Genomic DNA, 72089 nt, shown 5'->3' on the forward strand with positions numbered 1-72089 from the left:
CTTGATTAAATTTCCAGCCTTATAGTAAAGTGTTGCTAGCCTATAAAATACAACTCAGAAATCTAGAATCTTGGCATTCCTATGATAGTAAAGGAGCAGTAAAGAAAGATCCTGATATAAATGGAGTTTTGTTTTATAATTTAAAAAAATTAAATTATTTTTCCTGAGTTTGTAATTACTTAACAAATTTATTCTCTTAATGCAAATAAAATTTGCCATTATAAGCATATTGCAGCCATTATAAGCATACTGCAGCTGGAATACTATAGTTTATACTAGTTACGCGAAGTTATTATGTGCACTGTACTATATGGTATAATATGACTGGGAAAGATTAAAAATCTAGATTTTCTTTAATGTTTCTACTCTTCTAGTTTCTATGCAGTCTGCATGTTCAGTGCAATTCTTGTTTAGAACTACTAAAAAAAATATTATTAGCATCATTCTGCAGCAATTGCAGAGAAGACCAGCCAACAGAAATCTGAAAGCCAATTTAAGGATTTCCTCAGAGAACTCTACTTTTACATATAAATAGCAATAGCACTTAGACTTATATACTGCTTCACAGTGCTTTACAGCCCTCTCTAAGCGGTTTTACAGAGTCAGCATATTGCCCCCAACAATCTGGGTCTTCATTTTACTGACCTCGGAAGGATGGAAGGCTGAGTCAACATTGAGCCTAGTGGAATTTGAACTGCCAAATTGCAGGCAGCTGGCAGCCAACAGAAGTAGCCTGCAGTACTGCATTCTAACCACAGCAGGTTCATATAATTTCAGGATACACTAACTAAAATGGAATAAATAGGATATGAGCATAGCCTAGGATTCAGTTACTCAAGGCTCAAATTTAAATTAAAAAACCCTTTAATTTAGTATTAAATGTATATAAAAACAAAATTCTCAATCTCTGAGCCATCCCAAACTGTCCCTTGAAAAGATTTTGTCTTAGGATAGTATCACAGATACCTTTTATTTGTATCTCTGAAGTTCTCAGTGTGTGTTTGTGTGTGTGTGTATTTGTATGTGTCTATCATGTATCTAATTAGTTCTTAAAATTCACTGTTCTATTTGGATTTTGATGATTAATGCTAGTTTATTTCAATTGTAAGTTGACTTTTAAGGCAGATCTTTGCATCTATTTTTCATATTTTGTATTGCTTATTGCTTATTAAACCTCATTTTTCCTCTATTTCATTTTTCTTCTTCTATTGCTCTAATGATAAATGAATATTTGGCTGATTGTCTATTTTCCTTTTTCTTTCCCATTTTAAATCTATGGCTGATGAGCTTTAGATTCTTGTTTTAGATTTTCTTTAATATTTCTTCTTTTGTAGTTTCTTTGTAGTCCTCATGTTCAGTGCAATACCTTGTTTATAAGTATTCAAGACCATCCAACACAAAGATTTCCTCAGACAACTGCAGTATGTAAACAAGTGGAGGATGGCAAGGAAAGAAACTAAATGAAGATATGAGAATGGAAAAAAACTTTAAAGAACTTTAAAATTGTTTTAAGTGACAAGTGAAGAAATCAGTCAAAAGTGATACAATTTTTGATATACTAAAAAAATTCCACATAGCCACACTTCTCAGAATTCTTAAGAGGGGGAAGCCAGAGCAGAAAACCTGGTTTATAAACATTGTACTATTTGTCATTAGCCTCTTTTCAAAGAATTTGTTTTAAAATTAGCTTGCTTGGAATGACGTTGTCAAAGAAAATCAGATATTACTTAATTTCATAGTTTTTATTAATAGGATTTCCACTAATCCAAGTGTTAAATTCATGTTAGAGGCTTTAATTATTTAATAGCGGTAGTGATTGATATGTAAATAAACTTGATCTGAAAATTGTATTCACAGAATACAGTCATTACCATATCTTTAGCCTTTGTTTTCATATAAGATAGTTTGCATTTGTCACCCACCGCATTTTTCTCTGCAATAATTTTATTTACATTTGCTTATCAAAAATACAGAAATGTACATCTGTTTTGTCCATTCTATTTTGTTTCAATTCATTTTAATGTAAAAAAAATACTAATTCCTCACCAATTTTATGTTTGCCACTCCTAGGGAAGCATAAAAGTAATGTAATGTTTCTGGAAAGAAAAAAGGAATATAGAAAACTGGATAAATTTACATTGACAGTGGAAAGAAGAATGGGGGGGGGAATTAAAAGTTAACCATATATTTCTAGTCATAGAAAATGGGTCATAATAAATACCTACAGATCATTTAATCCCATCTTTCAGCATTCTTTAACATTTTCAAGCATCACATATTGCCTTTTAAGGTATTTGACTGCTACAGAATAGGCTTTTTAAAGTGAAATGAGTTTAGAAAATGCAGAGTTCCCCCATTTAACAGTCAGAATTGTGCTCAGACCCTTAGGCAATTTATGTTGAGCTTTGAGAAGAACGATCATCATGTGGGCTCCCATCTGAATTCTCTGTCTCTCCTTCTGAAATGGCTTGCATTGGGGTGTTATATAATCGACAGCGAACACTGTATCGGCTACTGCTTGCAGTTGGAGGTGCTCGTGATCGTCCTACACGTGAAGATGCTGATGTGGGGAAACTTTTGGAAGAAAACCCTTCTACGTTTATCCTTGGGGGACAAGGAGGGAGAGGAGCTAATGCCTCAGCTCTTGATGAGGCTTGGAAGGGTTCATCTGCAGTTTGAAGAGTATCCCCAATTAGTTCTCCGGGAGATTTGGGAGAAATAGGGCTCTTTAGTATCTCAGTGGCTGACATCCTATAGCTAGAATCAGACCGACTACCTTTTTTCAAGAGCAGTAGTTTAAATTCCTCATTTGAGGTACTGGACTTTTTGGCATTCCGATAAATAAGTCCAGGAGACCTGTGGCTGCATGCTGGACTTCCCACACTGGTAGGAGTGAGGGGAATATTAGTTGCAGGTGAGGTGCTGCTGACAGAAGACACACTATTACTACTAGATGAAGCTTTCAGTCTGTTCCTTGAAGAAAGGTCTCCAGAATCCTTTCTTCCAAGCACTTTCCTTTTTGACCTATCATGAAAAGAATTATATTCAACATTCATGGTACCAAAACATAAATATTCATATCTATGTGAATTTATCTAATTACACATAATAAAAATTGATACAATTATATGTTATATAGCATAGCATTTTGGGGTCTATTGCCCAGGTCCAGAAATTTAAATCAAATCTCATTATAGAACTCTCCTACTGCACTATTAATAACTACATAACTAAAAACCTAATTTATCATCCATGAAAATGAGGGCTTTACCTTCCAGATAGTAGAACTGACAATATTGTCTACTGTATATACTCGAGTATAAGCCTAGTTTTTCAGCCCACTTTTTGGGCTGAAAAAAGCCGCCTCGGCTTATACTCGAGTCAGTGAAAAATTTGCCCGAAATGGAGGAGAAAAAGGGGCGGGGCCATGCCGCTGGGTGACACTCGTGAATGGCCCGGTGCCCCTGTGAGTTTCCCCTCCCTCTGTGTCAGTTTGCCGCGCAGCGCGCACCGCACCATCCCCCCTCCTCACCTTCTAATGTAATGCAGGGCTGTCTTACGATTCCCCTTCCTCCCCCTCCTGCCGCTCTGCAACGATGTCCCACCTCCTCCTTGTTATGGCAAGCAGCCACATAGCGATGTCCCACCTCCTCTGGTACAGTGATCCAATGATAGGAATCACTGTGCCGTGTGTCATAGGAGGCGGGACATCGCTCCCGCGGCTGCACGGGACATCATCATCACAGCGGGACATCAGCATCATGAGGTGAGTGAAGTATTTCATTGAATACACCGCTAGTTTACTGTTTTTCTTTGAAATAAATATTCAAAAACATTATTGGTATCTATTTTTATTTTTGAAATTTACTGGTAGCTGCTGCATTTCCCACCCTAGGCTTATACTCGAGTCAATAACTTTTCCAGTTTTTTTGTGGTAAAATTAGGTGCCTCGGCTTATATTCGGGTCGGCCTATACTCGAGTATATACGGTAAATTGGAAAGGGAAAGGGAAAATTGTAAAACTAAAAGACCAGGGCTGGTGAAATGGAATTTAGTTATATTTAGTATATTGTCCCTCCACCCTGATAATTTAGGAAATATTGCAAAGCAAAAAAAAAATAAAATAAAGCTTGGACCAAGACAAATCTGGTGCCAGTAATATATGATAGCTGTGGTATGCAAATTATGATGACGTATCTGGATCACTACAATTACAAGATTTTTTAATGTATCTATCAAACCTTGATAAGAGTTTGGTATCCTTATATGAAGATTAGTAAAATTTCAGGTCCCTTTGAGTTAATCTGTGCTGCCTCATCAAGCCTAGGAAGGATGAGCAAAGGATGCTGGAAATGTACACCTAAAATATATATATACACTCTGTAAGATTGCCCAAGTCATGAAAGTCATCCTAGGTAAAATGAGACAGTTACTTATAGGAGATATGGTAAGATGCTAGAAATGGCTGATTACTTTAGCAACAATGGCAGAGGCATCAATTCATATTCTGCAGGAGAAGGCAATGGTAAGTCACTTCTATATTTTACCAAGAAAATCACATGGATAGTTTCTATAAAGCGATTTGCATTATAGTGTCAGATGGTGGTCTGTCAGGTTAAATGGTACTGAACATGTTATACAGCATGAGCGAGGATCATTTAGAGTACTAAAAGTATTTATGGTGTGGCAAGATTAAATTATTCTTGACATCTAACTGCTGAGGTTGCTATGAAGGAAAAGAATCCAAAGATGCAAAAATAAAATTTGCACTGGGAACGTGGAATGTAGAAAACCTGAATATGGGAAAGCTCAAGACAATGAGAGACAAATGAATTAGCTACATATTGTTATCTTAGACATTATCTAATAATAATGAATTGAAATTGGCCACTTTCAATCATAAGATCTTACAATATGAAAAACAAAACAAAAAAGAACAGTGTTTATTTCGTCAGAAAAGCTTTATAAAACCCTAGTAAGACTAGTAACCACATCTGGAATACTGCAACCAATTTTGGTCACCATACTACAAAAAAGATGTTGAGACTTTGGAAAAAGTTCAGAGAAGGGCAACAAAGATGATCAAAGGCCTGGAGACTAAAGTTTATGAAGAACAGCTGTAGGATTTGGATTTGGCTAGTCTAAAGAAACGAAGAATTAGGGGTAACATGATAGCAGTATTTCAGTATTTCAGGGGCTTGCACAAAGAAGAGGGGGTTGAATTATCCTACAAAGCACTAGAGGGCAGGACAAGAAACAATGGTTGGAAACTAACCAAAGAGAGAAGCAACCTGGAATTAAGGAGAAACTTCCTAACAGCAAGGATAATTGATCAGTGGAACAGCTTGCCTTCAGAAATCGTGGCCGCTCCATTACTGGAGGTTTTAAAGAAGATACTAGACTTGTGATGATGAACCTATGGCACGTGTGTCAGAGTAGTATGCAGAGCCCTCTCTGTGGGCATGGGTGGCATTGCAAGCTGCTCTTCTGGTTTCTGGCATGGCCAGCTGGTCTTTGCAGGAGCCGGAAAATAGCCTGAAAATGGCCTGAAAAATGCCCCCAAACCAGGCCATTTTCCAGGCCGGTTTTGGGGCATTTTCAGGCCGTTTTCAGGCGGGCACTGGAGCACCTGGAAACACCCAGAAATGGCCCCAAAACACCCCCCAAACACCTGGAAAATGGCCCGGAAACCACCCTGAAACTGGCCTGAAAAACACACATGTGCACGCCAGCCAGCTGATCTTTGGGTTTCCGGTGCTCTGGCGCACACACATAAACATGTATGCACACACGTTCTTGTTTGGACACTTGGTGCCAAAAAAGGTTCACCATCACTGTAGTAGACAGTCACTTATCTGAAATAGTATACATTCTTTTGCTTGAGCAGGGGGATGGAATAGAAGACTCCAAAGATCCTTCCAGCTCTTTTTTATTCTACAAATATAGCAATATTTGCATGCAATAGAGTCAATGATTGAATAGCATCAGTCAGACTTAATGCAAAACTCTTTGCTATAACTGTTATCCAGGTTATGCTCCAACTACTGATGTAAAAGAACTGGAGGTTGGTGAGATTTATCTTCATGTTCAAATGGAAATTGACAGAAAATCAATTTTGCTACTTACAGCAATGATTTTTCATTGCTGTAAGTAGCAAAGAGAAAAATGTAATTGGACTATATGGCACAAGAAATAGAAATAAAGCAGAAGAATGGTGCCAGTTTTTGCCAATCTAAAGATGTTTTTCATTGAAACATAGTCTTCAACCAAAAAAATAAATAAATGCCAATGTGCATAGACATTGCCAGACAGAGTAAACAACAAAAAAATGACTACATTATTGGTAAAAGGAGCTAGAAAAGCTTAATTAATACAGCAAAGACGTGCCTACAACAGCAGAATTAGTAAAGATTCTACCTAAACTATGGCAGTGAAACTGGAGAAAGTCATAGTGGCCAAGTTTGGAAGACATGATTCTGCAAATCAATATCAAAGAAATGACTTAACAGATTGTGCAAAATATTATACAATATGCTACATTTCACATATTAGCAAAATAATGCTTAAGATCACTCGACACAAATTAGAACTCTACATAGGAAAAGGAGATAGCAGATGTCCAAGCTACCTTGAACAAGAAACAGGAAACAAGAGACATTAATGGGAAAGTCAAAGAATACAAAAAAATAAGTCAATAATATGTACTTCATTGAGACATTGAAGGTCTTTGAATGTTTCAAGGTGTGGAATATTCTTAGGAAAATTGGAATTCTAGAACATTCCGTTGCTCTATGCAAAACATATACATAGGAGGGGAAGCCATACAACATGGTGTATAGAACATAGTGGTGAGGGAGACAGACTGTTCTGGAGAAAGTTTGCCTGTGTGGTTGGTCCAAGCTGACACCAACTTGATGGCAGATAATCAAGTAATCAATCAATAAAATATTTCATAAAAAGTCATGCATTAAACTTGTATCCCTGATTTGAGTGGGAAACAACTTAACTTCCCTGATATTTTCTTCAGTTTGGGGTTTTGCATGTTCTACTGGCACTTGCAGTAGGGAGAAACAAGGTGGGAATATGGCCATTTCGCTTTCACAAAGCAGTTTCTAAGGAACATTTCCCTCAATTTTTCATTGAAACAACTTACCTATCTGATGGTCTGCAATTCCTACCATGCTTTAAACTATAGAAATAGTTATATTGGTCTGGGCTGAAAAATAACGTTTCTGAAACAAGCACTTTATTACTATTATGTCGAATAAATTGCTAATATGGCAATAAAATTACAGTTTACAGTTATGGTAACATTAACTTACCGGTGAATTACTGCAAACAGATCCTCTGTTGTTCGCGGTTTATTTGGAGACATCAAAAACTCTTCTTCTACTTCAATTTGAGAGTCCTCATTTATGGGTGAGATTATAGAATCATCACTCACAAAAGATTCTTTAAAAAAAAAGCAATAAAGAAAACTGCTAAGAATCAGGTACCAGAATTTTATTACATAGTCTCCTTAATTAATGGAATTAGGTGTGTAAGAATTAGAGCTAAATATTGGATAAACTGTTAAATTAATATTAATGATAAAAAGCTTTTTTGTTTATTAAAAGAAATTGCAGATTTATGTATACACATATTCATAGATAGTCCTTGGCTTATGACAGTGCTTGGGAGTGGAATTTTCCATCACTAATCAATGCAGTCATAAAGTTTAACAGCACTGCTTAGCAACACCAATTCCTGCAGTCCCAGTTGCCATTGTCAGTCAAATCCCGCAATTGGTAAGGATAACAAGTCAGCAGGTAACATCCTGCTGGCTTCCCACAGCGGAAGTCAGTGGGGAAGATGACAGGAAATTGTAAATCCCAGGCAGGTGAGTGGCTGCAACTTGGTGACGAAGAGAGCAAGGGGAGTCCAGAAAAGCATGGTTCAAGGTTAGAGAGGGTGCATGAGAGGTGCAGTGTGTATTGGGGGGTGCGTGCAGAAAGGTGCGAGGTAGTGTGAGAGAGGCATAGCTTGGATTGAACAGAGTGCATGAGAATATGTGACAGGGGTAGTACAGGTTAGGGAGGGTGGGTGCATGAGTGGCTAGCACAGTGCAAACACAGAATGGGAGATTTTCTGTAGAAGGCAGCAGGAAAGGTTGTAAATGGCAATCACATGATCACAAGGTATTGTAAAACTGGTTGTGAGTGTGAACCAATTACCAAGCTCCTATGATAGTGAGCCTATGGCACACAAGCCACAGGTGGCACGCAGAGACTTCCCTGCAGGCATGCCAGCCATCGCCCCAGGCTCAGCTCCACTGTGCATGTGCATGTGCCTTCCGCTGGCCAGCTGGTCTTCTGATCTCTGCCACGCATGCATGGGGGGCACATGCAAGGGACACACATGCATGGGAGGGTGGGGTGCATGCACAGGGGCACTCGCATTGAATTTTTGGGTCTTGTGCGGGCTCCCTTGGGGCCCATTTTTGGTTTCCAGGTTGGTGCAGGAGGCCTTCCAGGCCCAAAAAAGAGTGCAAGGAGGGACGTTTGGGCACATAACAACAAAAAGGTTAGCCATCACTGTCCTATATCATGAGACCATGGGGGTGCTGGGATGGCTGAACCCCAAGAACCAGTCATAATGACTATTTGTTCAGTGCTGTTATAACTTAGGTCATAGGTCAAGGACTAGCTCTATATTTCTTCAAAGAATCATACATTTATTAGTGCAATATGTTAATGTTTCATTGAAATTAATGAAATTCTGGAAATTATCCATTAATATGATCAAGTAACATTTCTAGCATTTGGTGCTACCATTAGCAATGTAGGAATAATTAAGAACTAACCTTTTAAGGTATCATCTTCTGTAGTTTCTTGTGTCTCAGCTGCTCTGCTATCACTGTCATCTGAGGCACTTTTGGTTGCAATACCTGACATGATATCATTTTCAGAGCATTTTTCACTTAGTGAATCTATATTTGAGATTTCTGGTTGATAATTGATATTCTCAGGCACTTTGTCATCAAGTTGGCTTATATCAAGCTGATGCTTCAGCTGATAACAAGTATCTGCTCCCCAAGTTAAGGAGTCAGACCGAGGAATATCTTCATGTAGTGGTTCATATTTTGACTTTTGTTCACAGTGTGCAGGTAATTCATATGGAGACTGCACGGGGTTAATACTCTTATTCTGTTCTGATCCACAAGTAATTTTGCCTTCAAGATTGCTTGGAAAAATTGTTGTGCCTTGTGGAAATTCAGAAAACCCACAAGCTTTATTAGTTGTATGTTCAAGCAAAATCCCTTGTACTGAATGTATTTGATCTGGTACACTCTTAGCTGCTGGAACACTCTCTAGAAATGAGTTTAGATTCTCTTGACATATATTTCTTTCAGTAAAGGTTAAAATATCTTCTCCTAGTAGTTGTTCTGGGCTTATCTGTACTGGGGAGGGATTGATATAAGACACTATGGCATCTTCCATGAAGAACTGATGTGACACTTGTTTCTTACTCAGGCGTGGTTTCATTTTGCATGAAGAAATAGCAGTTACCAAACTATGTTCTTGAATGGGTAGAAAATCTGGATTGTCTTTCTGTTTCTTTTCTTCAGGCTTATTAATTGATCGAAGATGTACTGACTTCAGCACGGAAGGTGTAATAGCAAGAGCTGGTGAAGAATTAGAATTCATTACTTCTTCTATCATATTTGATTTATTATTGTTAAAAGCATGTAGCTGGGGTCTGGGAGCATATGGTTTAATCAAAACATTATGAAGAGCACTTAGGTCAAGATGAGTAGGAGGTATAACCGGAAGTTCTAAATCTTTGTTTAAAAATATGTTGCCATCTTTAGAAGAAGATTGTTGTAATGAGGATTTCCTTTCTGGTACTTTTGGCTTTCTTTTATTCCCTCCTGGGGATAGGGGACCAGAAAAAAATGCTGTTGGAAATGATGATGTTGGGGTTTCTGACTGACTGGAATAGCCACTTGAAGGAGAAGCTAAACCAGCCAGTTTTTCTGGGGATGCCAACTTAAACTCATTCTCAGCAGAAGGAAGAGAAGGAGTGGTGGCTCTTGATCCAGACTGTGATGTTTGAGATTCAGAACCTTCTGGTGACTTTATGCATTCTACGACTGTAGTACCCGTAGCAGTGCTTGAATTAGATAAAGATCTATAGGGATCATTAGATTTCAAGTCATTTAGAAGCCAGAGATCTGCATAGTGAGATTGTTCAGCACCTTCATCTTTAAATGATGCAATGTCCATGGAATCAAAAGGGAGGCCCTTTACATCATTCTCATCCTGATTATGCCAGGAAGGTTTCTGTTTACTTGGCAAGCGAGTACTTTCTACCCTTGAAGGTGTGTTTGCAAACTCGAGGGGCAGCTTCATTTCCCTGGAAGTATGAGGCATATGTTGCTGCCCACTATTTATCTTTGGTTCTTTTTTCTCCAAAATATCTGTTCTAGTGTCAGATTTCCTTAAAGATGAACTGCGTTTTGGTGGGGCTGGCTTCGCCTTTGGTTTCTTTAGAGAAATGCCTGCTTTTCCTTGCTTCCTATGATCCATATAATTTTGCCAATTACAGTGAGTGAGATTGGAAGCAAAACTTGCATTCTGGCAATTTTCAGAGCCCACAGCTGCATAGTTACAAATATAACTTTTATCTCCTTTGAGTCCACAGTCAAAGTGCATGGAGGTATAGTAGCCTTCAGTATCAACTGAAAAATGTGAGCTAGTCTCTGCTTTATCCAATGGAGTCTTCTCTACAAAACTGTCATAAGTGGCCATGCTAGTAAAACTTGGACAGCCCAGACTATCAGTCTTGGCATGTTCGGGGCTGAAATCTTGATGGCAGGATGCATCATGATGATGATGCAAATAATTCCACTCACTGTCACTTGTGTTGCTATTGTTAGGGTCATCTAGAAGATCAGAAGTGAAAGAACTTGCCCTGTGACCTCTAATTTTATGTTCATTGTAGTGTTCAATTATGAAAATACTTGAATCTTCATTAACATTAGAGGCAATGTTCAGTGATAATTCTGAATCACAGTGTGAAGAACCTGTCAGTGGAGGTGAAGCAGCAGGAGGAATTGTTTCAGATGTTTGGGAAGGACATGTTGAGCTACTTCCACTCCAGTTTCCACTGGATGATTGATGTTCATCTTTCTGGTCCATGTGACTGCTGAGAAGAACCCCAGCTGTGGAGATAGAGTGAATTGGACTTCCAAAGGTATCAGAGTTTGAAGAAATATCACAACTTCCAGAATCTACTATCCTTGAAAACCTTGACCTCCCTCTTTCATTTGAGTTATGATCTGGACTATGAAAATGCTGGGAACAAGCTAAACCCCTGGGATGGTGTTCTTGTGAACAATGGTTATTAATAGCATCCTTATTCTTTGTGGAGATTCGTTCTTGATTTGTTAAAAAGTGTTCTGCCTCATATGCTGAAATTTTGGCACCATTGTTGTGGTCTTTTTCATTGGCTCTAGCACCTTCACGAGGAAGACTCCTTGATCGAACACGATTGCTCACAGATGTAAACATAGAGTCACCATTATCTGTCAGCACCAATATGTTGCCAGCTGAATGAGACAGTGAAGCTACTGCACTTTGACCCCTCTGAGCACGTATTCTTCTCCGGGATGGGGCAGCAATGAGAATATCTTCTGTTTGGCACTCAGAGTCTCGGGTACCTGATCTCCTGTTGATGTTATTAGAGAAGTCTGGATTTGCATGCACAATGACATTCCGTTCTCTTGCTACTGGTGATTCATCAGAATCTAGGACATATAGATAAAATTTTGTGAGTCATCAGTCATCACACTTTTCAACTGGCTAACAAATTATGATATTGACATTGGCCTAAAAAGTTGAAAAGGTAGATTTTAGTTTTGCTAATGCCAATTTTCACAAAGTAGAATAAAAATAAAAATAGTTGCTATCTTCACACTAGATGTTTCACATAGCAGTGCTTAGCACTACCAACAATGACCCTTATTAAAGAGGAAAACTAATCTGAACAGAGAAATATTAATCTATTTCTGCAATCCTCTCAAGTGTTGTTTTCTCTGCAGACTCAAAATGCATACTTGCAAAGGAATAATCTGCATCTGAAATTAAGGAGCTGGTTAGTTTTATGCCAGCTTGATCTTTTATTTGTCGCCATAATATAATATTGATTCTAGTTCAGTGTAAGAAAAAAAAAACACCCTAAGTGAGCTTGTCTAATTGAATGAACTTAATATTTAGCAATTAAAAGAAAAAAGTAATACATAAAAATGGGGTGGTGGGGGTGGACTAATTGATCAAGTTTTCAGAACAGATAATATGTGTACAACTGTTTGGAATTGTCAGCATAATCCAAGTAGGAATCAGAAACAGAAGAGCTAATTCTACTTTGTTGTAAAGTTACATTGACAGACTCTTGCAAGTCTGAAAGTACATCTTTTCCCCTCCCCAAGTTTCCTTTACAGTCCAAGGAACTAAGGAGAATCTCCTCTGAGCCTTTTGCCCTGTCCTCTATCCAGTTGTGGAGTCTACTGTCTCTTATCTTACTAGTCCCTTGATCGTGTCTTTTGCCATCATCACTGGAATAAATAAATTAGTCTGTGGCAATTTATCAGCATATTCATTATCAGGAAACATTTGTTAGGTTTTACAAGGAAAAGTAATTTAAAAATAATTTAAACTACTTACTTTTGATGTATAGAGCAAACTAAAAGAACACAATTCAACAGAAATCAGGTAACATTGTATTTAGACAATGTGAGCTAGAGGTATATCTGTTCTACTAAGTGACACCTACAACACATTGAGACTGATTCTGTAAGGAGCAATAAAGATGGGTGGCAATATTATTATTTTTGTATCCCCCTTCCCTTTTTATTGTAAGCCGCCCGGAGTCTTCCGAGAGTGGGCGGCATACAAAACCAATAAATAAATAAATAAATAAATAAATAAATAAATAAATAAATAAATAAATAAATAAATAAATATAATAATAATAATAATAATAATAATAATAATAATAATAATAATAATAATCTAATTGATAAAATGATATTAGAAAATTGTAAGAACAGAAAAACGAACTTGAATATGGTCTGGATTGATTACAAAAAGGCATTTGACTCACTGCCACATAGTTGGATCATAAAATGCTTAGAAACAACTGGCATTAGCAAAAATATTACATCCTTTACTGAAAAGGCGATGAAACAATGGAGAACTGAGTTGGCGGTAGGGAATGAGATCTATGGAATGGTTAATATCAAGCGAGGAATTTTCCAGGGTGATTCACTTTCACCTCTTCTCTTCATTATCGCAATGATCCCACTATCAGTAATCTTAAAAAAAATGAAATTAGGCTACCAAACAGCCAAAGAAGCTGAAAAAATTTCGCATTTACTATATATGGATGATTTGAAACTCTATGGAAAGTCAGAAATAGAAATCCAATCACTGACAAACACAGTCCGAGTATTCAGCACCGATATTTCAATGCAGTTTGGCATGGAAAAATGCGCCACTGTATCCATAAAAAGGGGCAAAATCACTGCATGTGAGGGAATTGAAATGCCCAATGGCCAATTAATTAAATGCAAAGAAAATGAAGCCTACAAATACTTAGGCATTCTGCAGTTGGATAACATCAAGCATGGAGAAGTAAAAACTATTGTCAGGCGAGAGTACACCAACAGAGTTAGGAAAATTTTGAAATCTAAATTGAATGGTGGAAATACAATCAAGGCCATAAATACCTGGGCAATACCAGTTATAAGATACACAGCTGGTATAGTTAACTGGACACAAGCTGATTTGGACCTTTTGGACCGAAAAACCAAGAAACTAATGACAATGCACTACAGTTTACATCCACGTGGTGATACTGATAGACTGTATCTGCCCCGAAAATCAGGTGGCAGAGGATTATTACAAGTGAAGCAAACAGTTGAAGAAGAAAAACATGCACTGGCTGATTATTTAAAAGAAAGTCAAGAACATCTATTAATCGAAGTAAAGAACAAAAATCTACTGAAGGCCCAACAGACGAAACAAGAATATAGAAAAGATGTGATAAAATCAAGAATGGAGAGTTGGCAGAACAAAGCACTGCATGGCCAATTTCTGGAAAAAATAAAAGATAAAGTGGACAGTGAACAAACTTGGTTATGGTTAACAACAGGTACATTAAAGAAAGAAACAGAGTCACTAATCCTGGCTGCGCAAGAACAAGCTATCCGCACAAATGCCATTAAGGCCAAAATTGAAAAATCCTCTGATGATGCCAAATGCAGACTTTGCAAAGAAGCTGATGAAACTGTTGATCACATACTCAGCTGCTGTAAAAAAATTGCACAGACTGATTATAAATTGCGGCACAATTCAGTAGCACAAATGATCCATTGGAATTTGTGCAAAAATTATAATATTAAAACAGCAACAAACTGGTGGGAACATCAGCCTGAAAAAGTCACCGAAAATCAGATGGTCAAGATCTTGTGGGATTTCCGTATACAAACCGACAAAATACTGGCGCATAATACACCAGACATCACACTGGTTGAGAAAAATAAGGTCACAATCATAGACATCGCAATACCAGGTGATAGCAGGGTCGCCGAGAAGGAACATGAAAAAATCGCAAAATACCAGGACTTAAAAATCGAAATTCAACGACTATGGCACAAACCAGCAGTGGTAATTCCAGTGGTAATTGGCACACTGGGTGCTATCCCAAAAGCACTGGAATTACATTTAAAACAGTTAAAAATTGACAAAATCACCATCAGTCAAATGCAAAAAGCCGCACTGCTTGGATCTGCACGCATATTACGAAAATACGTTACGACGTCCTAGGCCCCTGGGCGGGGCCCGACTAGTAACCAATGCCAAATCCGGCGAAACAACTGGCCGCTGTGATACAATTGTATAATAATAATATTTACAAAAAATATGAAACAAATAAAACATACCAAATTGAAACCACAATCAGAAATTTGGAAAACCATTGAAAGCAAGCTAGAGTTGCATTACGACAGCTCTCTAGGAAATATTTTATTTATACTCTACCTATTTCTTGTTGGACTCTTCTGGGGATACCAGAGATGGTTTTTCTCCTTCTCAGTTTCCGTCTTCGCTGCAGTACGGATTGGGAGTGAACAAGTGAACAGCGTATACTAGCTTCTCGGTCAAAACCAACTCCTGCAATCCATAAATAGGTGACATTAGCTTTTAGAAACAATAAACAATGGTTTTGACTGGAAGACCACATCGGGTCAAATGAACTTTTCAGATTATGACTGAAAATAAATAGAAGACAGACCTTAACATTCTTTAAAAAATAATAATTGCATACCACAGCTAACCTTCCCAAAAGAGAGAAGGGAATGAGAGGAATGAGAGGAAGTTAGCTACTCTCCTTATAAGGACTATTTACAGAAATGTTTTTCCAAGATTATTATGTTCTAGAGGCCCTGATATATGTAAAATGAAAATTAGGATTCAGGAGGATGATCATTTTTTTTGTAAATTACTAAAACAAAATGGGGGGGGGAGAAAGATTCTGATCTTTTTGCTGATATGTAATAGGGAGGTTAAGATACTATGACAAATCCAACTATTTTTGGATTTCCCATATGTCAATCCATGTAAAATACCATTCAGATTGATGTCATATTTGTACCTTTTGACGCTGATTTCTAGGTACAAAAAAGAGTCAACAATTAACGAATATGTCAGCCTCGGTTCTGCTGCTTGCTTTTCGGCTGCTATTGAAACGGGGAGTGGGGGCATGGTATTTGGGTGTGGGAAATAAACTGTACAGGAGGACTGTTAATTGGGAATTGTTCTCACCATCTACTGCGCATGTGGCAAGGAGGGGAGTTTCCCGCCAAGGCCAACTGTCCGGCATACCAACCTGATGATGATTTTTGAAGATGTCTCCCACCTGACAGCTGTGGAGATATTGGATTGGACTATGGACTGGGGTTACCCAGGGGAGGGGTATGGGTCATGTATTGATATCTAATGCTTTCACACGCTTTTGCTCAGATCCAGCTTTGCTTAGCTTCTATTTACTTATAATCAGTAAAAGTACTCTTAATTCTGCAAAATGGAGTTGAGTGGTTTCTTTCTTGGTTATTAAATGAAGCAGCCTTGACATTAAGCTGGATCTCATCTCGCACCCATCCCGGAGCTGACACCTTCCGAGGGTGGTGCACCCAAAACCTGAAGGATGTCTCACCAAGGCAGTGATCAAGAAGATATGGGAGCAGCTGCATCTGCCTGCCCTTTGGAGATGGAGCGAATGGCTGGCCTGCACTTGGAAGAACGATCCATTCGACCCCGATGGACTTGGGGAGTGGGACGGAAAGAGGACCCCAAAGAACCTCTGACTGGAATTACTATGAGGAGACCCAGAAAACCAGTGGCTGACTGGCGGGACCCAGAGAAGGAGAACCTTATGATGTCCCAAGCGATGAAACTCTTTGAAGGGGCGTGGGAGATGTGCTGAGCCCGTGAGAATGGTCTGGAGAGAGAAGCCGATATCCAACAACCAGAAGGGAAGTATACAGAAACCTTGTTTGATCCGAGAGAAACTGGAGGGGCCGAAGGGGGAGTTGAACAAGATGACCCAGTGCCGACCCCAATAACAGCAGCTAGAAACATTTCAAGAGGAGGCGCCCCTCCCCACAGACTCCGGATGGCTAAAGTTCCTCTATTAAGTGTAAAATATGGGGGAGAACCGAAAGATTTAGGGTTCATCATTGTTCAAGTATGGAATTATATGCAAATGTATGGTGATGAACTGGTTACTGATGAAGTGAAGGTAAGAGTTATTATGATGGCTTTGGAAAATAAAGCAGGGGCATGGATGGTGGGCTTGCATAACGCTGATTCCCCCTTACTGAGAGACTATAATGGATTTATGGCGGCTTTGAGAAAACGCTTTGATGATCCCCTCACAGAGCGTAAAGCAAGAATTAAGTTTAAAACTTTTACCCAGGGGAAATGGCCAGTAGCTGATTATATACAAGAATTTCATGAGCTATCAGCTTTTATGAGGGGTTGGTCTGAAGAAGCATTGTTAGACCATTTCAATGATGCGTTAAACAAAGAGATTTACCAGCACTGCATGAACCGGAGTCCCTCCCCCCCCCCCCCGTAGACTGCAACCCTGGTATGAAGCGGTTGCTGATGTGGAAATTGACCTGGCCAGGCTGAATTACCAGGGGGAGAGTGAGAACGAAAAATCCCCACCTGCTAACCGCCCCCCAGGAACCCCAAAAGGAGGGAAAGTGGATCTGCAAGCAAACCAAAACTCTTCGTGTGTTTCCGCTGTGAGAAGGAGGGGCATCGCGCCATTAATTGCCGCATCAAGATGATCCAAAAGTTTCCCCCTCGGAGAGAGAAAAGACTGGAAAAACCTGCCAACAAGAGAAAAGAACCTGCTCTGAAGGGGGAGGAACCTTCTCAGCATTTCCGCCCTGGTGAGAGGGGGGAGGATTCCCCTAGCTCTTCGGAAGAGACTGAAACCGAATCTGATGATGAACGCCTGGTAAGTTCCCGATCGGGACCCATGACTATCCCAGTTGAGCTAAGGGTGCCTTCTTCTGGCGCGCAAGAGAAAATGCTAGCTCTTTTAGATTCCGGATGTACACGATGCATTATGAGCCCAGAAATAGTAGAAAAACTGGGATTGAAGCTTAAAACTTTAAAAGCTCCAATCGCTTTTTGCCAACTGGATGGTTCTATTGCAGGAGGGAGCCCTGCTCATTTTGTAACTGAGCCTATTGATATGTGGATGGGAACCCACCAAGAGACAATAAGTTTTATTATAGCCCCACTAATGGACTGGCCCCTTATATTGGGATTACCTTGGCTGCGTAAATGGAACCCCCGCATAAATTGGAGGAAGGGTTGGTTGCGCATCTGGTCTGCTACACCCCCTGAGAAGGAAGGAGGGGTTCCACAACCAAATAACACAAACCCCAACCTGGCAGCCAGAGGGCAAGAAACGACTGAGTGGGAGGAAAAAATCCCCAGAGAGTACTGGGACCTGAAAGATGTTTTCAGTGACACGTCTTCTGATAAATTACCCTCACACAGGGCCATCGACTGCAGTATTGATATTCTCCCTGGGGTGAAACTCCCTAAACCTCAGATTTATTCAATGACCCCTAGAGAAATGGATGAATTGAGAAAATTCATTGACAAAAATTTGGAAAGGGGATTCATTGAACCCGCTAGGCCCTGGGTTGCTGCTCTGGTCTTATTCAGAGAAAAGAAAGATGGCTCCTTTCGTTTGTGTGTGAATTTTAAGAACCTGAACGTGGTATGTGTCCAGAATCTCTACCCATTACCGTTAATGAAGAACATGTTGGCCCAGCTGGGTAAAGGAAAAGTTTTCACAAAGTTAGTTCTACGAGAAGCCTATTACCGAGTCAGAATTAAAGAAGGGGATGAGTGCAAAACTGCATTCAATTGCCCTCTTGGTTGTTTTCAATTCCGTGTTATGCCATTTGGACTACAGGGGGCGCCAGCCGTTTTCATGCAGTTAATTAATGAGGTTTTGCATGACCACCTTTACAAAGGCATGATGGTCTATCTTGATGATATCCTTATTTACACGGAAACACATGAGGAACACGTGAAACTAGTTTGTACAGTGCTGAAAAAACTTCGGGCAGCAGAACTGTATTCTAAATTGTCTAAATGCGAATTTCATCAGGAGAAGGTGGATTACCTAGGATATTGCATCTCCCATGAGGGGATAGAGATGGACCCAGCAAAGATCTGAGCAGTCACCGAATGGGTGGCCCCCCCCACCTGCAAACAGTTGCAAAGTTTCTTAGGCTTTGCTAATTTCTATCGTCAATTTATTCCTTCATTTGCAGAATTCCCCTGCCGATTACGAACCTCCTAAAATCAAAGGGGGAGGCCAAACCTAGACCAGGTAAACCTTTGAACTGGACTATGGAATGTCAAGCTGCGTTCTAAAAATTAAAACGACTTTTTGCAGCTGAACCAGTTTTGAAACACCTGGACATGGATTCACCATTTGTGGTCCAAGCAGATGCTAGTAATCTTGCAGTGGGGGTGGTGTTGCTTCAGGCAAATGCTGATGGAAAGTTACAACCCTGCGCTTACACCTCTTGGAAGCTAACCAAGACTGAGAGGCGATGGGCTATATAGGAAAATGAGGCTTTTGCAGTCAGGTGGGCCTTGATGACCTGGCGTCATTTTTTGGAGGGGGCTAAACACCCTTTTGTGGTGTGGACTGATCACAAAAATTTAGAGGCATTAAGAACCCCCCCCCCCGGAAATTATCCCCCAAACAAATGAGATGGGCACAACACTTCAATAGATTCAATTTCACTTTGAAGTATATCCCAGGAGGGAAGAACTTTATGGCTGATGCCTTATCCAGACTTCCTCAATATAACAGCTCAACGCTTAGTGTCATCCACACAGTCATACCAACGAAAAGCCTTGCTGCTCCAGTCGTCACCAGAAGCCAGACCAGTTCCAATTTGGAAGTCACAAAGGACCTCACTGCAAAACTCAAGGAGGCCCTTGAAATTGATGAATGGTTTCACCAACATACCGATGAGTGCACCATGAAAGATGGTCTGGCTTGGATTGGGGCTAAATTATATGTTCCCGCAACCTGGTTCTTCAACGTGCTCACGAGTCACACATGGCTGGGCATTTTGGTTTTGTAAAAACCCTGCATCTCATTAAAAGACAATTTTGGTGGCCCCCATTAAAGAAGGACATTGAATCTTATGTAGCCAACTGCCCCACATGTGCTACGGCGAAGCGGCCACTGGGGAAACCCCAGGGATTGCTCCAAGGGGTGGCCCGTCCTGAGGCACCATGGAAGGAGATATCTATAGACTTCATTGTTGAATTACCAGAAAGTCGAGGAAATATGGTAATTTGGGTTGTTACCGACTTGTTTTCCAAACAGGTTCATTTTATTCTTTGTTCCAAGATCCCATCCGCTAAATCCTTAGCTAAGTTGTTCATTACACATGTATATCGTCTACATGGAGTGCCGGACTGCATTATCTCTGATAGAGGGGTCCAATTTACCTCCTTATTTTGGAAGGAGTTTTTGAAGTTGATAGGCTCCGCCCAGGGCCTAAGCTCCACCCACCACCCTCAGACTAATGGGGCTTATGAGAGGACTAATTCTGTTCTGGAGCAGTACCTCCAATGTTTCATCAATTACCAGCAGGATAATTGGGTGGAATTGTTGCCTCATGATGAGGTGGTATTTAACAACTCAGTGCACAGCAGCACGGGATTTACCCCCTTCAAAATAGTGTTCGGACATGATTTTGTGCCTATTCCCAGGGTACCTCGAGAAAAACCACAAGTGCTGTCCCTATCTGAGTGGGGTGACCAACTCTGAGAGATGTGGCCCTTGGCATACCGAGCGCTGGATGCGGCTCATTGGGCACATAAGAGACAAGCGGACAAAAAGAGAACGAAGCCGAGGGATTATAAAGTTGGTGATCGATATATTTATCCACCAAGTTTCTCCAGACTCACAAAAGTCTAAGAAATTGGGTCCCAAGTATGTTGGCCCGTTCCCGATTGTCAAAGTCATAAACCCTGTGTTCGTACATCTGGAGTTGCCTAAATATCTCAACCGTGTGTATCCGGTGTTTCATGTCAATCTTCTGAAGCCGGAAGGTACTTCTCCATTGCGGGGCCCTTTGACAGCTCCACCGGCCCTCTTCTGATTGAGGGAGAGCAGCATTTTGAGGTTAAAGAAATTTTGGACTCTAGGAAACATAGAAACCGCGTTCAGGATCTTGTTTCATGGAAACACTTTCCTCCCTCGCATGCTGAATGGGTCGATAAGTCCCATGTGCGGACTCCTCGGCTCCTGCGTAAATTCTACTCTACCTACCCCGACAAGCCTTGACCTTGATTGATTTCTCCTTTTTCCCTTCCCTCTTCTTTTATGTTCTGTTGTTTGTCTGTTTGTCTGTGTTCTTTCGTTTCTGCAGGGATGATGTCCTTTTTCCTGGAGGAGGGCCAGATGTCAGCCTCTGTTTTGCTGCTTGCTTTTTGGCTGCCATTGAAATGGGGAGGGGGGGCATGGTATTTGGGTGTGGGAAATAAACTATACAGGAGGACTGTTAATTGGGAGTTGTTCTCACCATCTACTGTGCATGTGGCAAGGAGGGGAGTTTCCCGCCAAAGCCAACTGTCCGGCATACCAACCTGACGATGATTTTTGAAGATGTCTCCCACCTGACAGCTGTGGAGATATTGGATTGGACTATGGACTGGGGTTACCAAGGGGAGGGGAAAGGGTCATGTATTGATATCTAATGCTTTCGTGCGCTTTTGCTCAGATCCAGCTTTGCTTAGTTTCTATTTACTTATAGTCAGTAAAAGTATTCTTAATTCTGCAAAATGGATTTGAGTGGTTTCTTTTTTGGTTATTAAGTGAAGCAGCCTTAACAGAATATTTTGTCTTCAACTGGCAGAGTTTTCTAAGTTCCAGGCAGGATTTATTTGCTACTTAGTTTTTAGATAGTTGAAACTGAAGATGGAACCACCTGAATGCAAAGCCCATGATGTCTCACTGAAGTGGAAATTCATTTTCAACTGAATGCTTCCTCCTCTCATTAATAATATGAACAGGGTCTTTCTTCCATTTGTTCATAAACTTGGCAAGACTATTTTCTAAACAAATACATCATAGTCTTCTCTCAACACTAAAAATCTGGTGTAAGGACCACTATATGAAGAAAAATAAGGTTAAAAAAATAATAAAACACCGTCCATTTTAATAAAAAATGTATACTGTCAGTATCTGTCAAGAGTACTAACTAGGTGGACTGAGTACCATTTTGCAATACTATATTTAGTCTATTCTGAACTGTTTTATAATTATCAATTTTTGCTTTTAACTGTAACATGCTAGGAATTATCTGTTGGGGACTGGGAGGCAAGAAGTGACAAAATGTCCATATGTATCATGACTTATGATACAAATACATAAAGATGGGGCTTGCATTACAATATCATTGAACACATCATTTTACATCATCATTTTTACAACATTGTGATTTACTGAGAATGTCATTGTTTTGGAGTGCAGTGACATAGAAAATGCATTAAAAATAAATGTATGGTTGTATTGACGCACACAGTAATTATGATGGTAGGTTAATAATAGTTTAAGTTGTATTCCCACTAAAACCTGATTCATTATAAAGTTGTACCAAAGCAGAAAAACATTTATTTAATGCATTGTGTAGTTATAAAGGGTACGCTGAAGGAGAATACATAAAAGCATTGCAGATAATTCAATGTGGCATTTTGATCATGGGCAAAGCATTCAATGGGCACACACTTCATCAACCTTCAAGCAGCTGCACATGATTTTGCTGCACATACTACCCTAACCAAAATGTTTTCTGGACATGGTCAAAAGAAACTGCCATTTCTCTATTAGGAGTTTTCCTTCAGTAATGGGAATTATTCAACCCAATTACTAATATTGAATATAAGCCATGTTGATTTTGGCTTATAAATAATAACATTCTTTACAAATTGTATAAACCTATACTAACATATTTAGCATTTTATTTTATTTTATTGTTTGCTTCCTTTGTAAGTGAGTCTATCAGGTCCATCTTCTGGTTACAGAAGAAAATGTCATAGTGAGTCCAAGCTTTCAGTCAATGGAACAGATACTATATGATACATCAAAACAGATTTCCTTCTTGTTGGTCTAGGAATTTATTACCATACTTTCTGCCGCATAGCCAAATGTCACACTTGATAAAGCTTACTTGTAAAGTTGAAGTGGGCCAATGGATTGGCTGCCCATGTAGCCATCTTGCAATTTTGCATCACTGGCTCTTGATGTGATTGGTTTTCTTACTGCGTGGGCATGATGGGATTGGCCAAAAGTAATTTAGCATGATTTCTTGAAATATATGGAAGTGCGAATTTACCTTGGGAACTTTATTCATAGGAACACCTTATCTACGTGGAATGTCTATGAATCACCTCTTGTTAGTTCTCCTACTCTTCTGAATGATGATACCAGAAATGTATCTGCCATATTGGTGTTTTAACTGGGACATCCCTAATGGGATTCAATGATGGATCTGTTATTGCTCACAGCATCAAGCAAACAATTTATTGTGGGTGATGGTGATAGGGAGATCCTTCATTTCCCAAAGACCTTTGGTAAGGCTGTGATGTACTTGAAATATATCAAAGTATATCAAGCTTCCAGTGGCTGCTTTGATATTTTGAGGAGTGGATACAGGGGAATCAAAGTGGCTCTTCAAAAAATTTACGTAGGTCTAGTGGTTATGACTTGAAAAGCACAAACTCTTTTTTAAAAAAGCATTGGTATGCTCAACTGAGGTACCTTTATGTCACTGGTTCTTATCAGTGTATATATTAAACAGTGTATTAACTCTGACATTAATATTATTTTATTGTGTACTGATACGGAAACCTTCATGACTGCTCAGAGGCAATACTGTGTACAGAGAATCTTTTGAGATCTAAATGAATAGATTAGTCAACTGTTCACAATAGATTCATTTTTGGTTTAAACTATGGAATGAGGTGAGGAACCAATGAGCCAATACAGCTAATTCACAAATGTTACTAGTCATGGATTTTCATTCTGATTTCATATTGTTTTGCAAATTCCTGTCTCTTTCTCTCTTTTTATGTATCATATATAATAGAAAGATTTCTAATAAGTGAAGGAATTTTTTAAAATAAATTGTACACATCAATTTAGAACATTATTCCTATACTCTTGGCCTTGGAGCATTATGGAATGTATTGAAGCAAATATAAAATGCTATTAATTTGCTGTAGCACTTATGACTCATATCATATGTTGTTGGTGAGAAATATTGTATTGTTTTATTACAGCACATAACAAACATGATGATCTCATAGTGTAAAAGGCTGGTGAATTCAACTATGCCTTTCTAATCCAAATATATCAGCATCAATGTCCATGCATAATCACAATACAGAAATTTAATGTGAGGACTTTCTCATTGTATTTAATGGGGCTCATTCCCATTTTAATAGATGTTAAAGTTATCAAAACTTTTAAAGAAATCTTATATTTATATATACCCTCCTATTCTTTCATAAGGGCCTAAAGTTGTGGCTCTGCTAGCTGGCTTGGGGGAAAGCACAATGGAGTGGTTGATTAACAACAGATCCCAACTTCCCTCATTCAGTGCCCAGCACATGTCCTTAAATTGTAATGTTTGATTTTAATTTATTTACGCCTTAATATATGCCATGTTTTCCTGAAAATAGAACCTATCCTGAAAAATAAGCCGTATCTTAATTTTTTATGTTTGCAACTAATATAAGACCTATCCCCAAAATAAGCCCTAGTTAAGATTCCACTCACTACATCCCACCTTCTGGTTGTATCAGGTGAGGTGAGGCACATGCATAAAAATCAAGCTAGGCCAGGGGTGGGGGGGATGGAGCTGCTCCATGTGTCCGGCACCAGCTTACCTTAAGGACTGCTGCAGCATAGGATGTCTGGCTGCAGTGGTCTTAAGGTAAATGGATAAGACCTGGTGGTTATTTTGGGACTCAAAAGAAAATAAGACTAGATTTTAATTTTTGGGAAACACACGTATGTATGTATATAATGTGTGTATGTATGTATGTATGTATGTATGTATGTGTGTATGTGTATGTGTATACACACACACACACACACACACACATATACACACACACACACACTTTTATGACTGTAAGTTGCCCAGAGATACCGTACGCTAAAATGGAGGGGGGTGTTTCCCAATACAATATATAAATAAATACATTTGCTAATTGTAAAATTCTATATTTAGAGAAATATTTACTGCAATAAAATAAATGATTAAAACTCCTTCAAATCAACCACAACAAAAAAAGGACAAAATATTTGTACCAGTGACGTTGATGGGGATAATACAAGAGGAAATCACTTGGGCATCTTGTTTCATTTTCTCCTCTGGAGTTGGGAGGGGTAGTGCTTTGCTCCAATTTGTTTGTTTATCCAGTGTAGAAGGTATATTATGTATTGGATTTTTCGGCCTCTGCCCTAACATGTTATCTGTATCTTCTTCCTCCGAAGGATGGTGGGACTGTAAATAAATACAATAAAAATTAGCATCCATGCATAAACAACAAAATAGTAAGAATTGGAAGTAAAAAAAGGAAGGAAATTCCTTGAAACGTAGACGAACTTTCTTTCATGTTATTTGCATGTAGACTTAGAAATGAACAATTTACATATGATTGACAACCTGCAGCACTGATTTCAGTAGAACTTTAGCATGAATTGATCTCATGTTCTATATATTTTGAAAGAAATACATATTTTGTATTTTTAAAATACCTGATTTTACTTCAAAGTAAGGTTTCTCTGAAATTAACAGAATTTAAACATAGGAATATTGAGCTATGGATTTAAAGCCAATCAAAGGTGTTGCATTCACTCTGTCCATATGACATACTTAACCATGTCAAGTTAAGATCTGGTGATGGCATTCACAGATCCTGAGCTTGAATAATGTTAAATCTGGGTTGTTGTTAGTAGTTGCTACGAAATATAAACCTGGTTCATTTGATTAATTTACGGGTCATAATACAGTGTTAAATCAGAAAACGGGCTTTTGGTCACCAGATTAAATATGTCATGTGAACACAGCCATCTAATAATAAATACTGGGTATCAAAGAAAAATTGAATAGTAAAGTTTGAACCAGGATCTTTAGAATATCTAACAGACAGTTGTAATTCAGAACAAATAATTTAAACAAGGGACAAAAGATAAAGACGTAAGATACCAACTACCACAAAGAGTAGAATAAGAAAGAAAGAAAGAAAGGAAGGAAGAAAGAAAGGAAGAAAGAAAGAAAGAAAGAAGGACTGTTGTGCTTTGTTGCTTTACTATGTGCGAGTAAAACAATAGAACAATCTAGATAATAGCTAAAGAACTAAAAAATGACGGTTTCTTGAATGATAAATGCAGCGTTTTCCATTTTTAAAGTGCATATTTTTTAATCAATCATCATACTCTAGAGACTGAAAGAAGCCATCCTGAAGTTTGTCTATTACCTAAATTCAATTTTCAATGTCAGTTCTGATGACTACTTGATATTTTGTTCCTTTGCTTATTCGGAAGCATTTCATTCTTTTAGTTTTTGTTAAAGGGATAAGATTTAATTTTCACATTTTTAAAAGTCTGTCAGAGTATTTAAATACTTTTATTTTTTATAACTAAGACCCACAGTCAAGTTAACTTTAGTTTATTTTTGTCAGAAATATGCTGCTCAACATTCCTGCTGAAGGCACAAAATAGACTTACAATCATTCTTTAACCCCCAACATCTATGCTGAAGGCTGCACTTCACAGTGATTTATCCAATTTATATCAAGCTACATTCTTACCTTGCCAGAAATGCCTGTAATATTGTAGTGCTAACTTCTACAATATTATACATAAAAATGTAAAAGAGACCCGTCTTCTTAGAAGATATTTCTGTCCATCTCTAGGTTAGGAAAACATTGCCATTTTCTTTCTTTCCAGCTTTTGTACTGTTCATAGCAGCCATGAATAGTTCATATAAACTACAAGCACAAAAGACTTTGTTTCCAAGGTAACCTCTGAGCTAAAAAGTTGGTGCACACACACATACACAAAAAGAGTCCCCTATAGCCTGTATTAGCTTGCATTTTGTGACCAATACCTTCCCTGCATAACAATGTCTTTTGGACAAAGGGAGTGAAATGACCTGACTACAATCTCTGACGGTCTGCCAGGGCTGCTCTTCAGCAAACAATAGCAGTGATAACAGTCCTTTGACTAGGTCCATGCTGTAGCTTTAACACCATTGGATACATTCTTGTAGTTTTCCGAGAACACCATCTATTTTTCCCAAGCTATATACAAATTTAGTTCAGGCAATTAAAACTAATCAACAAAAGGAAACTTGCTCATCGACTATTAAACCTAACACCAAATTGGTATGGAGGATGAAAAAAAAGTTAATAAGAGATACTGGTAAAAGTATGAAATAAAGACAACAAAGTTAGTCGACCAAAAGAGTAGCAAAGAAAGATTAGGGAGTGAATGGGACAGATTGTATGAGGAGGTTTTATTCGGAATTTTTCCAATACCTTTTTACTCCATGGGGTCATGTGGCAACACTCAGTAGGGGAAGACGAGCGGGTTCTATAAAACTATAAATATGAAATGTGGAGGGAGAGGGAAATGATTAAAAATTAACACATACAACAAATGTTTCTATGATTTTTGATCAAAGTACATCTGAAATGCATGGTGTAGCATTAAAAAAGTTTCTTATTACATTCTGTTCCTGTGAGAAATAATAAAGTTTTTATCATGAGAACCTGTTTATCAATTATAATATGCTGCTTAATTTCTGCATATTGAGACAGAATGGTTAGCTACATGGAGGATGTTAATGGGCATAAAAATGCCATGCAAGCTCTTTGATAGTTGACAAAACCATCCTTACAGCAAGAAACAATTCACTGATTATTTAATTCAATTTCCTCTGGTTTCTGGGTTTTAGGGTAGGGGTAGTATCAGATCAATAACTTTTGCCTATTAATCTCAAGTAATCTAATCATGGAATTTCTTCTGATGAAATTGAACCATGTATAATTTATAAAGAGCTAGTCAACCCACTGAAGCATTAAAATAAGTTTTATTTTTTCTTCATAATGTTGTCCTTATTGTTTTATAATAATTTATTTCATATTAGATGCAGAGCAGTGACGTGCAGTCAGGGGAGGCAAGGGAGGCAGAGCCTCACCACTGTCATCATGAAAAGAAAAATGTAAAAGGAAAAAGGCTGAGTAGTTGCTGCCAGAGTCACAGTAGATGATTCTGCTTAGTACTTAACTGTTTAAAAAAGCCTCTAAAAAGTGCCCTCTACAGGAGGAGGTGGGAGAACCACGTGCCTCATTTAGTCTGACTTTATGATCACTCAAGCAGAGTTAAGCAAGGGTTAAAAGATGAAAAATTCCTTATGTAGATGAGGCACGTGGTTCTCTTGCCTCCTCCTGTAGAGGGCATTTTTTAAGAGGCTTTTTTAAACAGTTAAGCAGAGTCATCCATTGGGGACTCTGGCAGCAGCTAGCCCAGCCTGACTTCAGTAGCTCTTGCCTTTTTCCTTTTACATTTTTATATTTTCATGATGGCAGACAAGAGCAGAGTTGAAATCCTCTGTATTGTGAAACAGCTGGAAAAGGTATGTGGGTTGGAGGGAGGGGGAGGAATTCAAAATTAATGTAATTTGTAAGTAATTGTAAGTAATTTGTGTGTGTGTGTGTGTGTGTGTGTGTGTGTTTGCGTGTGTTTGTTTCTTCACTCAAACAAACTCTCTCTCAATTTGAGAGAGACTTTGTTTGAGAGTGAAGAGAGGGAAGGGGGTAGGAGAGGCAGGGAGGGCAGCCCGCCAGCTTTCTTTCTCTGTGTCCGGGGCAGCCCGCCAGCAGAGGCAGGTCTTTTACCCGCTTCTGCTGGCAGGCTGCGGCTTTCTTTCTTTTGCCCAGAGGTGGGCAGCTCAGGCGGGCTGCAGCCTCTGGGCAAAAAAAAGAAAGCGGCAGCCCGCTGCTGGCTTTCTTTTGTCCGCCGCTATGTCCGATATAGAGGTGGCCCGCCTATATGTCGGACATAGCGGCGGGCAAAAAAAAGCCAGCAGCAGGCTGGCGCTTTCTTTCTTTTGCCCAGAGGCTGCAGCCCACCTGAGCTGCCCACCTCTGGGCAAAAGAAAGAAAGTGCCAGCCTGCCACTGGCTTTTAAAAGAAAGCCAGTGATGGGCTGGCACTTTCTTTGGCCCCCCTGTCAGAACTCAGGCGGGCGAAAGAAAGCGCTTTAGACAGTGGGATGTCGGGCGAGAAGACTGCCTCACCAGCCATAAACGTCACCGCACGTCATTGATGTACAGTACTCATGAAACTGATTGCTGTTAGGTGATGTAGAAACATCAGTAATAACACTATCAATGTGAGTTAATATTGAAATTGGCCATGATGGCTGAGAATGACAGCAGTGATAATTCAAATATTTGGAGGGCATTAGTTTGGAGAAAGAAGAAGAATCAATCAATGAGCTGCAAAACACTATGACCATAAAAGTTGGTTTGAAAAGAGAATATTATGGAAAGATATAAAGCCTTCTTCAACTACAATAAAAATTGTTCAACATTGTTCATTCATTCATTAAATCCCTTCACTCAAGCACAGGATGGACAGCCATCTATAAATTATAAATTATAGATTAATATCACCAAAAGGTCCTATTCTAATATTATGAAAATCATTAGTATACATGTGCTGAACTTGCTAGTCTGTGAATATGAAGATGCAGTGTTAAATCACTTATTGTAATTGGATGCTGCTATACAACGTAAGTGAAAGTGAGACCTGTGAAAATGTACAGCAAAACATGTCACAATTACTCCTTTCCTGATTCAAAAAATTGTATCAGCCAGGGGAAATAATTGTTATAGGCTGGCTCTATTTTCTTGAAAGGAATGTACAAATTTTTTTGGGGGGGGGGGTAGTGTACGCTATGACAAAGAGAAAGCATGTAATTCAGAAGTAATTAAATTCCACAAGAAGGAATAGGTCACCTGATAAACAGAAAACTAGGGGACATTGCATTTACCATTTTAACATCTGGCAAAAGTGGGGGCATCTTTTATTGCTGAAAAGAGCTATCCTTCAAACAACTTGCAGCAAAAAGATATTCCAGGGGACAAGAAAAATATATGCTCCATCTAATGTTGGATGGTGTCCAGTGAATTTCATCAACAGTTTTATAAAGCTGAACAGAGAACTTTCCCTCTGGAAGCAAACTGAGCCAGTTGATTAGATAAGGGTATCTATCTAATTTCATTGGAATGAAAAAAAATGTGCACCTGGTTCTACAGTGCAGTGATACAAGTACAAAAGATTTGAATTTACATCACAACTTCATGCTGCACAGTTCATTTCCCCTCTTTCTTCATGTAAATATCCCAGTCATGTGATACAGAGCAAAACCCCATTGTACCTCACTACCCCCCTCCATTCTTGTAGATGTTTGAAACATTTGGTTCAGTGTTTCTCAACCTTGGCAACTTAAAGATGTTTGGGCTTCAACTCCCTGGAATTCTGGGAGTTGAAGTCCAAACATCTTCAGATTGTTAAGGTTGAGAAATACTGACCTAAAGTAACAAGTACAGTAACAACAACACTTTCTTCCAGTAAGTTTTTATGTAATTTGAAATGTAATAAAAGCAGCCTTTTTCAACATTGTGCCTTGTTTCAATTTTTATTTTGCCCTATTTGGTGTGAATTTGACTTCTGAGAGTTGTAGTACCACCCACTTGAAGGATTACAGTTTAAAAGAAACTAATTAATTAATCAATCAATAAAGGAAAACTGTTTGATGGCATCTTCTCTAGTTAATATACCAGCACCGTTATTTTGCAATAGAACTACTCATGTTATTGCTTTATTGATAATTGTCACAAATAAATGAATATATCCTAGCATAGACTCCTGACTGATGCAAATGATTACCCATCTGCTAAAAAATGTCTTGTATTTAAATTTAGAATTTATAGTGAGACCAAGATAAAGAGTAAACATTTTTTTAAAAATTGTGGCTTGATTAAAAAAAAAAACACATAACAGCAGGAAATTGAGATAAGAATACCTGATAATTATTGTTCATTTTGTAATCTACTGATAATTAGGCTTCACCTTTATACCTTTAATAACACTGTAACAGCTTGGCAGATGTTATTTCTCCTGGCATTACCTGGCAATTTTCTCCCCTGTTAGTTGACATTTAAGCATAGGTGGGTTTCAACCGGTACAGACCGGTATGGCCATATGGGATGGTGAAATTTAGCATGCCTTCCCATACCCATTGGTCAGGAGGCCCCGTACTGGAACGCTCCCTCCCCTCGTTCGCTCTTTCACTCGCCCCGCCCATCCGCACCATGCTGCCAAAAAGTTCTCAGAAGAAGAACCAGAAGAAGAAAGAACTTGTGAGCGGCTGGGGTGGGGGGGGGAGGATGTTGGGGAAGAGGGAAGAGGCAGAGGGGCTGCTGGAAGAGTGTGTGCAGGTGCACAGGCTGTGGGTTTTAAAAATGTCTGAGTGAATCCAGGAAGAGGGCAGAGGCAGAGAGGCTGGAAGATACTATAGGAACACACACTTCCAGCCCCCTGCCTCTTTCCTCTTCCTGGATTCACTCAGCCATTTTTAAAAGAGTGGAAGAGTGTGTGCACGTGCACAGGCTGTGAGTTTTAAAAATGTCTGAGTGAATCCAGGAAGAGGGAAGAGGCAGAGGGGCTGGAAATTGTGTGCTGTGCATAGGCTGTGAGTTTTAAAAATGTCTTGTGTGTGCACAGGCTGTGAGTTTTAAAAAAGTCTGAGTGAATCCAGGAAGAGGGAAGAGGCAGAGGGGCTGGAAGTGTGTGTTCCTATAGTGTGTGTTCCTCTGCCCCTTCCCTCTTCCTGGATTCACTCAGACATTTTTAAAACCCACAGCCTGTGCACACGCACACACTCTTCCAGCAGCCCCACTGCTTCTTCCCTCTTCCCAACATCCTCCCGCCCATCCCAGCCACTCACCAATTCTTTCTTCTTCTGGTTCTTCTTCTGAGAACTTTTCGGCAGCATGGTACGGATGGGCGGGGTGAGTGAAAGAACGAAAGAGGGGAGGGAGCATTCCGGTATGGGACCTCCTGACCAACAGGTAAGAGGCAGAGGAGCTGGAAGAGTGTGGTCAGTAATGTTGAAGACTGGCAAGGACAGCCATATTTCCTCTAAGTAGCTGTTTTATTTTTTTGTGTACTTATTTTATTCTTATTTAACTAGTAAGTGCACAAAATAATAAATTTCCTTTTTTTATATCTTCTTTTTGTAGGTCATTCTTTGGGGCAAAGAATTCAGTGACATCGACTTGGTCACTCCCATCCAGTCACATGACTGCCAAGCTACTCCCACCCAGTCACAGGATCACCAAGCCACTCCCACCCAGTCACATGACCACTAAGCTACTCCCACAAACAGGCCACACCTACAGAGTAGGTTCTAATTTTTTTTGAAACCCACCACTGCATTTATGATAAAAATATTTGGCTGGATAAGTTGCTGGTAACCCAATCTGTGCTAACACATCACAAATGCATTAAGAAGACAAGGGAGAACTTACTTTTAGCAAGTGATGGTCCTTAATCTCTTTTTGCTTCTTAGTGTGGATCACAGGAAAAGACGGAAATGGGGGAGCTACCACAGTTTGGCTCACATTTTTTTGTTCTCGGTTATTACCCTGGTTTCGGTGCTCTGTAAGAAATAAGAAGACAATTGTTCAGCAAGATATACTACATGTGTGTATATATACATACATACATACATACATACATACATACATACATACACACACACACACACACACATACATACTGAATATATATATATATATATATATATATATATATATATATATATATATATATATATATATATATATATGGAGGAGACCTGTGGCATAAGGGCTAAGACGTTTGCCTAAGATGCAATACAGCACAGGTTCGAATCCCAGTAAGGGTATGGCTAGCTGATGAGAGCTAAATAGCTTGAAATAGATCTATACTAGTCTCCCTTTATTTATCAGCACAAATAAAACATATATATATATATATATTCAAGAATCATAAGATACAACACTTAGTGAGTCATAGGTTACTAAATAAGCTATCAAATCATACTAGGAAACAAATAAAACAATATAAATCATAGAGATACAAGCAACAAGGTTATATTCATAAGTGGGGGGAGATACGTAATAGGAAGGATGAGAAGAATAATAGTAATATAGTCTTAGTAAATAGTTTGACAGTGTTCTGGGAATTAGTTGTTTAGCAGAGTGATGGCATTCAGGAAAAAACGGTCCTTGTATCTAGTTGTTCTGGTGTGCAGTACCCTATAGTGTCGTTTTGAGAGTAGAAGTTGAAACAATTTATGTCCAGGATGTGAGGGGTCTGTAGATAAGGGCCAATGACTTATATTCATCAAGGTAGGACAAGTGTTCACTTACCATTTTCTTGCTTATTTTAATTTTTACTCTGTCTTTTACAGTTATGTTTTTGGTAGGTTGGGCTATAGTTTCTTTTTGTGTGAAGCAAAGCAATTCTTTGTCTGATGCAAATAATGAGTTAAGCACCTGTGCTTTCTCTCTACTCTCTGTTACTTCCTTGTCATCTTCTCTGTTTAGTGGACCGTTTCCTTACTTTTTTCTTGTTATTATACAGTATGTTGAAAGAAACTTTAAAAAAAAATTATCTTTGACTTTTGTTGCAAGTATTTGTTCATTCTGAAGCTTTGCTTTCCTGACTTCATTTTTGCAGATTTGGGCTATCTGTTGATATTTTGCTTTATGTATCCCTCTTTCCATTTTTAGTACTTATCCTTTTCATCTTTCAGTTTATCAGAGAGATCTTTGTGCAACCATGCTGGTTTCTTCTTGGATTTCTTATTTTTCTTTTTCAGTGGTATTGTGTTGGCCTGGGCTTTTATGATCATATTTTTCAGTATTTCTCATACTTCTTGAGTTGTTTTTCCTTTAGGATTTTTATTCATGAAATATTGCTTAGGGTCTCACTGAGTTTGTTAAAATCAGCTCTTTTAAAGTTTAAGACACTGGTTGGAGTATATTCTATTGCTTGTGTTTCCATTATATTGTCCAGTACGATGTGGTCCCTTTCACCCAAAGTTCTGGCAATTTTAATTCCCTCTATCACTTCTTTTCTATTAATAAGAATCAGGTCCAGTATAGTTTTTCTTCTAGCTCTGCCCCCTCTACCATTTGGATTACAAAGTTATCAGTTAAGTTGGTTAGGAATCTTTTCGATCTCCCACTTGCTGCAGAGTTTGTCTCCCAGTTGATATCAGAGTAATCAAAGTCTTCCATTACTACTGTGGTATGTTTCCTACATACATTTGTTAATTGATCTATTTCTTCAGCTTGGTTAAGTGGCCTGTATTATATGCCTATAGCAATGTCATTTTTTGTTTTTGTTTTATATTGATCCATATGATCATCCTTGGTTTTGTGTATTTCTGTAGAGATATAGTGTTTTTTTATGTACAATATCCTTCAGTACCTTCCAGTCATGGGTTTCATCCCACCAAGTTTCAGTAATGGCAACTATATCATATCTGCCTTCATGTACTAATATTTCATGTTCACCCTATGTGTTGCCTATACTTTGAGTGTTAGTATATAGGCATTTGAGTCCTTTATTTATCTTGAGAATGCTTCTTATATCTCCCACTTTGTAACTGGGATTTACATCCTTTCCATCCTCTTTATTTCATTATGTTTTTCTTTTTTAAGGTACATATGTAGGGTAATTTTTTACGGAGGCTGTTAGTTCCCTACTGTGTTTGATTTGGGTGTATAACTCTACAGGAAAGAAGAATGGAATATATATTGCATAAGTCCAATTTCTACATATTGAGGTAATCTCTATACATGCTGAAATTCCCTCTTGTTGCCACTAATGTACATTCTATTCATGAGTTTCATACCCACCATGTTTCAGTAACGACAACTATATTATATCTGCCTTCATGTACTAATACTTCAAGTTCACCCTGTTTGTTCCCTAAACTTTGAGCATTAGTGTATCGGCATTTGAGTCCTTTATTTGTCTTGGGTAAGTTTCTTATACCTTCTACTTCATAACTAGGATTTCCATCATTTCCATCACTCTCTACTTCATAATGCTTTTCTTTTTTAATTTCTTTTTTCTCTTTACTTCCTTCCTTACTATAAGAAAGGGAGTAAACCCATGGTGGGGTTGATTATTTTACTAAGGTATTCAGTTACATCTTTGATTTTTGCTCCAGGGAGACAATATACCTCCCTAGATTGGCTGCCTGGTCTGCAGACTATAGTTTCTGTTTCCCTAATAATTCAAACTCTTAAAGCAATATTAGTCTTTTTTTCGTAGGGAAGTCTATTCTACTGTTCTTCCTGTCACAGGAATGCTAGGTTGTGTCTCTTTTTTAGAACCTATTGATGAATGCTGTTTATGGGTGTCTGCATATTTCCTTCCAGGTAAAGTTACGAAAGCAATTGTTCAGTTCAGCTTCATTGGAGTGGACTAGGGTAGATAGTAGGGGCTTTGCTCTTGGTTGTTGTTTTATTCTAAAAATGACTTGTTTCTATTGGTCTTGCTCTTTAGGTACATTTTTACAGAAGCTGTTTGTTCCCTATTGTGTTCAATTTGGATGTATCAGTTTTCTTCTTTATGTTCATATACTCATTTTTTATTTATTTTAGTTTGTCAAACATGTAAAAGATAACAGGTATAAAGTAAGTATAAACATAAATATGAACACAGTAAATGGGTATGAATAAATGGAGACAGTAGGACAGGGACGGTAGGCACGCTGGTGAGCTTAGGCATGCCCTTTACATACTTCTTAGGAATGGGGTGAGTTCAACAGTAGACACTCTTAGGTTAAAATTATGGGGGTTTGTAACAACAAAGTCAGGTAGTGCATTCCAGGCATTGACCACTCTGTTGCTGAAGTCGTATTTTCTGCAATCAAGTTTGGAGCAGTTTACCTTGAGTTTGTATCTATTGTTTGCTGGTGTATTATTGAAGCTGAAGTAGTCATAGACAGGTAGGACGTTGTAGCGGATAATTTTGTGCACTGCGCTTAGGTCAGACCATAGGTGGCGTAGTTCTAGATTTTCCAAGCCCAAAATTTCAAGCCTGGTGGCATAGGGTATTCTGTTGTGAGTAGAGGACTGGAGTACTTTTCTCATGAAATACTTCTGGATTCTCTCAATTGTATTAATATCAGATATACAGTACGGATTCCAGGCAGACAAGCTGTATTCAAGAATTGGTCCAGCAAAGGTTTTGTATGCCCTAGTTAGCAGTACAATATTACTGGAGAAGAAGCTTCGCAAGATTAGGTTGACAACTCTTAATGCCTTTTTGGCAATGTTGTTACAGTGAGTTCTGCTACTTAGACCAGTTGAGATGAGTACTCCTAGGTCTTCGACAGAGTGAGAGTCGTCTACGAGGTCATATCTGCCCAGCTTGTATTTGGTGTTTTGATTTTTTTTGCCAATGTGTAAGACAGAGCATTTGTTGGTTGAGATTTGGAGTTGCCAATTGTTTGACCATTCTGACACATAGTCAAGGTCGCTTTGTAGGGCAACAGAATTGTCGGTGGTGTTAAATAGTTTTATATCATCAGCGAAGAGAACACAGCTGCTTATAATATAATCACAAAGGTCATTTATGTAAAGAATAAAGAGTGGGGGTCCTAAAACTCTACCTTGGGGGACTCCACTGTTAACTGGTGCAGGGTTTGATAAGGCATTCCCTATTTTGACTATATGGGGTCAATCTATTTTTTTAAGAAGCTATTTGCTCCCTATTGTGTTTTATTTTGATATAATCTTCTTGTTTAGGTAGGGATTTCTCACTTTGTTCATTGAGTTTCTGAGGGGCTAGAGTTACCTTTGGATTCTTTACTTCTAGTAATTCTTCTAGTAATTCAAGTAGTTTACATTTGATACATATATAGTTGGTGTCTTCTGTGAGCATAAGCTGAAACATTATAGTGTCAGTCTCTATTTCCATGACTTTTTCTCTTTGTTTGATAAAAAAATCAAATTCTAAAAATTAAATATTTACCTGTTGCAAAGTGTCAGTTTACAATAGTATATGAAAGCTTTGACCTTTTGTTCTTTGTCTTGAAAAATTCACAACTATCTTCCCCATTTTAAGTCTCTTTTTCTGTGGGTTTTATTTTTTTCCTCTCAGATCATTAAAAATTTAAAAATTTTCTAAATAATTAAAATATTTTTTTCAAATGTTTAATTGAGAAATTTAAAAATTGGAAAAAATTGAAAAGCATTTTCTAATAAACTGAAAAAAGAAATTTAAAATCAAAGATTTAAAAAATGAAAAAAATGAAAAATTATTATTTAAGAGTTGAAAAAAAGGTTAAAATTTGAATGAAGAATTTAAAAATTAAAAGAAGAAATTAAAAAATTTGAAAAAGGATTTTTCTTAAAAAAAAGGAATGCAGAGATTTTAAAAATTTAAGAATTTATAAGAATTCTTGGCCCTTTATAAAGTAATATGCACTTCTTTTTTGTTGGAAGTCTCAGGCTATTTTTTTTTAGGAGATACTTTGCTCTGCCTTGAAAATTTATCCCTGCCTTGAAAATTTATCCCTTTCCTCCCTGTCCACAAGAGTCTTGTACTTATCCTTTTTCCCTTGCTTTGTTGCCCTCTGGTTGCCTGGCCACTGCTGGGGTTTTCAGGTATGATGGGTTGTTGTGGGCATTCTGTTAGGTGGTCCACCACACTTCTCCCAACTGCTGATGATCTGCCGTGCTGCTTTCAGTTTCTGCTGTGGGCACCGCTGCTCAGTTAGTCCTCTGTGCTGCTTTCAGCCACTGCTGGTCCACCATGCTGATCTTAGTCGCTGCTTGGTGTGTTTTGTGCCTCTGCCACATAGTTCTACATCACTGCTGCCCAAGGTTTGCTATGCTGCTCCCAGCCACTGGTCTGCTGCCACTTAGCTCTGTTTTACCGCTGCTCAGTGGCTTCCATTTGCACCACACTGGCTCAAGTGTCAGGCTGGGTTGCTGGACTGCCTCTCCATTTCTCAACTCGGCTGTCTCTCCTTCTCTCAGCTGGGTCACCGGGTCACCTCTCGTTGAGACATTGGGCTGCCTTTCAGCTGGGCCACCTCTCAGTTGGACTTAGAGCCAAGGTGGCGCAGTGGTTAAATGCAGCACTGCAGGCTACTGCTAGATCAGCAGGTCAGCGGTTCAAATCTCACCGGCTCAGGGTTGACTCAGCCTTCCATCCTTCCGAGGTGGGTAAAATGAGGACCCAGATTGTTGGGGGCAATATGCTGACTCTCTGTAAACCGCTTAGAGAGGCCTGAAAGGCCTATGAAGCGGTATATAAGTCTACTGCTATTGACTACCTCTCAGATGGGGTACTTCTCATCTCCTTGTTCAAGGAGTTCAGTTTTCTTTTTAATACTTTCTGTAGCTAATCTTGATGTTGTCCAGTTGATATAGTTTGTAATCCATACATGTATTAAAAGGGACAGATGAATAAATTTGCAAAGTAAAACAAAATCTCAGTTTAAAATAAAAATATATAATATCTCAGTTGAGAGTAAAAAAATGTCAACTTGTTGTTAGTATTAAAAAAAGATTATACAAATGTATATACATATATAAAAAGATAATACAAAATAGCCCACAAAATTCTACAACATATTTAAAAGCATTAGAACTTTAAAAATATTGCAAAAAAATATTGCAGTCTCTGACTATTTGTAATCCACAAAAGAATGTAGAATGATAATTGCAGTTCAGGCCAATAAAAGCAGTTCAGGGTAATTTACCATCTAGGTAATAAAACTAAAGCTGTAAAACTTTACAATAGTTGCAAACAACTTTCTAAAATGTTCACTCAGTTTTCTCAGGATCATTCAGTATAAAGACTGAAATCCTTAAAATCCTTATAAATATGCAGAGATAAAGAAAAAGAAATTTGCACTTCATTTATTAGAAAAAGAGAGGGGGGGGGGAGAACATCAATGCAATGAAATCTTTATGTAATTCATTTTGCAATTATGTTTGTGTAAGCATGCTCCATTAAGGTTAAAAAGAACTATGCAGTCAATATTGAAGAAAAACAGAAAATATTCTCAATGCTGAAAAACTTTGTCAATGCTGGTATTTTTTCAATGTCATCAGAAAAACAAATGAACAAGGAACTACAGTCTGATTATGCTATAAAGCAGAACTCACCAGAATCAACTTTGCAACCAAATAAATAATTGATTTCCAAGATTCTTCTTCTTTCCAAAGTCCAGTCTTTTGCTACATTCACTCCCCCCCCCCCGCCTTGTGGTTGCAATTCTGGGCATATTTGGGGTTTTTTAAAAAGGTTTTTAATTAGATTATTCAGCAGAGCCCCACCTGCATATCTGCTTTACAAAAGATCTTGCTATATTAAAGTCCTGATCTTAATATATTTTTCTTTTACATTCTTTATTTAAGGAGCTATTTCCCAACCACAAGATGGCAGAAGAAGATAAAATTTATCCAAAGCAGAACAGCTAACATCCTGAGAGCTCTGTTATAATTTTACTATTACTATATTTCTCCTTTTAGCTCTTTGCAATGCTATTAAAATAAGCCTCACCCTCTATTTCGTGTGAAATTATTTAATATATTATTTTAAAGCAATTACACATATTTTCAATATGCTATTGTTATTGTTCTGAAATGTTAGGAAGACAACAGGTTATTTGTATTAATATCTAAGGATGACTACTTTTTTAAGAATTCAGAAGTGGAACCTATCAACTATTCCTATTAACATATGTATACTTAATGTGGGGGGATTTATTGTAGTTTATTGCCTTAGCAGATGGCAATAACTAAGCAAGTTTACCTTGAAAAATTTTAAACAAGAGTTTAGGCCTGATGAAGGCTGGGAGGAAAGACTGCCAGGAAATACCAAGATGTAAGCAAGATTGGGAAAATGAGAAAACAATGAACTACAACAATGCCATACTATTATAGTGTCTAAGATAGCTACATGGTGTTCATAAAGTCACCAAGAACTAGCTTGATGTGAAGGTGACATGATGTGTTGTGGGCCAACAGCGGCCGGCTGAGTTGTTGGTGGAATCTGACAGCGATGAACACTATGGACTGCCCTGGAGGCTGAGGAAGACTCTGGGGGGTGTTAGGAGTCAGAGCAGCGACTAGAGAGGCCTGTTGGCCACCAGGTGGCATGTGAGTCAGGGAGCAGTGACGAAGAACAGATGAAGGCTGTCCCTGACGTATGTATGCGCAGGGCTGCGAGGAGGAGGGAGCAGCTTTGAAAAAAGGGTTACAGAAGGAAATAGGAACAGGCGGATACTGATTGGCCCCTCCTGGAGAGCTTATAGGTGGGGCGACGGGAGGGGAATTTTGCAGGAAACAATAATTTAGTGATCCAGCCATAGAGAAAGATTGGGGGAATTTCGTCAGTTCAAGCCTTGTTTCATAGAGATAGCTTTCTGGGCTCCCAGCCAAGGGGTTGCTCATCTTCCTCCTTAGTTGTGGCAGACAGCCAAGTCTGCATCCATATATGTTGTAGAGGTTTGGGACAGAACATGGTATGACTTAATTTACTACAGGTGAATTTTATGTGGCTGGCTTTTCTCTAATTTGATTGAATTGTTGACTAAAATTAATGACAGGGTTTTCTTTTTCCTAACCAGTTTATTAAAGTTCCTGCAAGATTAATGTATAGTTTATGGACTTAATTAATTACATTTTTTTAAAGGCAACTGGTTTTCAAATTTACATTTTTGCAAAGTGATGCACTCAGTGCTCTGTAGTACTGTTTTACAAGTATGTTTTTAGGCAGAAAAACAATTATTCATACATAAGAAAGATCTTGGTAGCAAAGAAAAACTACCTGGAAATGGATTTTAACGTGAGAATGAGAGGAGAGGAACATTAAAGACCTAAACTGGCCTTCCCCTGTATTTTGCAACCTTCCCAAAAATTTTTTAAAAATGCTCAAGATTTACTCATACCTTGTTGGATTTGTGCACTAAGTAATGATGGACAACTGATGAAAGTAAAGGTGAATTAACATGCCATTACAGGAAATGAAGTTATTTCATTTATTACTCCAGAACCTAAACAGGTAGTCCTCAACTCACAGCCACAATTGGGACCAGAATTTCCGTTGCTAACCAAGGCAGCTGTTAAGTAAGTCATGCCAGATCTAATGACTTTTTTGCCAATGGTTTTTAAATGAATCACTGCAGTTGCTAAGTTAGTCATGTGGTCATTAAACAAATCTGGCTTCCCCCGTTGACTTTACTTGCCAAAAGCCAGCTGGAAAGGTCACGGATAGCGATCTCTTGATTCCTAGCTGCTGCATCCATTGTTTAATATGTGTCAGTTGCCAAGCATCCAAAATTTGATCATGTGATCCTGGGAATGCTGTGATGGTCATAAGTATGATGACCAGAATTAAGTCACTTTTTTCAGTGCCACCTTAACTTCAAACAGTTGCTAAATGAATGGTTGTAAGTCAATGACTACCTGTATTTGGATTTGTAAATTATACAGAAATAAACATTACCCTTCCTCAAGGCTCTCAAATTCTGCTTGGCATGGTGATGCAGCTCTTCTACACATGCTGGTCTGGTGGAAGGAAGAAAAATGTTTCTCTCCTGATGCCAAGGGGCATGATAATACACATTCAGTTTGCTTTCTGCATCCAAGTTTGAAACAGCTGTAGAAACAAATGAAGAGGATACTTAAAGAGATTTCCAGCAATAGCCCAATCCTAGGCAGTGACAGATGTTGCTCTATCAGGGCACAAAGAGAAAATATATGCTGCAAACTCTGCTTAGGTGACAGGAAGGGCATCTGGTCAGTAAATGCTAAGCTTCATTCAGTCGCCCCGACTCCACTCCCATAAAAGCTATTATAGGATCATAAAAAGAAAAACAAATGTGTTTGGGTGTATTTTGCAAATCTGAATTTTAAAGAAACTCAGCTTAAATAAATGAATATATTACAGAAGGAGAAACTAAGCAAAACATAACAAATATTACATTCTTTGTTTATTATTTATGTATACAGTGCCATAATTTTAAATTATGAATCTGATAAATCACCCAATTTTATTTTCAATTCATTATTTCACCAGTTAAATATACTTTGTAGTTTGTAAACTGAACAAGTTTCCTAGAATATATTTCTAGCATTCACCAGTGATTCATTCATTCATGGTTCTTCATCATATTCTTCCATAATTGTATTTTTTTCATGATTCTCTTTAGAGATAATATGGAGTTACATCTTCATGAATAAGAACCATTGTTAATGCTATTCCATTATCAGAATACAAAACCAGGGCTTACAAAGTCTAGCAATGGGTGAATGTATTAATCAATAAACATAATGTTGCTGATGTTGCAGAAATTGTGGAACTCTGAGCATTTGGGGCGGGCTACATTGGCAGGACAAGGGGATGTACATGCATCATAACATAACTGGAACAAATTAATGCAAAATGTGGGTTCAGTGGGAGGCATAGGTTAGATTAGGATAATTGGTTTTGTGATTTAATTTAGACAAACTCTAAAAAAACCTTAAATAAAATGTGAAAAAATATGACTGGAATTTGTAAATCAGATTTCCAATTGAAAACTGATACAAGTATGCTATCTCACACATATTCTGTATATAATAATATAGTGACCATATATCTAGAACTCTATAATGGGTGAATGTTGTGGCCAAAAATATTACCATATACAATATATATTACCATATATAAGACGCATGAATACAAAACAACAAAGATTAAATTGATACACCAATTAATATGTTTTAGAGAAACCCTAATCGCCAACATCACATTAGACTTTTGTAGAAATACATGAAACAGCCAAGAAGAAAGACTATTGCTAAGCAATCAGGACTTTTAAGATCCCTAACATTAAATTATCCCCAACAATATAATTTTATTCAGTCCCTAACTTAATAAAAATGAATAAAATAGGGCCAGGTGAACCTAAATATGGAATCAGAAATAAGTATTTTGTTAAGGGAAATTAAGCATTTTGAGAAAAGATGTGACAATAACACTAGCTAAGATTAAAGAATCTCAATAAAATTTTCTATATAAAGCAAGGGGATATTGGAGCATGGGATGATTCTTTGCTGCCTGGAAGATTTGAAGATAGTTTCTTGGGATCATCAAAATGTACCAAATTATCTACAAGTAGTCCTCGACTTATACTCATAATGGAACCTGCTAATTAAAGTTGCCAATGGTGATGGCTGTTAAGTGAGATGGACTTGCCTAATGATCCCTATCCCTGTCTCCCTAATGCAACTGTGAAATAAAGATGGGGTTGTTAAATAGAGCATGGGGTGCCTTGAGGATGAGGGAGGCTCTAGAACACCAGTTTGCTCTAGTGGTTAAGGTACTAGAAATTGGGAGATCGAGAGTTCAAATTCTGCCTTAGCCGTAAAAGTCAGCTGGATGACCTCAGGCCAGTCACTCTCTCTCAGCCCAACCCACCTCACAGGCTTGTTATTATGGGAAAAATAAGAGGAAGGAGAAGTGCAGGTAGTCCTCAATTTACAACTGTTCATTTAGTGACCACTGAAAGTTATAATGGCACTGAAGAAAAGTGATGACCATTTTTCACCCTTACAACTATAACAGCAACTCCATGGTCATGTGATCAAAATGTAGATGCTTGACAACTGACTCATATTTATGATGGTTGCAGTGTCCTGGGTTTATGTGATCTCTTTTTGTGACCTTTTGACAAATAAAGTTAATGTGGAAGCCAGATTAACTTCACAACTTTGCTATGAACTTAACAATTGCAGTGATTTACTTAACTGTGGCAACAAAGGTTGTAAAATGGGGCAAAGCTCACTTAACAAATGTCTTGCTTAGCAATAGAAATTTTGGGCTCAATTGTGGTCATAAGTTGAGGACTACCTGTATTAAATATGTTCGCTCCCAGGAGTTATTTGTAAAAATAATAAAGGTGAGATACAAATAGATAAATATAATTTTTATTTTGGAAATCAGGTTTTTGGTCTTCCAAAAGTCTTTTGTTATTCCAAGCATCTATGTCCCAAAGGTGCTTTTCAAAAGGAAACTGAAAAGCACTTTTGGGATAATCATGCTCTGGATGATTAAGAATTTCCATAGACATCCAAGCATCTATGTATTGCATCAGCAAACTGTGTATAAATACAACTGAAAGCTAAATCAAGTACCTGGCTTTTTAAAAAGAAATACATTAATTGTACCTCATACAAAGGACAGGTGTATCATACCAACCAAACTCTGTGGTCGACAATTTTTCCTGAATGGATGACATTGAGCATTTTCTATCCTAAATTCCTATCCATAGGAAGACATACACATATAACTGTCTGGTTATATATTTGTTGGTGTAAATCAAATTATCATGCACCAACTGCTTATTTATATGTCTACGCTGCCCAACTTGAAAATGACTCTGGACACTTCACAGGATTAAAAGATACAGCTATACAAAAAACAAAACCACACAATATTCTATAAAACATAATTGATATATGAGAGAACTGCAAAATATAAAATATCTCAACATCATTTAATATATGAGTATTACAGTTTGATTATATGAATAGAAATCTGGCATATTCAATAAATACCAGTGTTTTAAAGACTCTTTTTAAAATGGTTTAGAAAACTGAGCCAGCATTGGCTTGTTATTGTTTCCATTTCCCTAACACTCTCATGATTCAATACAGATGGGTTAATGGAAAATAAACAGCATGGTATGTTTTAAAAATAATGCATGGTTAGATCTTGGCAGGACTTATCACACATTTATGCAAGATGGCCAAACCCAAGTACAATACTAGTACATTCCTATTCCTTAATTAGGAGCATTGGTGAAGGTTTTGTTTTATAAAAAATCCAGTCACTAAATACTATGAATTTAAAAAAGTAAAAACCACAACAACTTTTAAAGTTAAATGATGATAAATTATAAGAGGAGGAAAAGAAATTGAATCCATAGCCAGAGAAAAATAGACTGTTACTGCTCTTAAGCCTGGTTTCACCCAGTCTATATGTGTACTTTTGATTTTTCTTGCCTAAGTGTAAGACTTTACTTTTCTCTATATTAAATTTCATTTCGTTAGATAGGGCCCAGTGCTCAAATCTGTCAAGATTCATCTGGATCTTGAGCCTATCATCTAGGGTAGTGATGCCTAATCTATGTGGTCGTGTGTCAAAAGTGTGCATGTGTGCGTGACAGTGCCCATATGTGTGCCCACACCCATAATACAATGCACTGCGACACTCCCTACTCCCTGTGCATGCAACATGTGCATGCAACCTCACTGCCCTTCTCTCTGCACATGCGCACACCCCTCCCCCCACCGTGCCCCATTTTGGGCCTAACAGGCCAATCTGAAGCCCTGGGACCAAAAATGAGGTGCGGGAGGGGGGGCTGCGCCACACCCTCCCACAGCCTACCTGAAGCCTCCAGGGACCAAAAACGGGGTGCAAGGGAGGTGCACCCCCTGGGCTCCCCCCCAGCATATTAACATGCATCTTCTGGATACGCCATTCCCCTCACACATGCAGAGACCCAAAAATCAGCTGGCCAGTGGGAGGTACGTGTGCATGCACAGTGGAGCTTAGCTGGGATGACGGCTCACGTGCCCGCAGAGAGGGCTCTGTGTGCCACCTGCGGCATGCGTGCCATAGATTTGCCACCACAGTTCTAGGGTGTTGGCTATTCATGCCAGCTAAGTATCATCCACAAATTTGGTAAGTCCCTCTTCTATTCATTCATGAAGATACTGTGCCTAAGATGGAAACTTGTGGTACCACACTGTTTACTACCCTCCATTGTAGATATAGTACCATTAAGGACAGTTACAAATCCATCTGATGGTGATGCTATCTATCCTGCTTTTTTCTAGCTTACCAAGAAGTAGGTTGGGCTCAGTGATAGAATCCTTGCTGAAGTCTAAAATATGTTATATCCACAGTATTTCACCGGTCTACTAATTTAGTCACTATGTTGAAGAATGAAATAAGCTTGGTTTGGCATGATCTGTTTTTAACAAACCTGTGCTGACTTCTAGTTATTACTTCACTTGTTTTATACTTTACTATGTACAATATATGTGTGATATATACCTGAATTGACATATCATTGGAAATCATACACATACCTACAAGCACATACAGCATTTCTCTAAGAATAAACTTCTGTTACCCATTGGTTCTAATGCATCAGAACAGGACACAGTGTAACATACTGCTACAGGCTTTATCTATTAATATACATGTGAAATAATCAATAATGCATGTTCTGCGCTATTCACTCCCTGAGCCTTGTTCTGATACATGCAGAAGCAAATCTGTCTAGCAAAGTGGCTTAGTAAGCAAAACAGGAAAATTGTCTAAAAGAGCTCCAGCATAATACCTAGGGCTGCTGAAGCCATGTGACCTGCCAAAGATTTTTTATGCTTGTATATTGAAAAACTGCACTATTTCTTGCTTCCTCCCCATCAAAAGCTAGAGTAAATGAACTCAAGTTCACCTATATTTTCATCTGATTTATATTCTGCCATGAACTTTCCCATCCTTCTTTTTTCTAGAAGGAATTTGAGGCTGTCATTTTAAATGGCAGGTTTGGGGTTTATTATATAGGAGAGCCAAAAACCCCACACTGTTCTGGGAAGAGACTTTGATCACTCAAAGGAACTGAAAGCCACTTTTCTTAGATCCTGGCTTACTCATGACAACTGCTGAGAGATCAAATAGAAATGCTGGCACAAACAAGGAGCAGGGGAACAATACAATGTTTCCCAAACCTGAGATTCTGAAGAATTTCAGCAAAATCAATGTAGTGTCAGAACTAACTTCAGTTTTATTGGGTTGGTAGATAATGAGACAACCATGTCCCCAAAAATCTATTCTTGTAACATGATAGATCAGTTGGGGAAACTAATTTATAAATCTAAATATTTGCTTGCTTATCGAACTCATCTTATGCATCTTTATGCTAATCCCTTCTTTGCAAAATTGCTGAACTGCTCTAGACATTTATAGATTCATTGTTTAAAACTAAACACTTGTTGACTTATATTATGATTTTTACCTATTTGATGAATGTTTAAAATCACAAAATTTATCACTGAAACCCTTGAAACATTGGACATGGCAAGGGTTCAACTGTACTAGGTTTCCACGAGTGTTAGTCTCTGTTTAGAGGGCATAGTTGCAAGATTTGACAACAAAGAATATACAGGTAGTCCTCAGTTTACTACTGATAAATGAGACATTTACTAAGTGAGTTTTGGCCCATTTTATGACCTCTCTTGTTAAGTGAATCATTGCAGTTGTCAAGTTAGTAACATGGTTGTTAAGTAAATTTGGCTTCCCTGTTGACTTTGCTTGTCAGAAAGTCGCCAAAGGGGATCACATGACACCCAGACAGAGAAACTGTCATAAATATACACCAGTTGGAACCATTCAAATTTTGATCACAAGATCATGAGGATGCAGCAAAGCTCATAAGTATGAAAAACTGTCATGGGTTACTTGTTCAGTGCCATTGTAACATTGAATGGTCACTAAACAAACTGTTATAAATCAAATATTACCAGTACTATATTTTTTTAACTTGCTTTAATGGGAGTTACATGTTACTGAAGTGCTCCAAGTTTCAGTATGGGTTACTCAAAAGCATCATACCATCTCTGTTTTTCCAACTTTTGCATCTGAAGTACTTGCTATTGAGAATAAAAGAGTAGTACCCATTCAGTGATCCACATGCTTTTTAGCATCCCCGATAAATTAGCACAGTGCTCAGTTAATGCCAATTAAGTTTCTTGACCAGAATATCAGCTGTAAAGAACTGGAAAAGTCAACCCAATCATTTTTAACTATTCCACAGCACATCCAGGACTTACTTAATTTACTGACTAGTCCCTAAGTGTTGCATCTTGCTAGGATCATTAAACTCCATAGCAAATAACAAAGCTAATTATTTTGCAGTACTATGAACATTCAGATGGAGAGTTCTCAATAACCTGTTCCCACTATCTCTATATAGTGATAGCTCAATTCCTTATATTATATTAGGTTTTTGTCTGTCTGTCTATCTATCCTATCTCTATGGAATAAAGCCACTCATCTACCAACGGAACTCTGAGCACTTTTCTCTCCTCCATGAATTTTCATGCAATACATTTCCACGGTTTGTCTACTTATAACAACAGATCCCACCTATCCTTTGGTATGCTTAACTGAATTTTACATCACAAAACTACTCCAAGGACAATACCTTCAATTGATCATTGCAGCAACAAGTACTGTATGGGTGAAAACATCCTTGTAGATTAACCAACACAACAGAAATGTTATATGCCTTCACCTACAATACCCTTCGAGTAAGGGCAATTCTGTCAGCCTCTGCTTCGCTGCTGCTTTTCAGCTGCCATTGAAACAGGGAGGGGGGCATGGTATTTGGGAGGGTAATCATTATGTACTGTAGGATTGTTACTAGGAGTTATTCTGACCATCTTTCTGCGCATGTGGGAGAAGGGAGTTTCCCGCCAAGGCCAACTGTCCAGCATTCCAACCTGATGATGATTTTTGAAGAATCCCCCACCTGACGGTTGGGTGAATTATGATTGGACTATGAACTGGGGTGCCATGGGGAGGGGATTGAATCATACATGATATCTATTGCTTTCGCGTTTTTTTATTCAGACTCAGCTTTGCTTTGCTTCTCATCGTTTGTAATTAGTAATAGTACACTTAATTCTGAAACCTGGAGTTTAGTGGTTTCTTTCCTGATTATTAAATGAAGAGGCACCTGACAAATTCATAAACTCCAAAGTAACTTATGAAGGAGGTCTTCTAGCCCAACTCCCTGCTTAGGCAGGAAACACTACACCACTTCAGACAGATGGTTATCCAATCTCTTCTTAAAAACTTCCAGTGTTGGAGCATTCACAACTTCTGGAGGCAAGATGTTCCTCTTATTAATTTTTTTGCCTGTCAGGAAATTTCTACTTAGTTCTAAGTTGTTTCTCTCCTTGATTAGTTTACATCCATTGCTTCTTGTGCTGCCCTCAGGTGCTTTGGAGAATAGTTTGACTCCCTCTTCTTTGTGGCAGCCCCTGAGATATTGGAACACTGCTATCATGTCACCCCTAGTTCTTTCTTTATATTTTTAGTCTCCAGTTCCCTAATCATCTTTGTTGCTCTTCTCTGCACTCTTTCTAGAGTCTCCACATCTTTTTTGCATCGTGGTGATCAAAACTGGATGCATGATTGCAGATCATGCTTCTTGGCTGAAGGCTACTCTGAAACACCACATGGAATAGATGACTCATGGTGGCACAGTGGTTAGAATACAGGTTAACTCACTGTTCACTCCAGAAGTTTTGATTCTGAATGGCTCAAGGTTGACTCACTTTCCATTCTTCTGAGGTTGGTAAAATGAGGACACAGATTGGAGGCAATATACTGACTCTGTAAACTGCTTAGACAGCCCTGTAAAGCACTATGAAGCAGTATTGGTATTGCCATTGCTATATAATAGCTAGTTAAGAATCTTAACTGCAATTCTTAGTAGCCCTTATCTCTTTGCATATAATACATAGGAGAAAGAGAAAGGAAGGAAGGAAGGAAGGAAGGAAGGAAGGAAGGAAGGAAGGAAGGAAGGAAGGAAGATCACATTGCTAGTTATTTTACTATCTTCCCCGCTCTGTATTAAAAAAAGAAATTTTAAATTACTTTAAATTGGTGAGAATAAAAATTGGGTGATATGAGAAATTCATTTGAAAAGTCCCCCCCCGCCACATTGATTTCATTGAAAGAGAAAATTGCTTGACATTTCCCCTCCATTTTTTCTATCTTCTCTTACTTAGAAGTCATACTTTATTCAACACAGCTGACCTTCAATTAAAATGTTTATAAGGGGTACTTCTTTTTTCAATAGAAAGGTTGAAAAAGACTGTCTGAAATAGATTACATAGATACATAGATGACAGCCAGTGTGGTATAGTTAAGGAGTCAGAATTTGCATCATACATTTCTAGGATATATTTAGGGGGACATGAGTGGATTTCACTGAATTATCTAAACCAGTGATGGCTAACCTTTTTTTTTCTCGTGTACTGAAATTGTGTGTGTGTGCCCACACCCATAATGCAAAGTGACCCGTCCCCTGCACGTACGGCCCCTACCCCCATTTTAGGCCTAGCATGCCTCCCCGAAGCTTCTTGGGACCAAAAACAGGTCACAGGGGGCACACCACACACACCGCTCCCTGTTTTGGGCCTAGCAGGCCTCACTGAATCTCCTGAAACCAAAAATGAGACGCAGGGGGTGTGCTGCTCCCCCCGTACATTTGTGCATGACCCCAAACCCACGCAACTGCATGCACAGAGGAGACCTGAAAATCAGCGGGCTAGCGGGAGGCGCACACACATGTGCAGTAGAGCTGAGTTGGGCGATGGCTCGTGTGCCTGCAGAGAGAGCTCCGCCTATGGCATGCATGCCATAGGTTTGCCATCACAGCTCTAAACCCTTCCAGGTTCCCCTCCAAGTGAAAAAAGGCCAACATTTTGAGCGGCTTTGGGAATCTTTGGAGGCCACACAGTGAATGCTAGTGGCTGTATTTTTTATACCCATGGATTAAGGTTCAATGCTAGTTGTTAGAAGCAATACAGAGAAGAACATAATGGAACAAATCTTTTAATAGAGAGCAATTGCTCTGCTTTATTTCCCTACTATCCCCCACCCCCGGGTTTTTCACTTTCATTAGCAGGTTTGCTAAGCACAGACTGCAGATTGTTTTGACAATGAATCATCCTTCATATTGAAGATGCAGATAGATGCAGGATTATACAGTAAGTCCACACAAGGGAAAATACAAAGGACTCTTCATGCATACTTTCTCAGTCTTTTCCTCCTCATTTATTCTATTTCCAAGACAGTGTTTCTCTCTTAATGACATATGTCACCTTTGCATTTATACAAGATCATTTTTATTGTTTATATTATTGCAATAATAGCAAAGTCATAAACCATTGCCTGTGCTATAAACACTACTGGAAAAGCTTGGGTAAAGCTGGATAACCTCACTGGTTAATATTTCCCCACGCAAACACTTCTTCAGATTTTGCTCTATAGTCTCTGATCATTGGCTATGGTTGGGAGGAATTCAACAACACCTACAAAACACAACGTACTTCTTGATAAGCTAGAAAAAAGTGGGATAGATAGCATCACCATTAAATTGATTTGTAACTGGCTGACAAACCATACTCAACTAGTAGTTCTTAATGGTACTATATCTACATGGAGGGAAATAAGCAGTGGGGTACAAGGTTTCGTTTTAGGCCTAGTACTCTTCAATATCTTCATAAATGACTTAGATGAGGGGATAGAAGGGAAACTTACCAAATTTGCAGATGATACTAAGCTGGCAGGCATAGCCAACACCCTAGATCAGTGATGTCGAACCTTTTTCACCTCAGGTGTCAAAGCTCTATAATATCCTAAAGCACTGGTTTTACCTCTGTCCTTTCTCACCATATCCACAATCATATTCAGATGCATATAAAATGTATTCAAAGAATAATGTATATATCTACACCATATTACAAAGAACCTGTCTAGTGTGTGATATGTTTTCTGGCATAATATTGCCTCAAATGAGCAAAAAGACATCAACCCACGGAAAATGAAGATGATGGCGATAGGTTTGTATAAGAATACCAGTTACAGATAGCATACATTTGTTCATTAAATTGGCACCAAAGAGTAAGAGTAAACAGTACAAATGAATTCATCATATGTGGCTATAGAATAAGGTGACCAGATTTTCAGATTGGTAAAGAGGGACACCTTTGACCGGGGGGGGGGGAGGGAGCTGGCCGCGGCGGTTACTGCCAGCCCGCGGCCTCGCTAGGGACGTCTGGTCACCTTAATTATACATATCCTCTCTCTCTCTATCTATCTGCCTGCCTATCTGTCTATCTAGTTATGGTATCCCTCTCCCTCTTTCCCCCTCTCTTTCCCCCTCTCTTTCTCCATCCATCTATCTGCCTGCCTACCTATCTCTCTCTCTTTCCCTCTATCCATCCATCTATCTGCCTGCCTATCTGTCTATCTAGTTATGGTCTCTCTCTCTCTCTCTCTCTCTCTCCCTCCCTCATCTCATTATCATCTATCTCAGAATTCTGGGAGTTGAAGTCCACACACTTTCAAGTCTCCAAGGTGGAGAAACACTGATCTATCTAATTAATATAATTATTTCTCCCTCTCTTTTTCACTCTCTCTCCAGCGCACACATGCAAATGCATAGGGCAGCCCACCTCACACACAGGTAACTCCGGGCGGCTTACAACATTATGATGCACGTCTCCCCATAGGAGAGGAGATGGGGAAGCCGGGGGCCCAGATATCACCCGGGGGATGCCGAGATTGCCCCAACTCAGCCCCTCTTCCCACTCCAATCATGTGCCGCTACTTCCTCCGAGCGCGGCGCTTTACTCACTCCTCGGAGCATTCGCAACTTCACTCCTTCCAATTTCTCGGCCCGGGAGGCTCGCCGGGCTCCACCTACCCCGGGGCCCCATTGGTCCAGCGGGCTGAAGAACGCGAGAGGGGTGCGGTTGGGAGGGAAAAGCGCTTGGCGCGAAGAAGGACTTTTTTCCAACCAGCGGAACCCCCTGGCGCAATCGGGCTGCGATCGGCAGCCTCCCTGCTGCAATCCGCGCCGCCCGCCGCATCAGCCGGAATCTAATTCAAGAGATCTTAATCTTGACAACGTTGTTGGGGTTTGTGGGTGAAGAAATTACTTTAATCAGTGGGGTAAAGTTCTTTCTTTCGCTTGCCCGAGCTCTGATGAGGGAGAAAGAGAGGACTTTTCTTTCGCCCACATCAGAGCTGGGGGGGGGGGGGAGAAAGGACTTGACCCCATTGATTAAAGTAATTTCTTCACCCGCAGACCCCAACAATGCTGTCAAGATTAAGATCTCTTGAATTAGATTCCGGCTGATGCGGCGGGCGGCGCGGATTGCAGCAGGGACGCCTGCCGATCGCAGCCCGATTGTGCCAGGGGCTGCGCTGGCGGGGATGGGCGGAGGGGATGGGACTTGGAGTCCTACGATCTTGGCGAGTGGGGATTCCTGCGATGGGATTTGGAGTCCGATGCCCCTGACGATTGGGGGTTCCGCTGGTTGGAAGAAAGTCCTTCGCGCCAAGCGCTTTTCCCTCCCAATCGCACCTGGGGGACACAGGGAAAGGCGCCCGCTCGCCAGCCCGCCACCCTTGGGCTCCGGGGGCGGCACCTTCCCAACGCCGCCACTGCCACGCTAGTTCCTTCACGCCCTGCAGAGTTTCTCGCACACAGGACGGGCGCGACCTGGGAGACACAGGGAAACTCCGCAGGGTGCGAAGGAACCAGCGCGGCAGCGGCAGCGTTGGGAAGATGCTGCCCCCGGAGCCCAAGGGTGGCGGGCTGGCGAGCGGGCGCCTTTCTCGCACACAGGGAGCCGAATCCTTTTGAGAGGGGACGGGCGCGACCTGGGAGACACAGGGAAACTCCACAAAGGGGGAGAAGGAGAGGAGGGCTGTCTCCTCCCCCCAGCCGCCCTACTGTGGAGGGACAAAGGCTAGTGGAGGAGGTGGGGCGGGGGGGGGGGAAAGCCAGACCGCAGCCTCCCTAGGGAAGGCCTTTGCAAAGGAAGGCCTTCCCTTGCTAAAGGCCGCCGCCGCCCACCCGAAGCGGCGCCGTTACTCACCAGTTAAGCAGCAAGCAAACGGCGAAGACGAAATGAAATGGAGACTCGCGTGGCGTGCTAAGCGTGCTTAAAATTTTCCATCCCAGCCAGCTCACTGATTGGCTGGAGTCCAGGCCAATCAGTGAGCGGCAGGCTGGGCTGTCTTAGATTTTTAGTGTAGAAGGGAACGAGCGAGCGAGCGAGCTAGCAGCTGATGGACGGGGGAGCGAGCGAGCTGCGAGCGCCAAAATAAAGCAGGTTTTTTTGAGAATGGCCCGGGACGCGGGAAAAATTATGAAAAGGCGTGCCTGTCCCGCCAAATGCGGGATGTCTGGTCACCCTACTATAGAACTACTTTTAATAGCAAAACAGTGTTATGGTTGCAACATAACTAGTTATTAATGAATCCTTCCAAAGCCTGTTGCTTTCCAGATGTATTGGAACTAAACTTTCCAAGTCAAATGTCCATTCATTGGTGATTCTAGAAATTTGTACACCTAACATGTTCTGGAGGTTATTTTGTTGAGGAATACCGATTTCTTATTTATGATATTTATCCATTATATCTACATTAATAGTTCTATTTGTCATTTAACCAACACACATTCCAATTTCCCTTCCTCCCTTTCTCATTCTTTCGAATGTAGGCACCATATAGCTGGGTGGAATGGTTTTTAGAACCTGAAACTAAATTTAAGTGAATTGACCACTTCAAAATAATTGTTCTCATCTTTCCAGGGCAATTGAAGATAGGAGAAGAATTAGGTGGCACCTATTCTGTCTTCCAATGCACCAAAATGCAGTCAGAATAATTCTCTATAGCCACTAAGACTTTTGCAATTACTGCCAAGCCAACCCGCGTCCCAAGCACATTCACTGATTGCAATCGATTGTGCAGTCTTTCCTGAAATTTTGTAAACTGGAAAGGCAGAGATCTCTCAGTTACTGTGTTAGAGTCGTCACCCATTTCTTACTTTCCACTGATTTTCATTGCCTGTACATCTTTGCATACTCAAAAAAGGGGGGGACCTTTCTTAGCTTAACTTCTTACTTGTTGCTGTCATCCTAAATGTTATCTTAAGGTTGTCATATATATTCCAACTACCAGCTCTGTGTTTTTGCAGAGCAAGAAGCAAGAGGGAATGTCTTTCAGAAAGAGGGAAAGAGATGATTTCTATTAACTGTACTCATATTTTACAGTTTTGGTGCTGCTTATATCATATAAAAAATAAGATTCATGATGAATAATCAGCAAAAATAGCAGAAATATTAAAATTATCTTGTAAATGCCCACCATCTTGGTGCAATCATTCCATTCTTTGGGGTATGTTTATAATGATCTTAGGAAAAATTCCAAAATGGATATTAACTTGGGGGTGGGGGTAGCGGTGGATGGAGTGTTGGGGGAAGCAAGCATATGAAATACCTTGCGAGTGCAGGATGGCCAAAAAGTCTCACCTATAATGCTTTTTAGTGAAATGAGGGTTGTTGGAGTTGGGGGAGAGAGAAAGGTAACTGAATCAGAAATAAAGAATGAGTATAGCATTAATAATAGATTTTTACCCTTCATCTTGCAAAAGATTAGAACTCAGGAAAATGTTTTTTACTTGTTTATTGATGACACCTTATGTTTTGGGGAAGGAGGTGTATCTTCTTTTTAAAAAAAATACAAAACAGCAAATACAATTCCATTTGTAGTGGATTTTCAACTGCAGTTGCTCTTCTCTTCCCTTGTTTCTGTCATTTGAAAAGTACAGCGGTGTGCCAAATATCTTTTAGTGGCTGGCAGCTTCTGCATCTCCACACCTTGCCAGCAAGCAGAAATGCTGCATACTAAACTCTTGCAGGCAATGAGAGAATCAGACAGAAAACAGCAACATGCTCCTGCAGCTTCTGCATTCTATTAAGATAAAACTTAAAATACAGTGCAAAACATTTTGAAAATTCCCCAAACACCATCAAATATTACTTTTAAGAAAGAAAACATGGTATAGTATTTGTTTTAATCAGAATAAATAAAGCATTATGCAAGGAGCGATCTATATAGAAAAGAAAATTTATTACCGTTGGGAGAAACTCCTGGTCATTTAAATTCTCCATTCAGTTCTTAAGAGTCACCCAGAGAGTGAAGCTTTTCCTTTTAACTTCACTTCCCAGCTGTGTAAGGAATTAGTTAAAAATGATGCCACAGCTAATCATCTCACTCTCTTTCTCAGTCTTCATCTCATCCACTTGCTAAAAAAGCTGAAGCTGCTACTCTGATCATTCCAAGCTGACCAATAAAATGGGATCATCCAAGTTCCGGCTTCCACCACTTGGCCATGCAAGGGCTGACCACTACTGCATTATAGATGCTTTTCTTCTCAAGCTACTGCAGCACCTCTGCTAAAACTGCACAGTCAAAAGGTCCAAGGATATCCACAGAGCCCTAATTGCTTTAACTTCATTATGTGCCCAACCTTACAGAGTCATCTAACTTTATTGTTAAAGAGGAAAGGAAATGATCTTTTTCTTGGATTGAGGGGAAGAGTCATCTTTCCCAAATTAAAAGGGCCCCTAGGGTGAATGGGTTGATTTTTTTAATGTCTTGTTGCATTAAAACTGCAAACCATCCCCACCCGCTTCCTGTCCCACTATCCTTCTTGTAATATTACATTGTCAGAATATAATTCCAACTCAAAACCAGTAGTGGGGGGAGCGGGATTCTGAATGGAAGCTATTTGCAGTGGAGTCATGCACTGAACTTGTGATGTAGAAATCGGAATCCCTGCAGTTTTACACAAAGACTCAGACTTGACATAAAACTGCTGGCATTTTAAAACCTTTTCTTGAAGATTAGGACATTGAAGGAGTGCTCTTTCAATCAGATTAATGGTGGTACTGCAAACTGGCACCCAAACCCCAAATATTAGCCCTGTGTTAGTTTGTCTACAAATGGATCCTTTCTTGAATTTGCATCTAATGTTTATTTTTCTGGAATTGTGTTAAAATTCCAGTTGAAATATGAAAATATTGTAACAAAACTTCTTGGTCAACAAGGGCAGAAAATAAACTATCAAAATAAACACACAGTAAGTAATGTTCCACAAGACACCCCCCCCCCCATGTTTCATTCTCCAGCATTTCAAAAGACATGTGTAAAAATGATGCAATTTCTAATTCTCTGCAAAGTAATTCAGCTATGGGCTCAGTATGTAGCCATAACCTCTCAGTATCAAGGCAGACCAGCTATAAAGTAAGGCCTATTAAATAGCTAACCGGCTTCTTTGTGGCCATGGGCATTCTTTCTCCTCTTCCCTCCATATCTACATATCTTCTCCTTGGGTAATGCTGGACCTTGTATTGAGAATTACCCATCCCTGGTGTGGAAAGGAGGCAGCGCTAAACATCCTTTATAAGACACAGTTGCACCATTGAAGTCAGCTACCTGATTCTACCTCATATTTCATCCATTCTCAGCCTAACAATAGAAACAAGAGAGAGTCAGAAGTAGAAGCAGCTGCAGCAGCGTTAGTGGCAGCAAGGGGGAATTTCAGCATGTATACCTTAATCTGTATAATTAGACTTATGCAATATATATTCCACTCTTCTTTCCTGTAGAGTTATACACCCAAATCAAACACAATAGGGAACTAACAGCTTCTGTAAAAAAAATTACCATACATGTGAACCTAAAAAAAGAAAAACATAATGAAATAGAGAGGATGGAAAGGATGGAAATCCCAGTTACAAAGTGGGAGATATAAGAAACATACTCAAGATCAATAAAGGACTCAAATGCCTATATGCTAACACTCAAAGTATAGGCAACAAATAGGGTAAACATGAAATATTAGTATATTACTGAAACTTGGTGGGATGAAACTCATGACTGGAATGTACTGATGGAAGAATACAAACTATTAAAAAAAACAGACCTAACAAAATAGGAGGTTGTATATAAAAGAACACTATATCTCTACAGAAATACACAAAACCAAGGATGACCATATGGGTCAATATAAAAGGAACAAAAAAATGACATTGCTATAGGCGTATAATACAAGCCACTTAACCAACCAGAAGAAACAGATGAACTCTTTGCTAATCAATTAACAAATGTATGTAGGAAACATACCATAGTAGCAATGGGAGACTTTAATTATCTTGATATCGAGATCCGGGGGGCAGAGCCTGTTGCCGAGGAGAGCTCAACCGAGCTCCTCTCAGAGATCTGGTCTGTATATCTAATTAAGATCATAGATATCACCCCTTTTTGGCTAAGAAAGGGGCAGGAAGTAGCTCTGTGTGCTAGGGTCTATTCGTAATTCACAGCCTTTCTCCTTTTTTTTGGCTGTGGACAGAGATTAGATCCAGCGAGAGCGGAGCTTTTATCTCCAGCCAGTTCTTCTCAGCTGCCTTTTTTTGCAGCCCCAGACAGGCGAGCCCCCCCCCAGGACAAAGCAAAGTTGTTTGAAGCTAGGATTAATACGGGCGGGTCCCACTCCTGTGAGATTTATGCTTTTATTACTATCTTAAATACCAGCACCATTTGTCTTAGAGGCGTCTTTGTTTAAACGGACTTCAAAATGGCGATTTCTCTCCGTTGGTGACTGATAGGGGATGTACGTAGCCGGTTTTACCTTCCTGCAGACCGCTCCTTAACAAAATAAATTTTTTTTGTTGTTTTTTTTGGAAACAGAGGGGAGCGAAAGCACTGTTTATTTGTTGATTTATTATGGCACCCAGGTCAAAATCGAAGCGTCTCTCTACAAATGTGCCTAAAGAATCTGTGAAGGAATTTAAAGAATTTATACTGGAATCGCAGCCCTTGTCTCCTACGCCCTCTACTGGAGAATTCTTAACACAGGAATTTTTTTTTCAAATCTTTAATGATTTTAAACAAGAAATTAAGGAATTTGTATACGAGCTATATGGTGATTTAAAGTCTAAAATTGCTCAAATGAAGGCGAATACGTTTGCAGCCGTGTCTGCCCTGTCAGATTATACCGCCGAAATAGAGAATAAATTGGAAAGTTTGGAGGAGGCTAATTCTAATTTGACTACTAATATTCAAATTTTACAACAAAAAATTAGAGACACTCAGGAACAGCTCGTTATGATAAACTTTAATAAGAAGGCATTCGCAATAAGAGTCAGAGGATTCCGCGAAAAGGAGCGAGAGAATTTGAAACAGACCTTTGTTGAAGCCCTCAGCCATGCGGTGGGAAGCCCGGGACTTAACCTTGATTGGCAGATTCGGAAAATCTATCGCCAGAATTCGTTGGTAGCGGAACAGCGACAGCTCCCGAGGGACATAATTATATATTTCTCCACAAAAGAATCCAGAAACGCGATCGTGCAAAAATTTTATAATAATAGTTTGAGAATTGATGGCCAGAACTTGATTGTCTTCAAAGAAATACCTTTCCAGATGTTAAAGGCAAGAAGGGACTATACCTTCTTAACTAAAGAGCTTAGAAATCAACAGATTCAATATAGATGGGAGGCCCCAGCCGGCATTACGGTCACATTTGAGAATCAAAAACTTCGTCTTAATTCTGTTTCGGAGGCTCGAGATTTCTATTACAAGACTTTGAAGGCGGGACTTCCTGATTCACTTGGAAAAGAGGGAGTTTGAGGATTTAGACACTCTAAAATATTCACCAAAGTTGTGGATTGAATGGGGGTTTGCGACCTCTCTCCGGCAGAAAAAGGGGAACTTATTGGTGGGGTGATACTGAATGTATATATGTAAAATGCATGCAGAATGATTTATGCTGTTTAAATCTTGTTAGAAGGGAAAGTTTGAAGAGATTATTTTAAAATAGAAGGTAAACTGATTTTTGTTGAAACTAATTATTTTGAGCTAGATTTTAAACTAATGCTTGCATAAATTTGATAGTGACAAATATTAGAGAAGCAAGGGATGAGGGTAAAATGCATGCGGAATGATTTACGTATATTGGTGGGGTGATACTGAATGTATATATGTAAAATGAATGCAGAATGATTTATGTTGTTTAAATTCTGTTAGAAGGGAAAGCTGGATAAGATAATTTTAAAACGGAAGGTAAACTGATTTTTGTTGAAAGTATTATTTGAATATGTGGAATGATCTATGCTATCTAATTTTTATTAGAAGGGAAAGCTTGGTGAAATTATTTTACAAATTTGGATAAATGTTTATCTGAATACAAGGTTAAGGAAGAGGAACGGGAGAGTCTACAGGAGGTCGGGGTAAATAACAAAGAAGCAAGAGACGAGAATAAAATATAGATAGAATGATTTACACTATTTAAGCATAGATAAAGATGGGGGGCTGAGCTTAACACAAAGAGTTTCTTTTTTTTTTTTTGTTCTTTTCTTTCTTTCTTTTTTGGTTTTTTTTTTCCTTTAATATATTATTTTTATTTTTAATCCATATGAATATAAGATACTTTAGATAGAAGGCAGTGCCAGGTGTGGGCCCTGGGAAGTCGGGAGGAGTAGGGATGGGGATTTTTGGGGGGTGGGTGGGTGTTAACATAGTCTCAATAAGAACAAGAATGCACTTATATACGGTTGTTCTTTTTTTCTCTTTTTTTTTTTTTACTCTTTTCTTTCTTTAAATTTTTTTTTTCCCTTGGTTTATTTTACTTTTTATCAGATTATAATAAACAACACTTGAATAAAGGAATACACCAAGGAGGGAGGTAGAGGGAAAGAGGAGGGAGGAGTAAGGAAGGAGTAAGGGGAATGTAAGGAGGGTGTGTTGGGAGTAAGGGGAGAAGGAAGGTTTGAGGGGAAAGGGAAGTAGGAGGGGAGCGTTAGAGGGAGGAAAGGAAAGTTGGAGGGGGTAGATGGGGTGTATGGAGGATGGAAGTGTTAGGTGGGGTTGTGAATGATGAGTTGTGTTTTCTTTTTCTTTTATTTATTTTATTTTTTTATTTTTATTTATTTTTATTTTCTTATAGCAAATACTCTGTATATAAGTGATTGTAAAATGGAATGTGAAAATGAATAAAATATATTTAACACAAAATTATCTTGATATCAACTGGGAGACTAACTCTGCAGCAAGCGGGAGATCGAAAACATTCCTAACCAACTTAGCTGATAACCTGGTCATCCAAAGGGAAGGGGGGGGGCTAGAAGAAAAACTATAGTGGACCTAATTCTTATTTAATAGAGAAGAAGTGATAGAGGGAATTGAAATTGCCAGAACTTTGGGTGAAAGGGACCACATCATACTGAACTTCAATATAATGCAAGAAAAAAGTCAAGGAAAGAGTCAGTCCAATAAAGAGAGAAGATGGCAAGGAAGTAACAGGCAGTAGAGAGAGAACAGAGTGGCTTAACTCATTCTTTGCATCAGTCTTCATGCAAAAAGAAACTGTAGCCCAGCCTACCAAAAATGTAACTGTAAAAGACTAAAAATTAAAATTAAAATAAGCAAGAAAATGGTGAGAACACCTGTCTGACCTTGATTAATATAAATCACCGGGATCTTATGAATTACATGCCAGAGTTCTGAAGGAGCTGGCAGATATTATTTCAGAACCATTGTATCATATCTTTAAAAATCTATCAGATGATTGGAAAAGAGCTGATGTGGTTCCCATCTTCAAAAAGGTGGGGGGAAAGCAGACTCAGGAAACTATAGACCAACCAGCCTAACATGTAGTCCTCAATGGAACGGCATCTACATGGAGGAAAGTATGCAGTGGAGTACCCCAAGACTCTGTTTTAGGCCCAGTACTCTTCAATATCTTCATCACTAACTTGGATGAGGGGATAGATGGTGAAATTTGCAGATGACACTAAGCTGGCAGGAATAGCCAATACTCCAGAAGATAGGCTTAAGATACCAAAGGTATCTTTGTTTGATTCACAGCAATTCTGTAGCTGCTGGGCAATCCCGTGATCCCTGCCATTGCCAGGCCCAGTTGCAGAGGCTGGTGTGCACCAGATGGCATCGGCACTGGGCCCAGCAGAGGCTGAAAAGAGGGAGTTGGGGAGGGTGAGAGACCTACCAGGAGCACAAGCCCTGCCCAAACCTCCTGGGGTGGCTCCAGTACAGCTGCTGGTGGCCCATGATGGTAGTCACGTGGCTCAGACACTGAAAAGGAAAGACTGAACAGCGCAGGTACAGAGAAAGGGAACAAGCAAGCCACTCCTCCCCTCAGGTGACACCATGGAACGAAATGGCTCTAATAAACTCAGGCAAGCGGTTCAGCTGCCTGGCGAGGAGAGATGGGGGTGGGGTAAGGTTTCAGCCAGTTCACCAAACTAATCTAACAGTTCTAGCAAACTGGCTGAAATCCACCACTGGGTTTGTCTAGTCTAGAGAAAAGAAGGATTAGGGGGGACATCATAGTAGTATTCCAGTATTTGAGAGGCTGCCACAAAAAGGATATTTATTTATTTTCCAAGGCACAGGGGGCAGGACAAAAAACAATGAATGGGAACTAATCAAGGAGAGAAGCAACCTGGAATTAAGGAAAAACTTCCTAGCAGTAACCAATGGAACAGCTCGCCTTCAGAAATTGTGGGTGCCATATCACTGGAGGTTTTAAAGAAGAAACTGGACAGTCACTTGTCTGAAATGGTATATGATATCCTGCTTGAGAAGCGGGCTGGATTAGAAGACCCCTTCAAGATCCCTTCCATCTTTATTCTGATTCCCCAGCCTGGTAATCTTCAAGATGTTTTGGGATAACAATTGCTCAAACTATTGGCAAGCGTGGACATTAAACTTGAGTAGTGTTCTTTTTAAAGTAATGGATTTTTTTCTGGTTCTTAAAAGCATTAAAATTAATTTTTGTAGTCTCTAACATTACACATTTTTGTTTGTTTGTTTGTGCCTTGGAATCATTGATACTCCTAGTGATTGCCTGAATTAGTTCATGCTGTTTTCTTGGCAAGGTTTTTTGGGAAGTATTTACCATTGCCTTCTTCCTAGAGCTGAGAGAAAGTGATTGGCCCAAGGTTACTTTATATCTAAGGTAGAAGTGATAGATTCTGATTTTACCCCATGCCATTCCTACAATCCACTGTAACTTGAGAGACCAGCTGGAGGTATTAAAAATTGATGTTCAAAGCTCCTGAATTGTTTTCGTTTGTTTAGCCTGCTTGAAAGAAAATTTGTGACTTTTACTTGATGTCTTTGGTCAACATTCCACTAAAATTGGTCTTGTTCTTTTGTCAACCTAACGTTGTACATACCAGAAGAAAAATGTCATCTTCTGCCAAGATCAAATTAGTTGTGCAAACTTCATTTATACATACAGAAATGTTCACTCTACCATTCCAGATCATGTTAGCTTTTCTAGGCAGGAAGATTCACCCTTATGCAGGAAAAAGTTATCTTGGTTAGCTGTAAATCAAATAGCAGCTTTGGGGTCTGTTTCAGTTATTCTAGATATGAAGGTCAGAATATATATGATGCAATAACAATCCCAATTTACAGCATTCACTTGTAAACTGTGTGGGAAGAATACATGGGAGAGAAGATAATTCATGCTCCTCTGCTTTAATGTGTCCCAACAAACATTTTTAAGAAATTCACTTTCAGCTGTTTCTGTGTTGATACACAACTAGTCAGCTCGGGGGTGGGGTATCTTAAAAGCAATGGGATTCTAATGACAAACTATAGATTTCATCCTCACCTCCTAGATGCAAGAAAACATATTCTTAATATAATATATGTTGCTTCACACATCTCCTTTGGACTAGATATAGCAGCATCTGAAAGCCCATCTACAAAGCTCTTTGTGTCAAAGCAAGACTGAAAAGTGGGTAGAGGTATCTTAGTTCCACAATATCTGAGATATCTGTCCAGGAGATACAAACGACTTTAGCCAAAGAACAAAATGGATATCTTCAAAAACCATCTACATTGGCAATTGAATCCTTCACCAACATTGACAAAAGTACAGCATTTTCTATTCTGCATAAAGAGGATTATGAGATACTTAACCATTTTTCTCCAAACCTTAACCACCACTGCCCATCCTACTACATTAATGGCTGTTTATGCTGCCCTTTTCAATCTGCCTAATGTATAAAATGAACAATTATCTCCTGAAAGACTCTTTAATATGGAGTATAGCTATAGACTAAGACATGAAAATGTCTTCATGCTCTGATTAAGTAATTCTAGAGTTCTCATGACCGTGCAGTCAGTTTTCTGTCAGTTTCTATGGTAATTTCCTTTCCCTTCAAATTCTGCAATCACGGGTGTTCAGTGTGCAGATTAGCAGGGGAGGAGTTAAGCATGTCTAATTGCACTCTTTCTAATATGTAGAAGTATAAAATAAATTGTGAGTGATGCAAAGGCAAAGGATTTCATAGCTGGTCTTAATTTGCAATTAATTCATAGGAATGTGAATACCAAGAGAAAAGGAAATGAGGAACAAACAAACAAACAAATAGCAGCTGAAGAATGACAGACTGAAATAGTTGAGAGGAAAGAAGAAAGGCAGATCTATCTTAGTAAAAGCGAAAGTATACAGCAATGTGTTAACACTTCCTTTAGTCCCTAGCTATGTTAGCTATCCTGTTTCTATGCTACTAATTCTACTAATAGATTGCCGTGGAACAAGCCTTGCTACAAAGCTCAAAGTCTACCCAGCAGTAGTGCTAACAACCCTGATGTATGTCATGAGACTTGGACAGTATACAGGAGGCAGGCTAGCCAATTGAACCACTCCCACATGAGCTGCCTCTGCAGACTCCTGAGGATTTGGTGGCAGGACAAGGTGTCGGACACAGAAGTCCTCTCCAGAGCAGGCCTGCCATCAGTTTACACCTTGCTGATTAAAGCCCAGACATGCTGGGCAGGCCATGTTGCAAGGATGCCAGACCACCGCATCCCCAAACAACTCCTCTATGATGAGCTGACTGAGTACATGTATACCACAGTATACATGTGGTTATTTATATAAAAATGAAAAAAAAAAACTTTATTATAAAAAAAATATGATGAGCCATCTCCAGGAAAGCGATCACACAGGGGACAAAGTGATATAAAGACACGCTGAAAGCCTCTTGCAAGTCCCTGGATATAGATACCACCTCCTGGGAAACCCTGGCACAAGATCGATCAACATGGCACATGTTGATCCACTAAGGCTTCCAGACATTTGAAGACAGAATAACAACCATAGCACAAGAGAAGTGAGCACTCCACAAAGTCAGAGCTGCGAAGTTGTGCCCACATGTCTGCCCGACTTGTGGCAGAACATTTCATGCCCGTATAGACCTTACCATCCACCTGCGGATGCACCTTGGATGGCCCACAACACATTAGATATTAAGGTCCCCTTCAAAAATTATGGACGAACAACATGCTACTAATTCTACTAATATTGCTGGGATTTATTTATTCACTATTATTTATTTATTAAAGAAATGTTTATATCGCACAACTCACACATGGGTGATTCCAGACAGCTTACAACATTGAAAATTTTTAAAAGATCTATCATATAATGAAATCATTAAAAAAAAAACTACCCCAAACCATAGTCACTTTATGGATCAAGAGTACTATCATTATTCCAACATTTTTGCACAGGGTCAATTTTCAAATATACTGGGTTTGTATCTGCTAAAATTCCAAATATCAAGAGGTGTCATGAAGGTTGAATGATAGAATAGCAATTATTGGAAAGCCCTGATAAATGTAGCTGGATACAACAATGGGGTCAGGAAATCTTAAGGTTACAGATTCAATGTTAGGGAGGACTTATCTCAAAGTGAGGGACTGGAAGGGGAACATCAACCCAAGCAAAACAGAGTAGCTTTGAGTGTTAGGCCTCCCCTGATTCTGGAAATTTTCCATCTCTGATTTAAGACGGGCTCCAATACCCTAAACTGAACCATAATTTAGGGGTTCTTCTGAACCCATGGCTCCTGTTCAAAGAACAGGTGGTATAGTCATAATCAGGAGGCCCTTTGCATAAGAAAGTTTTGTATGGTAGTTTTGTCCATTGCTGGACTGGGAGGACCACATTACTGTAATATGCTTTACATGGGGCTGCTTTTGAACAATATTTGGAAGCTTCCACAGGTACAAAACTGGCTGTATGGGCACCCTGTGATCAATTCATCTCTGTTCCATAAGCTGCTTTGTTTGCCAGTTTGTTTCTCAGTTCAATTCAAGATCTGGCAAAAGCGGCATGTTGTAGATGTCAGCGTTCCAAGTACCATGAAGAATTAAATCAGAGTCCAAGGCAAAACGATCCTTAAAGTTCCAATTTAATAAATCAGACATCTTGGCATTATTCTATGAAATCCCAATTCTGGAAATTACATCAGAATCCCACCTAGTTAAAAGTTCATGATCTTGTCTCCACACCCACAATCCATCACATGGTCCAATCTTCTTCTTCCATGCTAGCCCCTACGCCCAACTGCTTCGGATCAGGTGCAAAGGTGCGGAGACAAAAGATGACCTTGAGCTTCTAGAAAGGAATTTTTTTATTTTGAAAACAACACATTCTACCCCTTGCTATCCCCCCCACCTTAATGAGAGTGTGGCAGGCCAAAGATTCTTAAAGGAACTACTGCAGGCCTGACAGGTGGACATTCAAAAAGGCCTTAGATCCCAAACTGAAAGAAGTTTGTGCCATAAGGGTGGATCCCAGAACGTCTCCAAGATTGGTACACCACTACAATCATACTAGACCATGAGATTAACACCTATCGAAAGCCTGGTACCGGAACCCCTGCCAAAAAACCTTTGGGCCAACGTACGCAGAGGCAGCGAGATGAAAAGCCTCCACCAACCCCTCTTGGGGCCTTTATAAAGTGTTACCGATGCGGTCAGATGGGGCACAGAGCAACAGAATGCCTGGCTACAGCTCCTGTTCCACAACAGCACCAACCAGCGTTGCCAGCGCAATGAAGAAAAAACCCAGAAAGCCACCAGAAAAGAGCCATTTACCACAGCAACCAATGGAGGCGGAGAGCCCTGCTATTGGAGAAGCCCCTAACACCTCAGAAGAGGAGGAGGAGGCTGAAAATGCCAAAGACGACCCAATGGTGAGTGCACCTATTCCCTCCTTTACAATAAAATCCAAACTCCAAGTGCCAAGAATGGGGGTGGAAGGGGAAGTTGGGGCGATCATAGACACCGGCTGCACTAGATGCTTAATCAGCATGTCAATAGTGGAGCAACTAGGTATACGCACAAGACCCCTAACCCACCCTATTTGGTTTGAGCAAGTAGATGGAACCCTAATTGGGGGCGCTCCGGCCACGAAGATCACCGAATTAGTAAAGTTGAAGATAGGCCGCCACTATGAGTTCCTCAGATTCAATGTGGCTCCTAGAATGTAGGAGTCAATTATCTTGGGACTTGCATGGCTGGACAAGTGGGCACCTACTATAAAATGGGAGAACGGTGTTAGAAAATTGATAATTGATTTTGGGCCTTTACCACCCGTGGAACCTAAAGGCCACCCAGGAACAATTAGAACCAACAGCCCAAACCATCCGGAACCTGCAGCCCCACAGATTGTGCAAAAGACTTCAAACCTGAGGTACCAAAGCAAAAATGTACTCTATGACTCCCAAGGAGAGGATTGAATTAAGGAAGTACATCAACATCAATTTAAAAAGGGGTTTCATTGAACCATCAAAGTCGAAAGTAGCAGCCCCAGTGCTCTTCAGAGAAAAGAAAGATGGCGGAGTTCGCCTCTGTGTAGATCTGCGAGCCTTGAATGCAGTATGCAAAAAAAACACCTATCCACTCCCCCTCATGAAAGATATGTTGAACCACTTGGCTAAAGGCAAAATCTTCACCAAGCTGGACTTGAGACAGGCATATTACCGCATAAGAATCTGAAAAGGGGATGAGTGGAAAACTGCATTTAACACTCCCCTGGGAAGCTTCCAGTACAAAGTCATGCCTTTTGGACTACAAGGAGCACCCGCAGTCTTCATGCAGTACATAAATGAGGTGCTACATGACCACCTGTACCGCGGAGTACTCATTTATTTAGATGACATCTTGATTTTCTCTGGGACCCTAGAAGAACATGTGAAACTGGTGCGGCAAGTCCTGAGAAAACTTCTAGCTGCCAAGCTGTATGCAAAATTATCAAAGTGTGAGTTCCACAAGACCTCACTAGATTACCTGGGGTATCGTATTTCCAACGAAAGAGTAGAAATGGATCCAGGAAAAGTAAAAGCGGTGTTGGATTGGAAATCTCCAAGTACTCGCAAACAACTACAAAGCTTCCTTGGATTTGCGAATTTTTATAGGCAGTTCATCCCGACTTTCGTTGAAATTGCCCTACCATTAACTGAGCTACTAAAGACAGGCCCTTCCCCAATAAAGCCAAAAGCAAACCAACCACTAAAGTGGACAATGGACTGTCAAAAAGCCTTTGAGAAATTAAAACGGCTCTTTGCCCAAGAGCCCATATTGCAGCATCCTGACCTAGAGCGATCATTTATAATCCAGATGGCATTAGCTGCGGTACTACTGCCAAAGAGTAAAGAAGGCCACCTCTTGCCATGTGCTTACATCTCCAAGAAACTCACTCCTACTGAAAGAAGGTGGCCCATTTGGGAGAAAGAGGCATTCACAATCAGGTGGAACATGCTCACCTGGAGACATCTCCTAGAAGGGGGGGGGACATACCATTTGAGGTCTGGACTGATCATAAAAACCTTGAAACTCTCTTAGCCCATCGGAGGTTATCCCCTAAGCAAGTTAGCTGGGCACAATACTTCCAAAGGTTCAAATTCAAAATTATCATCCCCACAGGAAAGAACTTGTTAGCAGATGCCCTGTCGAGAAAGCCGCAATATGGACAGTAAGAAGGAAGAAGTCGTTCACCCCATCATATCTCCCCTCTCACCAAAAAGCAGCTCAAGTCACCACTCAAAGCCAAGATAGGCTGACGACCGAGCTGAAAGCAGCTCTCCAGAGGGACCCGTGGTTCAACAACAACAAGGACATCCTAACGGTGAACGATGGCTTAGCCTGGAAGGGGTCCAAGCTGTACGTTCCTGCAAGGATGAAGCTACAGCGGCGTCATGATGCGAAACTAGGAGGCCACTTCGGATTCCTAAAAACGCTCCACCTCACCAGGCGTCAATTTTGGTGGCCAAAGATGAAATCAGAGGTGGAAGATTATGTCAAAAGCTGTGCTACTTGTGCCAAAATGAAGACCCGACCAGGAAAGCCTCATGGAATACTACAATGAGTAGCCAGCCCCAGCCGACCATGGGAAGAGATCGCCATGGATTTCATCATCGAGCTTCCAGACAGCAGCGGTAATAGAGTGATCTGGGCAGTTATTGATTTGTTTTCCATGTAGCAAATGAGAGAAATCCCTGGCTGTTTCCTATCCCTTTGCATGTGCCAGAGAAAAAGGTAACAATTGGTGACATAGATAGATATTGAATATTATAGAATGAAAATATATAGCTTCTTAAATGGAGGAAAATTCCATGTTGCCAGAGTTCAGTCTTTTTTCCTTCCATCTTCCATTTCCCAGCTTTCAAGCAATGGGTCAAGATTTCCTCAGCATTGCTGACTTGGCCTGGTAATATATACAGTATATATAGAGTGAAAGAGTCAATTAGGGAGGTAACTGTCTGAGCCACTTCTAAATGTTATCTTGTTTTCTGGATATTTCAACCCCTTTTGACAAGGTAATGGTTCTGGCATATTTCTGTAAAGGTCATAAAATGGGAAAGAGGTCTCAGTCCTGTAATACCACAAGTAGGTGTAACAAAGGGCTTGATTATTTCTTTCCCACAAATACCAACAGGAATAATATCCTCAGGGCCTAGTGCACAGGTGTCAAGCTCAATTGTGTCATGTGACATATTTCATTTTCATTTCATTTTTCATTTTATTGACATTTATAGGCCGCCCTTTTCCCTAAGGGGACTCAGGGCGGCTTACATTTCATAGGAGGGGAGTGCAAGACAAGACACAAAAGAAATGTGAATAAAGGAAAATAACCAATAAAACACAACATTCATTCGGCATTCGGGCGGGGCGAGATTAGGATCTTATCCCCAGGCCTGACGGGATAGCCAGATCTTGAGGGCTGTGCGGAAGGTCTGGACGGTGGTGAGGGTGCGAATCTCCACGGGGAGATCGTTCCAAAGCGTCGGAGCTGCAACCGAGAAGGCTCTCCTCCGCGTAGTCGCCAGTCGGCACTGACTGGCGGATGGAATTCAGAGGAGGCCTACTCTAAGCGATCTGATGGGACGAAGGGAGGTAATCGGCAGAAGGCGGTCTCTCAAATAGTCAGATCCACTACCATGAAGGGCTTTATGAATGGTGAGTAGCACCTTGAAGCGCACCCGGAGATCAACAGGTAGCCAGCGCAGCTCACGGAGGATCGGTGTTATGTGGGCGAACCGCGGTGCGCCCACAATCACTCGCGCGGCTGCATTCTGGACTAGCTGAAGTCGCCAGATGCTCTTCAAGGGCAGCCCCATGTAGAGCACACTGCAGTATTCCAGCCTAGAGATCACAAGGGCTCGAGTGACTGTTGTGAGAGCCTCCCGGTTCAGGTAGGGCCGCAACTGGCGCACCAGGCGAACCTGGGCAAATGCCCCCCTGGTCACAGCTGACAAATGGTGGTCAAAAGTCAGCTGTGGGTCCAGGAGGACTCCCAAGTTGCGGACCCTGTCTGAGGGGTATAAATTTTGACCCCCCAGCCTGATTGATGGAATGTTGGCCAAATTGTTGGGAGGGAAACACAACAGCCACTCGGTCTTGTCTGGGTTGAGTACCAGTTTGTTAGCTCTCATCCAGTCCTTAACGGCCTCAAGACCCCAGTTCATCACGTCCACCGCTTCATTGAGTTGGCACGGGGCAGACAGATACAGCTGTGTATCGTCCGCGTATTGATGGTATTTTATCCCGTGCCTCCGAATGATCTCGTCCAGCGGTTTCATGTATATGTTGAATAGTAGGGGGGATAAGACCGAACCCTGCGGCACCCCATAAGTTAGGGGCCTCGGGGACGATCTCTGCCCCCCCACCAACACCGACTGCAACTTGTCCGAGAGGTAGGAGGAGAACCACCGCAGAACAGTGCCTCTCACTCCCACCTCCCGCAGTCGTCGCAGAAGGATACCATGGTCGATGGTATCGAAAGCCGCTGAGAGGTCAAGGAGAACCAGGATGGACGCATGGCCTCCATCTCTGGCTCTCCAGAGATCATCGGTTAATGCGACCAAAGCGGTTTCTGTGCTGTAACTGGCCTGAAGCCGGACTGGAAGGGGTCAAGATAGTTAGCTTCCTCCAAGGTACGCTGAAGCTGGAAGACCACCACCTTCTCACACCAATATCACAGCATATTGTGACATTTTCTGCCTTTTTGGAGCCAGGGTGGGTGTGGCCTGTGTGTGATGCATCTGACCCATGGGCTGCCAGTTTGACACCCCTGGCCTAGTGGAACCCTCACAACTCAGTGTTAGCAAGCCTCAGTTCTTCCAGACAGCCCAAGCATACTATGGTTATCGTCAGGGGTGGGTTGCTGGCGGCATTACTGCTGGTTCAGCGCCCAAAAAATTGCAAATAAAAAGGCCTGTGCATGTACAAAACCTTAAAAAATGAAAAAAACATTTTTTTACAAGGAAAATTGTTCTGCCCATGCACAGAACCAAAAAACAAGATGGCGGCACCATAGGAAAACTGGTTCGGGAGCGTGGCAGTCCTGGGTCACTGCCGGTTCCATCGACCCAGGCCACAAAGTTGCTACTTGTTCGGCCGAACTGGTCCAAACTGGTAGGAACCCACTTCTAGTTATGTTACTAAATACCACCAAGGGGCTTAACAGAACCAGAAAAATGCAGCAATGTTTTCCTGATTTAGGCACACATATTACAGCCACACAAAATTGGTAATAATGAATGAATCTGCCATTTAATTAAAATTCAACATCAACTCTCAGTAGTTAACCAGTGTAATTTACCTCCATGTTAAAACCAGCATCAGATGTTAAAAAAAAGGAAGCAGCAGAATGCTTGAGTAAAATAATTACTATGATCATGGAAGGACTAATGCCATTATTTTACAACTTATAGTTCTTCCTTTAGGTATTTTCACAGAAAATACTTCATACATTCTTATCAACACCAGCTACACAGGAGCTTCTGTTGGAATAGTTTCTGTTCCAAAGTCTTCCTTTTGTACAAATAAAATGAAGCTGCTGAACTTTTTTTTTTTTTTGCTTATCTTCTTGGTGGTATTGTTCTAACATTTCAAAGAACTGTGCAAGCATTATGGGCACAGACTGCTATATTTCCAATCATCAAGTGAACAGCAACTGTGATGTAGTAGTCTACACACTTTTCAAAAGATGCATATCACATATACAGTTAATCTGTGTTCTCCTTGACAACTGTGTTCTCCTTGATAAATTCTAAGCTACACCATATTGAAATGTATTAAGTATTATTGGCAACTCAAGTATACTGTTGTCAGTTCTTTTTTCTTTTCCAAGTCTCTGCATGAGCACTTTCTGGTAAAACCCAATATTAAGGCTCTATAAATTAATTATTACTCAAGAGAATGAATGCCCGGTAATAGTTAATCCTCTAACTATGAAAGCTAGCATTCTAACACTGAATAGCATAATTGCTGCTACCCTTA

At 39.8% G+C, this 72089-nt stretch overlaps 1 protein-coding gene across 1 annotated transcript; it reads right to left on the minus strand.

Moving 5' to 3' along the window:
- Positions 1 to 704: 704 nt before the first annotated feature.
- Positions 705 to 51311, minus strand: NHS (NHS actin remodeling regulator). Its single transcript, XM_032226850.1, has 9 exons — positions 51281 to 51311; positions 41280 to 41432; positions 32279 to 32409; positions 27216 to 27278; positions 24982 to 25177; positions 15081 to 15212; positions 8843 to 11788; positions 7323 to 7452; positions 705 to 3024 (listed from the first exon to the last, which is right to left on the minus strand). Exons 1-9 carry the CDS (start codon positions 51309 to 51311, stop codon positions 2394 to 2396), a joined length of 4413 nt encoding a protein of 1470 aa, XP_032082741.1. The 3' UTR covers positions 705 to 2393.
- Between the last annotated feature and the right edge of the window lie 20778 nt (positions 51312 to 72089).

The sequence above is a fragment of the Thamnophis elegans genome, chromosome 11, assembly GCF_009769535.1.
Source record: "Thamnophis elegans isolate rThaEle1 chromosome 11, rThaEle1.pri, whole genome shotgun sequence".
Taxonomy (NCBI): Eukaryota; Metazoa; Chordata; class Lepidosauria; order Squamata; family Colubridae; genus Thamnophis; species Thamnophis elegans.

Excerpts from the sequence above, each read along its gene's own strand:
- NHS (XM_032226850.1), bottom strand. The coding sequence starts at position 51,311 with ATGATTGTGGATATGGTGAGAAAGGACAGAG. Across the intron at positions 32,410-41,279 it reads TTTGAGAGCCTTGAGGAAGG|AGCACCGAAACCAGGGTAAT; the intron begins GTAATGTTTATT and ends TATTTCTTACAG. Across the intron at positions 27,279-32,278 it reads AGGACCATCACTTGCTAAAA|TTTTATAGAACCCGCTCGTC; the intron begins GTAAGTTCTCCC and ends TCATATTTATAG.